This window comes from Grammomys surdaster, unplaced genomic scaffold (assembly GCF_004785775.1).
Source record: "Grammomys surdaster isolate TR1022 unplaced genomic scaffold, NIH_TR_1.0 172, whole genome shotgun sequence".
Classification (NCBI taxonomy): domain Eukaryota; kingdom Metazoa; phylum Chordata; class Mammalia; order Rodentia; family Muridae; genus Grammomys; species Grammomys surdaster.
The window spans coordinates 5,376,640-5,448,728 of NW_021604620.1; the positions used below are offsets into that span (position 1 = coordinate 5,376,640).

The 72,089-nt window shown below is 45.0% G+C and overlaps 1 protein-coding gene across 1 annotated transcript; it reads right to left on the reverse strand.

The window, feature by feature from the left end:
- Nucleotides 1–12,353: 12,353 nt before the first annotated feature.
- Nucleotides 12,354–14,977, reverse strand: LOC114621104 (serine/arginine repetitive matrix protein 3-like). The gene is made up of 2 exons (XM_028767294.1): nt 14,940–14,977; nt 12,354–13,035 (listed from the first exon to the last, which is right to left on the reverse strand). Exons 1-2 carry the CDS (start codon nt 14,975–14,977, stop codon nt 12,354–12,356), a joined length of 720 nt encoding a protein of 239 aa, XP_028623127.1.
- Nucleotides 14,978–72,089: the final 57,112 nt, after the last annotated feature.

Consider the following 72,089-nt stretch of genomic DNA (forward strand, 5'->3'; position numbering starts at 1 on the left):
TCTTTTTCTTACATGCTAGAAGCTGGCTGCCATCAGGGCGTGCACTCACACTGCTATGACTAAGTAGATTTACCTGATTGACCCTAATGTTCAGAAATAGGAAGACCATTTGCCTACAAACGAAAAATAATGTCCTCACTCTCTTGACCTCTTGCTCTCTTGATCCCTCTGTCCCTCTCGCCCATCCCGTCTCTCCACATGCTCATGGCCGGCCTCTACTTCTCTACTCTCTCCCTCTCTCTGCCTCTCTCTGCTTCTACAACCCTCTTAACTCCCCTCCTTATGTCCTGAATAAACTCTATTCTATACTAAAAAAAAAGAATAAAATAAATAAAATAATGTCTTCTCACCCAGACTTCATGAGTAATAGAGGGATATTTTAGTCCTGCATATTCCCTGGTTTTATCTCACAGTATGAGAACTTTGGTAGAGACAGGTGTGATTGGGTACACTTGTAACCCTAGTACTTGGGAGAGGCAGAGGCCAGTGATTGCCATCAATTTAAGATCATTCTGGAATTAAATTAATTAATTAATTAGTTTTCTTGCCAGCCAAGGGCCAGGTCTATGTAGGGAGGACCTGTTTCAAAAAAAAAAAAAAAAAAAAGCCTAAACCATACCAAAACACCAAAACCCAAACAGAGAATCTTAAAACCAATGGGAGCCCTGCATGGCAGTGCACACCTATAGTCTCAGTGTTCTAGCTGAGGCACTAAGAGTTCTAGTTCCAGGACAGCTTGTGCTATACCCAAAGATCATGTCTCAACAAACCAATCCAAGGTGGGCATCTTATTCATCAGGTGTTGTTGCATGCCTCTTCCTGAGTGACACAAGGGACTGTGTATTTACTCCAGAAGAGGGTACTGACAGACTGAAGAGCAGACTTCATTAAGCCCAGCTTCCCCCCCCCACACACACCCTTTCCTAAGCCCAGCTTTTAAACCAGCGAGTTACTGGTTTTCACTTGTAAGAAATGTCTTGTGTTTGGATGGGCTGGTTGTCTCAAGTCTGTGTGGAACCTGATGCTCCACATAGCTATTGTTAACTGCTTATAATACCTCTGAAGTAGAAGGGTCTCCTGAGCCTTGTGATCGTCATAGAATAGCCCCCTCCCTCATGAAGAAGTGTTAATGGGTCCTATCTCATGGGAGTCTTGCAGATCTTCATGATGGTGATGTCTCCTCATCGGACAGAAAATAACTCCCCCATAGGTGCTTTACTGGAGCTGTCTATAGGATCCTGGGGAAATACTTTGGCTGCTGGAACACTGGAGTGCATTGTATAGTCTTTGCTTTCCTGGTTCTCCGATGGTCATTTGTAGTGTACTCTGTGTCTCTGTTGCCGGTGGGTGTGCAAGTGTGTGTATACATATGTGTGCTTGTGCCTATGGAGGGCTCAGGGCAACCTTGGTTGTAAAAAGGCACAGGGTGGGGGTGGAGACATTGGTGGTGATTGTGTGTCCGGGGAATTTCTACATTTGTTCCAAGGCATGAAGAACTGAAGCGATCTGCAGACAGAGGCAAACTAACAGCTTCACACATTTGAGCTCAGAGAAACCTAAGTCTGGAAGCCCTTTAAACAATGCCGGCTCCTAGTGTCTTATTGTGGTCTCATCTAGACACCCGCCCCCATGTCTTTCTATCATTCCTCCTTCCAGTGTTGGGTGGGAACAAGAAGCAGCCATCTCAGGAAACCTGCTTCCAGTTTCCTAGTCTGCATAGATCCCTCTAGCTATTACCTCAGCACTCCTGTTTCTTCCTTTAAAGATAGGGCTCATTTTATGTCAACTTGACACAAGCCAGAGTCATTTGGGAAGAGGAAACTTCAATTGAAAAGATATCTCCATGAGATTGCCAGTAAGGAATCCTGTGGTTTGTTCTCTCTCTCTCTCTCTCTCTCTCTCTCTCTCTCTCTCTCTCTTCTGTTCTTTAAAGATTTATTTATTTTATGTATATGAGTACACTGTAGCTGTCTTCAGACACACCAGAAGAGGGCATTGGATCCCATTACAGATGGTTGTGAACCATCATATGGTTGCTTGGACTTGAACTCAGGACTTCTGGAAGAACAGTCAGTGTCCTAACCACAGAACTATCTCTTCAGCCCTGGTACATTTTCTTGATGGATGTGGGAAGGCCCAGTTCACTCTGGGTAGTGCCATCCCTGGGCTGGTGGTCCCAAAAGCTATAAGAAAGCAGGCTGACCAAGCCACGAGGTGTAAGCCAGTAAGCAGCACTTCCAAAGCTTCTGCGTCAGCTTCCTCCCTGCTTGAGTTCCTGCCTGGACTTCCCTCAGCAGTGGAGTGTGACCTGAGAATTCTAAGGTGAAATAATCCCTTCCCTCCCCAAGTTGTTTTTGGTCATGGTGTTTTATCACAGCAGTAGAAACCTAAGGTAAGGGCTTTCACTGTCTTGGAACTTTCTAAGTAAGGTAGGCTGCAAGTAAAGTTCAGAGACTCCCAAGTCTCTGTGTCTCCAGCATTGGCTTTAGAAACTACCATTGGCTTTAGTAAGAGCTTCCAGGCTGTTCTACAGGCTCCTAGTGGTCAGCCTCGTGCTTGCAAGGCAGGTTCCTTATTGACTGAGCTGTCTCCTAGCCCTGTTGGTTTAAAGTTGAACTCAAGTGTCTGCTTTATCTCCATGTCTCATGGGCCACAAAGAACCTAGAAAATAAAAAAAAAAAAACCAACAACATAGAGAAAGGTAGTTTGTAAGTAACAGGGTCTCAAGCCTGCACTCAGGGACTAGATAGGCTCAGAAGCCAGCACACACGGAGTGCCTGCTCTGTGCTTGTATCATGAAGCTTCACTAAGTCCACTGGGACAGCTTTGCTCTACACTGCTTGGGCAGACTATGCCTGCTCTCTGCTCTTCAGACTAAAAAGTCCTGGAAGATTGGATGATGACATAGAAACCAAAGTTTAGAGTCCTTGGGGGTGATGGTCTAATTTTTAAATTTAATTTATTACCACATGCGTGTGTGCATGTGTGTCTCTCCCTCCTCTCCCCCCCCCCCCCCCTCCCCCCCTGTGCCTTCTCCCTTCCTCCTCCCCCCTCCCCCCCCCCCTCTCTCCCTCCCTCTCTCTCTCTTCCTCTCTCCCCCCTCTCTGTGTGAGTGTGTGTGTGTGTGTGTGTGTGTGTATTGAAGGACATACATAACACACATGCCTGTAGAAGTCAGAGGACAACTGTGTGGATCTGGCTCTCACATACAGTATGATAGAGTATTCACTTTGGCAGCTGAGCCATGACCTAAGTCTTTCCTCACTCATTTAATTAATTAATTTCTGTGGGTTCATCTGTGCCAATCTGGGGACAACTTGCAGGAGTGGGTTCTCTCCTTTCACCATGTAGAGCCCAGGGGTGGAATTCAGGTTGCCAGGTTTGGTGGCAGGTGCCTTTAGCATCTGAGCCACCTTGAGGGCTCTTCACATCTTTTCTCTTCCTTCTGTCTCCTTTTTTTTTTTCTTTTCCTTTAAAGGTGGAGTGATGTGAATGATGAAGAAGTCTGTGATACCAGAGAATCTAGGGGTCTGGGTGCACGCCCGGACTCTTTCAGTACTGTCTGGGCTCTCAACCTGTCCTCAGCTCATGCTGCCTGGAGTCCGTGGAATTTTCTTTCCTGAGGACTACAACCGTGGCCTATTTATTGGCTTCAGTTGCTATGAAGTGACCGCCCTACAGAAGGGAGGCTGTTGCCCTTAGCTACGAGATTCTTTGTAGGAATCACTGTGAATCTCCTGGTAGCAAATCTCAGCTGGGGATGCACAGATCCACGTGAGATATTTTCCTAGTGTTTGCATCCCTTCCTCAGGTGGGCTGTGACTGCTCTGGCTTAGAAGCAGTGTGTATCCTCCTAGTGAGGCGTGCATGCGTGCATGGGTGTGTCTGTGCTGACTCTAACACCCTTCTCATTTCTTAAATAGGGGTTGTTTAGTCTTTTTTGTTTGTGTTCTTTGTCCATCTTCCTTTTCCTCTTAGCACATCAGACTCATTGTTGAGTACAGTTCTGTTTCAACTTTTATTCCGTATTCTCTGGCTTAGCGACCCCTCTTATTTTGAGTCTCACCCTCCATGTTGAGTGTAACACTCATGGCGTGGTGTTTACTTTCAACACACACAGCTTTTCCTGTCCTGCACTGAGATGCTGGGGCTTTCGGGTATCTGTATGTCTCCTCTACCCTGAATCCATCTGCAGTCTTTTTGTCCTTAAAGCAGCTAACGTGCCCCGTGTCTGCTGACGTTTGAAAGGCTGCAAAATCAAAGCCACGTAATTACGAGTACTGTGAAAGAGGTTTTGACAACTTTTTGGTGGCATTTAATTCAAGTTAAACTCTCCTCATTCAAAATAATAAGCATAATAGTACCTATTATGTAAATGAGGTGGCGAAGCAGATGTTTTTCCATCTTGGTGAATTCAGCAGGGATTAATACAGACAAAAGCAGAGAGGGATGGACAAGGGTTAAACCCGGGGACGGGGATGAGGTTCAGCAAGAAGGATGGTTACTTTGGAACTGTGTTGTCCAACACACTGGAGCCACTGACCATATGAAGCTACTTAAGTTTAAATCAATTAGAAAGAAATCAAATCAAAATCCAGTTTCCGAGTCACAGGAGCCATAAGTCATGTGCTCCTAGCCACACATGGGAGGGAGGCTCCCTACTGACAATACAGTGAGCATGTCTGTCCTCAAAGGAATTTCCAGTGGATGGTAATGCTAACCTCAGATGGAATGAGCAATGTCCACAGGAGTTTCTTGTCAATGGGAACAGCATGCACACAGTTCTAGAAGGTTCTGTAGGACTCCAAACCATCGGATTACAGAGAGACCTGCACACCACTGTTTACTGCAGCACTAGTCCCTGTTGCTAAAATGGAACTAGCTTAGTGCCCAAGATCAGAGGCTGCATAAGGAAAATGCGTGTACACGGAATGGAAGTTTTCACACAGTTATATCCTTTGTGGAAAATAAACAAAATGGAGACAATCAGATTAAACGAATTAAACCAGTCTCAGAAAGACAGAATTTTGTATGTTTCCCCTCATTTCTGGTTCCTGGATTTTATACAATCATACATAGTCATGACTATATAGATTAAGAACACAAGTGAAGTTAACTAAGGGAACAAACAGGATGGAGGGGAGGAGGGGCGAAGAAAGGGACAAGGCTAGATGCTCGGTGCACAATGAATATGTGTCAGAAATGAAAAACAATATATATTATAAACATATTTGTAATATATATAAACCATACATATTGTTATATATGTATATATTTAAAGCAATTGTATATATTTACATTTAAAAACATTTTATATATTGTTTATTATAAACAATAATTATATAAACAATATAAAATGATATGTAAGCAATATATTATATAATACATGTATATAATATATATTATATACATATATATTAATATATAATATTTATATTAAAGCATTATTTTACAGAGTTTTGAGGTTACTGGATGAGGGAGGACCAGGTTGGTGGGTCAAGCCCCTTTGTGTCTTACATACTGAAGTTCAGCTTCTGAAGGCTTAGGGGCTTGCTATCCTTGGGATCCTTGAAGTACAGATGCAGATTCAGAGGACGGGGCTGGGGCCCAGGGTTGCCACTGCGCTTGCACCGGATCCCTTGGTGCTGTTGATGCCTGTAGTCTGAACTGCAGTTTGGGCAGGAAGGCTCTCTCAAACCTCTCATCCACGGGGACATCCTCTGTGGTGGCTCAGACACCCAAGGAAAGGATCCTGAGTCCCCACAGGCTGCTCCACCTCAGCTGGGACTTGTCACATCAAAGTCTTATGGCAGCAAGGAGGAAGTGCTGTCATGTCACCAGAGAGGAAAGGGGTGGGAAATAAGGGATGATCTGTCAGAAAACACTGTGAGCAGGCTAATTAGCACCTGTGCTAATTGGGCTGGTAGTCTCTCTCCTTCACCTCTCCAGTCATTCCATTTCCTCAGATTAAGGAAGAACTAGGGGAAAAAAAACAACCCAGAAGAAACGGCAACTCCATGGAAACACAATTTGTATACATAGAACTTCGGCCTATAGGGACGCTGCTCACCTCTGTCCTCACACCTGGAGCTACCTGGGGGAACTTTTAATACAGCCAGGTTCCATTCTGCCCTCAGATTTTTATTTCACTGGCTAATGGGGACAATCAGTATTTTTTGACACCTTCCCAGTGACTCTAACATACAGCCATAGAGAACCTTTAATCACAGTAATGACCCTGAAACCTGAAAGTGTGTCATAGTGTTGCCCTGTGACAAGGCACAGAGCAGCACTCCATCCTCTTGACTTTCTGACTGGAGGAGAGGTTAGCATAGCTAAGAAGGTCCCAACTGCTATTGCTAGTCCATGAAGACACGGTTCTCAGTTGTGACTATGCCTGGTTATCACCTATAAGGCTTAAAAATCACCCATGTGCCACACGTAGTATTGTATATTTATGATACAGGCACTTGAGAGGCTGCAGCAAGAGGATCAAGAGTTTGAGGCTAGCCTGGGCTACATAAAACCCCAGTCTAAAAACAAACAAAACCGCTTCACCCCCAACCTACCTTTGCTTCCACGGCACCTCCAGACGTCCTGAATTTTTGGCCGTTCAGTCTCTAGGAACTGAAGCTTGTAAAAGTTTCCCTTGTGGGTGTGAGTGTGAAAACTGCTGCTGGATGTAAGTCCTTAAGGTCAGAAGCATGCAAGCCCAGGGCACACGGATGTTCGGTGGCCTGTGGATGCTCAGCCCCAGCCCTGCAGAACCATAGCGTTCTCCATGTGACCTTTGTATGTATTAGCCATGAGACCTGCTGCCCCTAAATCACCAATTCAGAGGCTGGGGAAAGCATATCCTACCCAAGTGTGAGGACCTGAATTTGGACCCCCAAATAGAAACCAGGCATGGTGGCACAGTCTATAATTCCAGTGAGGGAGTGAGTTAGAGGGCAGAGATAGGCCAATCTGGGACTTTGCTGTTCAGACAGTGTAGCCAAAATGTCAAGTAACAAGTTCTGGGTTCCAAGTTCATTAACAGACGATGGTAACAAAATGAGTCATAGAGGAAAACACTTTTATCAGCTTCTGGTGTATACACATGTGTGCATGGGTTTGTGGGAGGCCAGGGCGGGAGGACTGAAAGTTTGAAGCTAACCAACCCATATAGCAAATTCTAAATGAGTCGTAGAGAGACTCTGTCTTAAAAACTGAAAAGATCAGTTTGTTGATTTATGTGCATATGCACTTCAAAGAAATTCATTAAGGATTTCGGATATTTGCTAAAAAACACTGGGCTCCATAGTTTAGTGCAAACTTATTTCAAATTATTGAGGTTTTGCTAGATGTTTCTTTCCATAGACACAAACTTGTCCTTGTTGGCCTGTATTGTGTCTCAAGATTGTGGCAGTCCCAGCAGAGAGACACTGGAATTTCCAGTCTTAAGGAGAAGGGCACAGATGACCAAACTTGTCGCATTTTTGCAGAGGGTTCCTTACTCAAGATAAAATGCTCATAGGCTAATGTCTTTTGATTTTAGAAGAATTTACGTTTCTTTTTTTTTTTTCAATCACCAGAGCTATGAAACACAGCTATGCCCTTCATTCATAAAGCTTTTAAGTATGCAGGGGAGGCCTATGGGGAGGGACGGGTAGTGTGAGACAGAGAATGCCCTGAGAAAAGAGGAGTTGCCCTGGGTTTTACATATTTTTATCATGAGTGTGTCTGTTTGAGTGAGTGTGTGTGTGTGTGTGTGTGTGAGAGAGCGAGGGGGGGGAGTATGTGTATGTGTATATGAGTCTGTGTGCTTCTATTTGTGTCACTATGTGTCTTGGGGTGTGTGTGTGTGTGAGTTTATATGTGCCTCTCTTGTGTATGTGTGTGTATGTGTATATGTGCTTTGTGTGCGTGTGTGCTTCTCTGTGTTTCTTGGTGTATGTGTATCTCTCTCTCTCTCTCTCTATTTGTGTCTGTGTGTCTTTCTCTGTGTGTGTGTCTCGGTATATGAGTGTCTCTGTGTCTGTGTGTGTCAGTGTATGTGTGTACACAGATGTTTGTGTACAATGCTGTGCATCAAGGGGTCAGAAGACCATGTTGGCAGTGGTGTTCTTACATGGCTGGATTCCCGGATCAGCCTCAGTCACCAGGCTTTCTAGGCATGTGGTTTTACCCATGGAGCAACTCACAGTCCCACACTGAGCCTTCCTAATGAGGGTTTCCTGGGCAGTCTGGGAGAATGACTGTTCGTGCCACAGATAAGTGGGGAAGAGCCATAGGACAGATATGTCAGACAGTTCTCCTTAAACCCACAGTTGGTAGGAATTACCGGCAGATCTTGTTAGATGCAAATTCTTAGTGGCTGACTTACGGCAGGTCCAAAACCCCATTTCTTTCAAACTCCTGAAGGGTTGGTTGGTTGCTATCAGTTTACTGACTATTATTTGAGGAATGAGAGTCTAGACCAACTGTATTCTGAGGACATTCTATAGTCTCAGTGAGTCAAGAAAAGATCAAATGTTCAGGTGTCAATCAGAAGAAAGTACATTTTATTATAAGTGACAATCCACAAATCCTAGTCTTCCAAGAGAGAAACAGCAAAAGGTAAAAATTACTGAGATTCATCATTAATGGGCAGTTAACAGGCACGTAAAGTGTCATCTCAGGCAACACGAAGCACTACACAAACACCTCAGACGACTAGTAGGGCAAAAATTTTCTAAATGTTGCAAGCTGTTTGCAGGCTTAGAGTAGCAATTTACATGCATAATTAGGTGCAATCAACAGTTCTGAAATGTAATATATTTTCTGAGTCCATATTTACTTATGACAGATGCTAAAAGACATACATGCCCCCCAAATAGTTACAGGGGCAAGAGAAAGAAAATAATATTCACATCGAACAATAGGAACCTTTAAAAGCACGTGCCTAAATTTAGAACACATTTAGTTGCAGTATTTTATCTTTCTTTCTTATTTAATCTTCATCTAAGCCTTGAAAAAAGTTCACAAACACATTTTGGAAGTAACAAGCGTGGAAGAATATTAACTTAACAGCTCTCCCGGCTCCTGTCTGAACTGACATGTGATTTTTATTTCTGCAGTACAGAAGGAAAAATCTGTCAAATTCAAAAGTTTCTCACACAACACGGTCGAGTCCCTCCCTCTTCTCTGATGATGCCAATTGTCTGGCAGAGAAATCAAGTGGTTCTAACTCTGTGTTTACTTCCTCCTGAACCAAGGTCTTCAGATCTGTGTTCAAGGAGAATTTCTATCATTTCCCTGCTCCCAGCTCAACAGACAAGGCCGTGTGCTATGTAATTTTCTAAGCACATTACACAGATAATCTAATTTACCTTAATAAAATCCCTGTAAGAACTCTTGGTTTATTAGTGGGTGCTGGAGAAGAAATGGGGGCAAGGAACACCCTCAAAGGAACGTAGCTCTGCTTTCTTATTCTTTTTTTTTTTAATTTTGCAATAAATATTTTGGAAGTGGGGACAGGTGTGCCACAGCAGATGTTAGAAGGTCAGAGGACAACTCTTTGGGGGTTCTGTTCTATCACAGTTTGGGACTGGATTTGTAGTCTCACAGTTGGCAGTGGGAGCGTTTACTCGCAGAGTCTTTTCGCAGGCCCCAGCCTGACTGTCTGGGTTCATTCATAACAACACTCAGGGTCATAATGTCATTTAAAAGTCAAGGATAAATAAACTCATTGTGTCATTGGATGAATCCTTAATTTAGAAAATAAACGTAGCTTTTAGAAATAACAAAAATAAAAACCCAAAAACGGAGATTTGGTAAAGCCATCCTCCAGATTCTCTCCTTTCTCAGAGCTGGTCCACACTGCCTCCCCTCTCCTGTCTATACTGACTAAAGCAGTCATCAAATGCTTGCATACTGGTGTAAAATCTTGGAGAGTAAGAGACAGAAGGCAAGGATAGATTCTACCGATGCACCTGGTGTGACTTACAGACTTGCTCGTGTCAGGCAATGCAGAGCAGCCAGGTAGGCAGTGCTGCTTCCCAGTTCTGTCAGGTACACATTATGTAGTCTACACTCTGTGTTGAGGGAAAGGCTACTCTCTACTAGAAAACATGTGGACATTTCATTTATCTTCCAATCAATAGGGGGCATTTTAGAACTTAAAACCAAGAACAAATGACTACTTAATGTTAGTCAGGTTCTCCATAACTTCCTTCTCCTCACTGCTATTTCAGGGGAAATATATGCAAAGTTGCTGATCAAGTCCCACAGCACACGCCCTAACTACTCCCAGACCAAGTGGTAACTGCAGTAGTCACTCTGTTTACTCAGAGAGATCGGATTGACCCAACCCAACCTAGGACCCTGTTTACCTGTTCCCTGCTAAATGCCCCTGGGAATGTAAGCTTGGTATGGACCTTTGGTTAAGTCTTTATTGTAACCTACCTTTCATGTTCAGATCACTGGGTCCCTGAAGTGGCAGCTGACACATTCTTCCCATAGTCCCCGTGGCCTTGAGCACAGACCATTGGCAGCTGGTTGGACAGACAGCTCCCACGCTACCTTTGACACTGTCCAGTCTTCATACAGTGACTGAGCAGCTGGGCTGTGCATTGACATCAACCATGGATGCTACAAAAGATACTACTCCCCTCTTTAGGAGACCTTTTTTCCAGGGAGAATTTACAATCCATTCCTAAAAACCTACAGGAGGGCAAGAAGACACCAACTTCAACACAAACCCGGGTGAACTCTAGAAAACCATGCTTACCCACAGCTGTTCTGACTGGGGACAGGGAGGGGACTTCCTTGGTCATCTCTACAGAATGTTTGTGATTTGGAGGCTATTATTGGTGTCAATTACAATGCCGCCTTTATATGCTACAGTCTGGCCACACCCCCTTTCTGGTTTGGTAAGAAGCTTGGAGTCCCTCTCTGCTCACCCACGCTGGTGTTACAGCTTTAGACCCAGTAAAAGGTTTCTGCCAAGGGCTCTTTTCTTACCCACCTGTGCTCTTTATTGTGATTGGAGTGAGTCTTGTCTGTCACTTCCAGAGGAGATAGCAACAGTCAGTGACAGCCCCTCATCAGTTTCAAGGCAGATGTTGAGTTTGGCACGAGAGGAGAGAGAGGATGGTGGGTAGCAGAAGTGGAGAGACCTCTGGGGAGCTGAAGAGAAGGGCATGGCCACTTGCTGGAACATCTCCAGGAGCTCCAATCCCTGAAGGTGAGGGCCTGGAATCTGCTCTGGAGTCTTACCCCTAGCTTCAGATTTCTCCCAGGCTCTCCCCACACTCAAGGTTGGTGAGTTCCAACTCTACATGCCAAGGATGATACTAGTTGCTCGGGTCAGGCCACTAGGAATGAAAGCCCAGAGTGGTAGGCCTCCCACTATCCATACACCTCCAGTTCTCAGTCCTTGGAAATAGAAGCCTAGTCTATTGGCTCAGCCTATGAGTTTTTGGCACTTCTGGGCTCAGAACCACAGATACTATCCCAGGAACACTTGAGTTCTTTGTGAGTAGCACAGGGTTGATAAAGGTGACTGACTTGGGAGTCCCAATTTAAGACAGTCCAGGTGCATTCTTGCCAACTCTGTATTTACGGAGCACTTCACTGCCTGCCCCGAACTCACCTCTTATAAAATATACCCAGCTTGCTTGAGAGGACTGGCCATTTGGGAGAGCAGGCACCCAGCTGGCACCCACCCCAGGGCCCGTTGCAGTAAAAGCCTGGCAGCTACATACACCGCACTTCCCCTCCTCCTCCACTGACCCTCCAGGCAGACCTTGGTGCCAAACTCAGCACTATGAGGCTGGTCAGGATCCCTGCATCCTTTTCTTCCGTGGAGCCCCACCCCTCCCCAGTTTTAACCCGTGATGTGCCCAAGACAAGGACAGTCTTGTTAGGCCTGTTTCCTGCCTGGAATTTGGTCTTGGCTGTTTCTGTGCTCTGGGTCTCTAGTAGAGGGCTGCACTCCTGCACAGAGCCATCAGTGACAGGGCAGACCCAGGGTGCTGGGCTCTGGGAGCCACATGCAGGCACACAGGGAGGGAATGGTCCTCCAGACACTGTTGGTGGCTAGAGGAGAGAAAACAAGGGTCAAGAGGTGATAGTCACCTGGGATTGGAGTGGTCTCTTCAGCCACCAGCCTTCCCCTTACCCCTCTTCTAGTGTTCCCTGACACCCTCATTCATAGGTTGGAACACCCTCCTTTCTTTGGTTCCTCTGCACTGGGAAGGGAGCCACAGATAGGGTTGCTGCCTGGTCAGCAGCTGGGGGTAAGAGATCTTACTTACACCTGACATTCCCTATCCCTGTCAGCGCTGACAGGCAAACCCGGCCCATCTGGTTTGTTCTTCCAGTAACTTTGTTCAAAAGGTTGGAAGGGAGGTGATACACTCAGGGGGTGGGGCGGGAGACGCCGGCTGATCGAGGATCTCGGATCTGGGATCGAGGATAAGGAGAACAAGTCCCTGGGGCTGTCCCCAGGGCTGGTTGGGGCGCGCGGCTGGGAGGCGCCCTGCCACCGCCAGGATGCGCTCGGTGTAGCGGGACTGCCGGGGGGCGCCTGAAGGCCAGCGCTCCAAGGACACGCGGCCACCCGCTCCTCGCGGACTCCCGGGCCCAGACGCCCCGCAGCGCCGGAGCCGAGCCGCGGGGAGTGCGGGCGAAGGGTGGCAGGAGGGAGGGCGCGCGCGAGGCGGCCCCTCCTCGGCGAGCCATGCGTGCCACGGGCCGCTGAGGAGCCGCCGGGCGCCGCTGCCAAGTCTCCGCTCCGCTTTTGTCTTGCCCTCCAGTGAATGGGAAGATGGAGATGGATGTGGAGGGAGTTTCTCCGCGCCCGGAGCCCATCCCCCGCTCCCAGGGGGCTGGCGGAGCCTGCCAGGCGCCGCCACAGCCGCCCCAGCCCCAGCCGCAGCCCCAGCAGCAGCTGGCTCAGGATGAAGTGCCCGGCGAGAGTGCGGGCGCTGAGGACAGCGACGATCCGGAGGCGAGACCCAACGGCGAGAGGGGGGAGAGCAAGGTAAGGTCCGCGGTGTGGCCGCCTGACATCTTTTGAACCAGACGGAGGAGGACTAGTAGTGGCCGTCTCTTTAACCCCTCCGCTCCCAACCCCCTTACCTCGTTTGCGTGGGGGGTGGGGTGGCAGATTGGAGAAGGCGTGGGATTTAAAGGAATCCACGCCGGTAGTGAGTTTCTCAACTGGAAGAAGGCGTGTGCAGAAAGAAGTCTGCTCTGGTTTCGGTGTTCAGTGATGTGTGCAGGGGAAGTCGTGGTACACGCGATGCGAGGCTGAGGGCAGGGCTGAACCCGCGGGCGGGGCAGTGCTGAGACTTCGCCTTTAGATGCTGTGGGTCTAAGGGAAGTGTGCCTTAAGACCTGGCAAGCGGCTTCCTAGACTCTTGGAGGGGAGGTGACATGCACCTACTGATGAGAGCAAAGTTTGGCTTGTTTCAGATTGGACAGCCTTGCTTCCCGGAGCTCTAGGCTGGAGGTGGTCCTTCTCAGTGGGCACCCTCCTCTCCAGGAGGGCAGAGACCCAGTGCCTGGCAGCAGATGAACCCCGGGAGTCCTTTGCAGCCCTGCTGTGTCATTGTAGACCAGGGGAGACCTGCGCCTGACTGTGTGGAGTTCTTTAGGTAATTGAATTGGAGTAAGAAATGGTTGAGATGTCATTCTCTGGTGCTGATGTTTCCTCTGCTGAGAAAATTGTATAGTAGGGGAAATGGTACCGAAGATGATGCTTCGGTAATATCCAGAGAGTTCTGTCTCTGAGGTTTCTGTCTCTACCCACGCTCCGAGTTGAATTTGGTGGAAGCCAGTGGTTTAGTTCCATCGGTATCAAGTGCGCACGTGTGTTTGTTAAAGCATTTTGAAAGCTACTGCTAATATTGGGGGAAAGTTGGTTCAGCAAATCAGAATATTGGAACCCAAGAAGAGTCAATGTACTTTATTTCCACGTTGTCTCAAGGAAGCGTACAGGCAGACAGGCACGGCTATTAGGTAGAAGCGACCCACATCTCCCGGAATGCTCCTCCTTGGGAATACCTTGATTTTCCTTTGGACCTTTGCTAAAACGCCAGTAGATTAAACAGATAGCTAATGCATGTTGGGATCACATGGCGTGTTGCTGTTCTTCGTCAGCAGGCGGATCCTTAAGTTTGGATTTGCAAATGTTTAAAATTGTTTCTGCATTTTGAAACCTGAGGTAAGAATCGGGGTTGTCGTTTATCCACAAAAATCAATATTGTTATTAAAATGGTAAGCTACACAGGAGTTGGTATCTGAACACACTCCAAACCAGATCAGAACGGGGCACCTTACAAGTGGATACAAGATTTACATTGTGAAAACTATATGAATTTTAATAGTCTGATATCCCCAGCCTTCCAGATTATCTTGATTTCATGAATATTTAATCCTGTCACGGCTGCATATTTACTACTTGAAAGCCTGTGCCCAGTTTTATGAAAACACCCTAACAGAGCATCGTATTACCTAATTGAACTTTACGTCTCCTCTGCAAAATTGGTGAGGAGGGTAATTAAAATCTACAGCCGGTGCTGCCTTCACCATAGTGTGGGTTCCTCTGCCCTGAGCCTGAGAAGAAACTCCTGCCATCAGCAAAAAAGAAAAAAAAAATCTGTGCGTGTTTGTTTCCCTCTGCTGCACCATGCAGACCGTCTAACGGTCTGCCCGCTATGAGGAATGAGAAAAGCGATGCTCTAGAAAAATACGCCAGGCAAGGAGAGGACTGAAAGCCCGTTGATTACACTTACTTAATTAGTGTGTTCAGATAATTGAGTACCCCAGTGATGTGGATGTGATTTGCTGCATGTCTGCCTACTATTTTTTTTTTTTTTGACTACAAAATACTACTCCCTACCCCCTTCTCCAGGTGTTTGTCTTAAATTATGTGGCTTCCTTCTCTGAACCTAGAAATCAGCTGTGCTAACCTTCGCTCCCCGTCTACGTGGTCCTCCTCGCTAGCCATTCTGAGAGTCGGGGAAGGTGGCTGTTACGTTTCAAACCTTAATGACTGCTTTTGCTTTTGATGAATTTGAAGGCGAATTACAATTTTTTTTTCTTAGCAAATCCTGGTTTTGAGTAGAAAGACCTACTGGTGTCTGACTTAATTATTCTACTTGAATATAAATGGAAGAAACCTTGGATGGTATGGCCTGTAGCCTACGAGGCTGTTGGGGTAAGATGGGTAGGACTCCATGTCATGTGCAATGCAATGAGCTGGCCTACAATGTTTTCTTTGCATTCATCATGAGGATAATTGGAATTTTAAAAAATTCTTTACTTAATTCTTCCTCTATACTACGACACCACTAGTAAGATGTAAGTGGGCACAGCCTTGAAAATACAGCTTTGAAGGAGCAATGAAAGCTGTTTCTGTTTGCTTGCTTTTGATTTCTTTTGAGGTAGGGTCTTATGTAGCCCAGGGTGGCCTTAAATTCTCTATGTAGTGGAGGGTGACCTTGGACACTGGATCTCCTGCCTCCATCCGTCAAATGCCTGGATTACATGCGTGTACCACCACGCTTGGCTCATTGACTTTGTTTTGATTCTGCCTCAGGGCTGTGCTTTATTCTTGGATAATTTACCTCCATTGTCTTATTGAAAAAGTAACATGGGGGATGATTCCTAATTAGCCATGTATTGCTGGATGTAAAATCATATATCACATGTCATCATAGTCTCTGAAATAAGGGGTTAGAATACTGGAGTGTGTGTGTGTGTGTGTGTGTGTGTGTGTGTGTGACACGACACGTATGTGGACTTAGACCAACTTTCAGGAGTTGGTTTCTCCTGCTACCTTGTGGGTTCTGGGGATTTGACCCCAAGTACCTTTACTCAGCCATCTTGCTGGCCTGAATTTTGCCTTTTTGTTTGTTTGTTTTTAATCTAAGAGTTGTCTCATGTTTCTAGTGCTTTCTCTCCTGTAGGAGTGCTACCTGGTTCTTCTCTTGCAGCTACCCATGAAAAAAATCTTCCAGCAGCTCCATGAGTCAGAGCAGACCCTAAATCTACCACCTAGCTTCCTTTGCTTTCTCATCAAGCTTTTACTAAAGGGCTCTGTCTCTGTACCAGTCAGAACTGTGGTATCTCCTCACCTGTTTTTCTACGGCTTTCTTCCTCATGTCTGAAGAGGGTCCAAACTGGGTAGACCTCTTCTGTTCTAGTCTTAAACCAAAGATTGAAAATATTCTATAAGTAAGAGACCTGCAAATCCTTGAAAGCCGATCTTGATTTAAAGCACCCGACCTCAAAACCTTCTCACCAAATTTTCCAAGGGCACTGAGTATCTTTTTTTCCTGATTTTAGAAGTCTTTAGAAATGTTCTTTTTGTGCCTGATAACTCTTTAGCTGTTGTTTATGAAACTTTGAAGAAAAACTTATTTGTATAATGGATTGTTTTTTTTTATCCCCTGTGTTAAAAAGTTACTCATACAAGTGTGTAAATCTTTCTTCTGATCCCGTATGAGTAACAGGGATATTTCTCGTTTCCTCCTCACCCTCTTCCCAACATCCTGTTTCTTATCTTCTGCCTCCGTAACCTCCAGGTATGAAGTGGTGTGAAGTAGCTCCTTGTTTTGCTTCTTTCTGACAAAGGCCTTGGTGAGCAGGTCAAGTTGTCCCCTCTTGTGACCTTGGCCTAGAGGAGCTCAGAACCATGCTGTGAGTAGTACTTGGCTGAGGAAAATGAGTTCGCCCCTCCCTTCAGTTACATCCTACTAGCCACACAGTCTGAACGATACCCTTCAGGACACTGTTGTAGCGAATCTATTATCCTTTTGGTCATTTGGATTTTTTTTCAAAGTCTTTCAATTTGAAATTATTTTAGACTTGCAGGAAAGTTTTAAAAGTAGAGTGTCATATAAACATTTTGCTCAGGTTCCTCTAGTTTTAAGATTTTAAAATATAGTATTGGTAGTCCATAAAATACGGGCTGTGCACATCACAGTGAAGAAAGCACCTTTTGAATAATTATGAGCTTGTCGCTAAACTCCGGGCCAGTGAGTGTGCACCGTATCAGTGTTTTACATCCTATCCCCACAGACTTGGAGGCTTTCCTTACATCTGAAAGCCCAGAAAGGATTTCTAAGGGTCAAATTAACCTTATACTGCCTGCCTGCTTTCGCTCTCTCTGGTAAGCTGGAACAGCTTGCTAAGGGCAAAGTTTGAGATCCTGAGGTGCTACCTCAGGTGTGGTGAATCCCATGAGTGTTAAGACTTTGGCAAGGCCAGAGTGATGTTAATTGCAGGGAGTGAAGTCTCTGGTTTTCACTGTCACCCAAAAACACTTCCGCTTTCATTAAGAGAACATTCTCCAGCACACAGAGGGCAATGGTATCTCAAGAAGCAACTCAAGGAGAATGCTGGTGAATCCAGGCAGCCTTGTAGGCACTTTGACCCTAGAGTGACATTTTGGCATGAGAAACTAGCCTTTAAATGTTTTTTTTTAAACTATTAGCCAGACTCTGATTTCTGGCCCAGAAGTGGAAATTTACTTTTATTGGTGTTGTTTCAGAAGTCAGAGAGGCCTGAGTTGGGTCTTGGCTCTGGCTTTCACTTACTTCTAACTTACAGTAAGCCTTAACATCCCAAACCCTGATCTTTGCATCTTGAAAGTAGGTGTAATTACAGTGTCAACCACCAACGATTATTGTATGGTTTGAATGATAGAAGCCAGCCGGGTGGTGGTGGCGCACACCTTTAATCCCAGCACTTGGGAGGCAGAGGCAGGTGGATTTCTGAGTTCGAGGCCACCCTGATCTACAGAGTGAGTTCCAGGACAGCCAGGACTATACAGAGAAACCCTGTCTCAAAAAAAAAAAAAAAAAAAGAATGATAGAAGCCACCCAGAATTTTGACTCACAACTTTCTAGGTGATGATGGTCAGTGTTGTTAATAATAGTTTGATCAATATAATTACTGGGGTCTAAAAGTTTGAAAAAGGAAGATGAGCTGAGAATTTAAGTTCCCTTATCAGAGGACTCTGGGGATGGTGACAACACAGACAGACACATTATTCAGTAGTCAAACCAAGTTGGTAATCTCTGACCTGCTTTTGTCCTTTGGGCTGTGTGGGATCTGGTAACTAAAATGTGTTAGCTTTAACTGTCAACTTGATACAACCTAGGCTTGCCTGGTAGAAGAATCTTACTGAGAAATTACTTAGATCATGGTTGCTTTGTATATATGCCTTGGGGAGGGCAGATTGTCTTGGTTGTGAATTGATCTAGGAAGATGGAGCCATTATGGGCAGCACCATTCCCTAGGCAGGGGGTCTTAAACAGTATTACAACAGAGCTAGTGGAGAGCAAGTAAGGATGTACTCTTGACTGTGGATGAGACTAACTGCTTTGAGTTCCTGCTTTGATCATGCCCAAATGATGGACATTAAATTGTCAGCCACATAGACTCTACTCTCTGGATTGCTTGTGTCAGGATACCCATCACAGCTACAGAACAGTAACTAGTTCCAGTGTCCAGGTATTTTTGTGGTAGGTAAGTTAGGGAAGAGTTACCCTCACTTACCAATAGCTGCTTCCCTATCCTGTTATCAGGACCCAGCCAGGATGGAATTTCTTACTCTGTTCCAGCTTTAGAGTTAGGCTGTAGGTCACATGCCAATAAATCTGGCAGACTTCTCTGCATGTATACATCTTTGACAGAATAGGTAGCAAAGTTTTAGGCTTATAAATGAACAGTTTAACAATTTTTAAAAGCGTTACAATTCTTTGGTTGCAGACAAGAGAAATGTTCATTTAAGGTGAAAATGTGCTGGGCTGTAAGGTAGTCATAAAACCAGAAAAAAAAGGTAAACTGTTTGGCTAAATTGAGCTGATCTTTTGTGTGAAGTGGCAAATGATGGAAACTGTCCCAGGAGCATCAGCGGGGAATAACCTGGCCTTTGTGTTTATGTCATTGTGTGCTGTGACAAAGTATCCAAGAGAAACCCACGGGGCAGGGACTTATTTTGGCTCACAGTTTCAGAAGTGTCCATCCATCATGGCAGACAAAGGCACAGCAGGACACTTCCGCCATGGTGGCTAGGAAGTAGAGAAAAGCAAGAAATCTGGATGGCACCAGGGACCGCATGATCACTACAGACACATCCCAGTGACCCCCTTCCTTCAAAGGCCCTACCACTCCACTGTTCACCACCACCCTAAAATGTCATCACATTACAAATCCCTCGAGGTATGACTCCACTGACAAGAATGGGGACATGTGTACCAGTTGTCTCTGGAAATGGCCTCACAGAAACACAGTTTCCTTTGAGTAATTACTTGGTTCCTAGGAAATCCAGAGATTCTTTTATTGGACCAAGGAAATAGATATTAGTGGATAAAACACCATCATTATTTTTCTCCTAGAGAGAGAATGTGGGAGAAAAGAAGAGAGGGTATGATTCAGTCGGGAATAGCAAACTTCTGGTAACATTGTACTTCCTATTATTTAAAAAGGAACAAAAATGCAGCTTCTTGCTTACCTATACACAAGGAGAAGGTATTTGTTCCTTTTAGTGAGTATGTATGTGTGTATGTGTGTGCATGTGTATGTGCATGTGTGTCCAGAGGAAGGGTTAGGAGTCCTCTTGTATCTCTTACTTTTGACTTTACGACCATCCCTTAAGACCACATTTCACACTGGACCTGAGACACCATTCTGTCAAGGCTGTCTGGCCAGTGAGCTCTCAGAATTTGCCTGTCTTTACCTGCCAATGCTGGAGTTAACAGGCATGTGCAGACAAGCCTGGCTTTTGTGGATGCTGAGGATTCGAACCCAGGTCCTGATGTGTGTGTATGTGTGTGTGTGTAAGGAATGTATATATGCAGCTAGTGCTCTTATCCAGTGAACCATCTCCCCAGCCCAGCTCTTCCTTTGACTCTTAATTCTTATGTTATAGAATTAGGAGCTGGGTTGGAAGGTGTGCATTGTTGGGCCTGCCCCTCTGTCCTTTCTTCCTATTCCGTGTGCACAATGGAGAAAACCAGCATCCCCTGACCAGTTCTTTAGCAACTGATAGAGCTGATGCTTGCCACCCCTAACCTAGGACAAACTCTCAGATGGCCTGAGTTAAAAGTCCTTCTCTTCTCCTGTGAGTTCTGAGTGGCTATATGAAATACTCAGGGGTTGCTTCAGGTTTAGAATCACTAAGGTTTTCTTTTTTTTTTTTTTTTACTTGTAAACTGAGATTAACACATACATCTGTTGAGTAGATGCTCTGAGAATGAATGTAGTTGCAACCTAATCAGTTCAAATATAGACCTTTAATGGTACATGTGTCCACGAAAATTTAGCTTGTTTTTTTGTCTGCTGGAAAATTAAAGCAAATTGATTTCTTGTTTCAGTTCCTAAAGTGTTTACTCTAACGTGCAGCTTCATGTGTCAAGACATTTCTGTCCTCACACTGACCTTAAACTGACTGCAGCTCTACCATGGGCAATGTTAGTTCTCGGGAGTGTGTGTGTGCGTGTGCGTGTGTGTGTGTGTGTGTGTGTGTGTGTTTGGAGGTTAGAGGACAACCTCAGGCTCAGGGGCCAGACCTCAGCCACTGCATTGCTTTGTTACTTTGTTACTTCCTTGTCCTGTTATTCTCTACTGCAGAAGGCAGGCCATCCACCCACAGTCTATCCGGCCTCCCCAGGGCCACAGGATTAAATAGACTTTGGTGCTAAACACCTAACTTTTAAGTAAGTTCTAGGGATTTGAACTCAGGTCCTTACACTTCTGCCACAAGTGCATTTACCCACTGAGCCATCTCTGCAGCCCTCGGCCGCTCATTCTTGGACAGGCAGTCATCATGGCTGGCTCATAGCAAGTGCTCAGTAACTAGTGGTTCTACCGATTTCTGTTCTGTCAGTATATATAGGCACTTCTATTAGACACTGGGATTGAAGTCACAGATGTGAGAGTTGAAGGTCAGTGGGGAGCCAGGGACAGTTATAAGGAGTCGAGGACCTATAAGACAAGAAGATATGCCCTGCAGAGAAGGAAGGGGTGCTACTCTGCTGCAAGGAAAGGATCAGAGTAGGGAGACAAACTCAGAAGCTCAGCAGAGGAGCCAGGGGCAAAGGATGAGTAGACGCAGACTTCAAGGGCCGTAGGATGCCGAGATGGCAGTTCATAGTGTGTGCTGGGAGGAGGAGTGGAGTGTGCTTCCCAGGAGAGCCTTGGGGTGCTGAGATGGCAGTTGAGACCACATCTTGGAGGGAGCAAGATGAACGCAGAGCTTCTAGGCCAAAAGAAAAATTGTAATGCCCAAATGTGGTTCCCGTACTAGGGAAGTCCACACAAATAGTCAGAAAAGGTGGCTCACAAGTATCTCTGTATCTTGTCTTTGGGATCTGCAGCTGCCCTCTTCTGGCCTCTGAGGGCACGGCACACATATGGTACAGAGCCCTATACACTGGCAAAACCTATACTCATAAAATATAAATATAAAATAAAACAAATAAACTCTTTTAAAATACACCCTGTGACATGAGACTGCCACACACAGTTGGTGCATGTTCTGTTTCCTTTTCTCTCCAAATGTTCAAAGCAGCCCTGTCCCTCCCCAATGTGTTCCATCCACACTTCTTCCCAGTCACACCTCTCTGCTCTTTTACTATTTTCTCTGTTTTTCAGTTTATTGAGACATAATTTACAAGCACTAAAACTCTTTTAACATGGATAGTTCAGTAAGTTTTGAAATTCCATGTGGCCTGTGTACTTACCAGCAGGACAAAGATGTGTGCCTGTGTCACCCCCAGCGTGTTCCGAAGCTCACTGTCCCCTAGGCATTGTCTCCAGCTGGTCTCAATAATTGGTGCAAATAGAACGTGTAGTTAACCATTGTCCCAGTTTGGGGAGTTGGTGTGAAGAAGCCCCCATTGCTTGAGGGGATATCCTAGCTCTCTGGGGATGGCTGCTAGTGCATCTGGGGGGAAGCTCACTTCCCTGAAGAGATAATCATACTTACTGGAGGGGTGTTGTGCCCTACAAGGTGCTTCAAAGTTCCTGGAAGCCAAGGTGACTGACTACAGCTTAAAAAAAAATGAATGAAAACTTTAGGCACCTTTTGGGGGTGGGGGCAGTGGGGATAGAAGCAGATTCTTTAAAAGCTGTCAGTAAGCTCTCTTCAACTTTCCGTGTACTTACTTTGTAATCTGGACATCTCTTTGGTGTAAGTATCTTCCAATCTTTGGCCTCTTCTGAGGGCCAGGGTTGTATTCTCATTGATTCTTATCCGTTATTTTCATTTAGGGTTGATTTCAGAAACCCCGACGGAAGTCTGAGGCCCTTACAAAGCAACAGATGTTTCCACCTTCCTTTTCTGAAGCTTTGCTCACATTTATTGGGCATTTACCATGTGTCCCTCATGAAGTGAGGTAGACTCACATCAGTTGACCTCATTTCAAGCCATCCGGTAATCCTGAGGAATCCCTGGTACTGACCAGGGCTCACGAGGCTGATGTATGGCAGAGAGAGGTCTGTGGTTAGGTCCTCCAGTCTCCTCCACCTCTTGAGGTGGGGCTCACAGCTGGGTTGTTGTCTTGACAGTGTCACCGACCACCATGGTTATCATCCTCCTCGATGTGCTTATCATTGTGCCCCCCCCCCTTTGCTTGTCTTGCTCTGGCTGTTCTTAAAGCAGCCTTCAGGTAAAATAACTCAGCCATCCATCATTGGCATGCAAACCGGAACACCAGCTTAAAGCACAATGGGACACTCCAAGCTTCATCTTATCCACCTCAGAAGTTAGCACACTGAGAATCCTCTAAAGAACTGGAAGGTCTGAGGTGTTCATTTACACATTGCTATCCAAGGACGTCCATCTCTGTCAGCTAAGTTGCACCACGGTGGTTTCCCAGGGGGCTGCACCAGAATGAGCTAACCCTTCTGTGTTAGAGCCAGCTTAAACCTCCATTTTCTTCCTATGGGCTGTGGAAACCTTTAGCAAGCCATGGCAACACTTCCCTTTGGATACCTTCTCCCACTGCTGCTAGGACTTTTAATTAATTAATTTAACCATGTATGCTTCAAACGCCTACTGGGCTTTTCAAAACGTAAAATGTGAAAATATCAGATGTGTCGATAAGAATGTACACAGTCATTTCCCCCTTAAAATTGGCCAAAGAGTCGGATAGACTTTCGTTACAGAAACACAGAGATGGAAACGGGCTCCTGAGAGGATGAGCCACATCAACATGAACAATTGCCCATGGAGGCCAGAAGAGGGCGTGCGATACCCTGGAGCTGCCCAATGTGGATGCCGGAAGTGGAGCCCAGGTCCTCCGCAAGGGCAGCAAGCGGCTTAAACGGCAGAACTGTCTCTCCAGCAAAGACGTTAATTAATTGGGATGTGGAGAGGTATCAGCTCAGTCAGTGAAATGCCTGCCCAAAAGCATGAGGACCTGAGTTCAGATCTTCAGCACCCACATAAAAAGCCAGCATGGCAGTGCGTGCCTGTCACTGTTATTCTGGGGAAGAGGACACAAGAGGATGCTCAGAGCTGGCTGGCCAATCAGTAAGTATTGGGTTCAATGAGAGACCCTGTCTCAAAAGATAAGGTCAGGAGTGACAGGAGGACACCTGGTGTACCCCGCAACACACACAAAGACTACCTATAACGTACATACATGCAAACTAAATAAAATAACAAAGCGAAGATGTCGGTGGCGTGCATATTAAATTACCGAGACAATGGGCAAGCCACTCCAGTTGACCAGTGGACTCTTGATGAGCTTTGTCTCCCCAAGTCTTGGGATCTTCAGCTCAAATTCAACCAGAACAGTTGGTCACTCCACTCCCAGACTTACTGTCTAGTCCCATGTAAATTCTGAGTGTCAGAGCTGTCAACACTGAAAGGATTGTGAGGTGTTGAATCCATGAGTCTGAAAATGACTCAGGATCATTTAGAGCTAGTGTCCCTGGAACAATAGGCTTAAAAGTTGTTAGAGAAAAAGGCCTCTGGGTTGGAAGGAAATGAACAGGACCGAGAGGCCTTTACAGATCCCAAGCTTGTTCGCCAAGTTCAACACTCTAGTCAGTGTGTGTGAGCATACTAGCTGAGTAAGTCTCCCTGGCTACCCAAGAGAAGGCTTCTGGAGAATTTCTTCCCTGGCAAGACACAAATCACTTGCATGGGAAATTGTTGGTAGGTTTGGGATCATAAAAGGATCATGGCGGCCTCAGTGGAGAGACATCTTCTGGAAGGAGATTGTGGACTTGGATGGTGTGACTTGAAACCTACATTGAGAAAAAACAACAACAACAAAACAGAGTCACTGTTGAATTTTAGAGGCTGGATGGAAGGATAAAAAGGGGCACATGGCCATTCCTGGGAAGGGTGCCCTGGGACACTGTTTTCTGGAATGGGTCTGCAGCAGTACCCCAGGGATGTTCTCAACTGTTCCTTACAGTGTTCTTCCACCTTCCTGTCGTCATTGCTGTCTGGGTGTTAGACATCACAGTAGTGGTGATTCTCCTTAGTGTTTCTGGATCACTGTGTTCTACCTGTGCTGTTTCTTTGCCTACACTCTTCTTCACTTCCATTTCCCCTGAATAATTCCTCACCAGCCTTCAGAATTTACCTCAACATCTCGAGGAAGGTTTTTCTAGTTTTAACCTGTTTGTCCTAATGAAGTCAAGTCCCTGATGACGCGACTGCATACATTCTCAATTGTGTGGTCAGTGTATTTCAGTCTGTTATTTTCTCAGATCTTTCTCTAACTGTAATATATCACATGTAATTCTCCCCCCCCCTCTCTCATGTATGTGTTTGTGTGTGTGTGTTAATTTTTTTTGAGATGGGGGCATGGGGGCCTCTCTGTATATAGTCCATGCTGGTGCTGGCTCAAAATTGTTACATAGTTGGGGCTAGCCTTGAACTCCCAATCCTAGTTCTACCTCCCAGTTGTTGAGATTACATTCATACACCACCATTTTGGGTTTATGAACTACTGGGAAATTGAACCCAAGGCTTTATGTGTGCTAGGGAATGTTTAAACTAACAATATGACGGCTCGATGGTGTGGCTAAGGGCGAGGTTTTTATGTGAGATATGAGAGAGACAACAGCCAGGGGCATCAGGAAGTATGTAGAGCAGAGAGAGGAGACTGAACACGGACAGCAGACTGGACCTGGCTGTGAGCAAAGCAGGAACAGAGCAGGGAGGAGGGAAGCGAGGGGAGAACAGAGAGGGAGGGAGAGTGAGATGGGAGAGACAGACACACAGAGACACACAGAGAGACGGAGAGAGGGACACAAACATACACACACACACACAGACACACACAGAGGAAGAGAGAAAGAGAGAGAGAGAGAGAGAGAGAGAGAGAGAGAGAGAGAGAGAGAGAGAAATAGCAGGGTTATAAGGAGAAGGCAGAGTGGGGAGAGGAAGCTGCAGGGTCAGGAGGTGAGGAGAGCCAGGATGTCAGGATGGACTTTGAAGTGAGTAATGGTACATGTGATACTGAGGGAGCCAGGGGCCAGCGCACACTTGACCGTGTACCAGGAGCCAGGAGCCAGCGCACACTTGACCGTGTACCGGGAGCCAGGGGCCAGCGCACACTGGACTGTGTACCGGGAGCCAGGGGCCAGCGCACACTGGACTGTGTACCGGGAGCCAGGGGCCAGCGCACACTTGACTGTGTACTGGGCACCTCAGATAGCCACTACTCTCTTCTTTCTTTTGGAATTTGGGGAACCAGAGTGTCCTTTGGATCTAACAGGTAACCACTCTAGCACCTGGCTACATATTCAGCACCTTTCTAATGTATTTTTTGGCCTAAAAGGCCAGGTGCAAATAATTATGTTGACTGGTTAATTATATATGTAATTCTACTTTCTGGTCTAGACTGGCCCATGTCCTCAGTCATCCCACATTCTACCGGAGAAACATAATACACAAGTGTAAATAGATGAAGGAAGTACACACGCACGCAAGTACTTGGCAGCTAGGGGCCCTCTGTGTGACTCCTCGGGGTGCACACTCAGAATCCCTACCCTGCCGGATTTATGCCAAGGCCTCAGTGCAGAGTAGGAAGGGGCCAGCTGAAGTGGCCTTCTACTTCCTGACCTTGATGTCCTCCTCGACATCTTTCTACTTTTCTCCAGTGCTCTATCTTTCCGCAGCACTGGCATTGGCAAACACATAGTGTCACCGACTCTACTTCCTGTGTGAATGTTAGACCTCATAAATCAAGCACATCGTCCTTTCCCAGTGATACCAGCTCAGCCTTGAAGCAAGCATTCATTAGCATCCGTCGGAGGCTTGAGCCCAGCCTTCAGCTTTTGTGACTGTGCCTTTTTTAACCAAACACCCAGTGCTCAAGATCCCCTCTTGTTCCCATCCTCCTTCACCACGGTTGCCTACAGACACTTGCAGCCATGTAAATGCGACAGTGCAGACACGCTCCCCTGACGAGAACAGAGACTTTTACGGCTTTCTCTGATTTGCTTGCTGCAGGTTCTTACTGTATTACTTCCAAATTGTTTCTGAACCACCAGTATTGTTGTACAGAGAGGCCTGCTTAAAGCGAGATCTCATTCAAGAACTTTGGCTTACTGTGCTGCGATTTTTTTTTTTTTTGCCTTAGTTGTCTCACTGAATTGTGATATTTGTCCTTGACCACTGGAAAACACTCTTGGTGAAGTTGCTCCAGAGAGCTTTCCTCATATCCAAGTTCAAAGCCTTTATTAGTGGGTGGTTGAGCCACAGCCTGAAGCGTCATTGACATCGGCTCTTAGCCATTTACTAATGACTGTCTTCACACTGGGGGATGGCTCTGATGGCACTTACTGTCCAGAGTGCACAGGCAGGAAAAGTTAACATCATCAGAGTATCCACAGCAATGGAGGTGGGAGGCAGGAGCTGCCATTGAACCACAGAACAGACACTGTCCTGAAGCCACACACTTAAGATGTTCTATTCTTAAGTTACCTCACATGATAAAAATCCTCGGTGTGTTCTGACCACAAGTGGGTTTGGCTATGAATCAAAAAGCAAGAATGGATATGAAAAACATTTTCTGATAACACCAAGTACTTCTCCCAGCCCCCTTTGCATTCATTTCTTCCCTCCCGCCCCCATCCATGAGAGAGAAGAGTAATCTCTCTCACACATGAGGTGCAAGGACCGGGGAATTAGTTCTCCGCATCTTCGTGTGGGACTTGCTGCATCTTTCTCTAGCATGTCAGGAAGAAAAGAGATGAAAAGGAGGCCCCAGGGTAGATTTGGTGAATTTCCTCCCTGTTAACCAGGATGAAAATGTGAAGGACACCTCGAAGTGGTCTGAAACTCTTTCATTTACACATTCCATTAGCCGGGAACCCCCTCAGCACGACAGGCCGGCAGTGTGCAGCAAGGCCTGGAAAACAAGGGAGACGTGAGCTCATTCTTCCCTCACACCAGTGGTGAGAACACAGACCAGGAGTGAGAGTGAGCTGCTAGAGAAAGTGAGCACGGAAGAAGGTTAACGCTGACTAACAACAGTGTGTGTGTGTGTGTGTGTGTGTGTGTGTGTGTGTGTGTGTGTATGTTGGGGTTGGGGGAGGAGGGAGTCAGGTTAGGGTAGATGAGGTGGGTAGGATAGGGATGCTTACATGGGTATGGGGCCACAGAGCATCCTCTGGCGTTATTCCACAAGCATTGTCCATAGGATCGATCTCTCTCTCTCTCTCTCTCTCTCTCTCTCTCTCTCTCTCTCTCTCCTTTCCCCCTTCTCTCTGACCTGGATCTCACTGATTAACCTTGGTTGGCTGGCCCATGTGCCCCAGGGATCTTCCTGTCTTGGCCCTTACCCTCTGATGAGACTGCAAGCACAACCCACCATCCCTGGCCTTTTAAAATGGCTTCTGGAGAGCCAAAGGTCCTTGTATTTATAAGGCAAGTACTTGAGCTCTTGACCTCTCTTGCCAGTCCATTTTTAGTACTTTTTATAAACCATAAAATAAAATATTAAATGCACAAAGGTACTGAAAAGCTGGCATGTGTTAATCCCACCAGGCAAGAATAAGAACACTACCACAACTTTTGAGCCAAATTTGAAACAAACTTTATTAAATGCTTACAAGGATGATGGTCACTGGCCAGGTCCATACCTGGGATTCCCAGTAATGGTCATGAATTCCAAAACCCAAAAGGCTACATACTTCCTGTCTTTGTCCAATCGGAGCAAGCTACAGTCTGATATACTTCCTGCCTACACATCTCCCACCTACCTGTGATCAAGCACATCCTGTGCAGTTGGGGCAACCAACCTCTTTTACAGAAGTGAAAACACATGGCTTGTTATCGTACATGAACAGCAGCCTCCAGCATCCCAGGAAGTTATCTGTACTTGGGCAGGTAGGGCTTACAGATTTATCTGTCTGTGGGCAAGTTCGGACTCAAAGATTAGAGGCATTTTTATTTCGTAGATCACTTAAGCACAGCAATTCAAATTAAACGTAACTTTAGCTTTCTCAAGTTGTAGCCGAAGGGACTATAATTGCTCCTTAGGTCATTCTGACTTCTATATTTGTGAACTAGTGTGGCACTGGAATTCTCACAGGCTTGAGCATCAAGGCATTCTCTTCCCACTCCTGGGATTTCTGGGTAAAATATGGCTAGCTGCCTGTGACATCAGTGGCTTCAACAAGCATGAGGCTTGGATGTTTGTGTGAGGTTCATGAGTGACTGAGGTAGAAAGATTAGATTTTCACATCCAGGATGGTCTTAGCTCCACTGTGTGCACAGATGCTCCCCAGGTAGGCTTGCCTGCGCACTTGCTGGATGTTATTGAAACAAGGGTACCTTGTCTACAAGTACCACATCAGAGTCACAAATTAAATTTTTGATAGATACACCTCCAATATTTTCTTTTAATTCAGACTGTAGATGACTCTGAAATTTAAAGGTACCTCATTCAGGGACAGCTCTGCATTCTATGGGGATTTGATGTTTATAGTAACATCAACACGTCAGAAGGTTTTGTTTTGTTTTCGGATTGTACGTATCACTAGTGAAAGAATGAGAGATGGTAGACAGGAAGCGGAAATTCTTCAGGGAAACACACTGTTGAGGACCAAAGGACTCAGTTGCTGTGATGTTTGAAGATACTGGGAAGCCTTCGGTGCATCTGTGTAACTGTGGCCTAGAGCTGAGCTGTCAGCTCTACAGAGACAGCAATAGAGTAACTCGCATCCCCCACCTCATTATTTTACTTTCACTTCATGCTTCTTTGAAAAGGGAAAACACAAAGCTGGTTTATACAAAGTTAACCTGTTACCTTTACACAGGGTTAACCATGAAGGCCCAGATCCTTCAGGGCAGTCCCAGTGCCCATGTGGTACCAGGCAGAGACAGGAGAGAGTCTGACCGAGCTGTTGCTCCAGCCAGGGAGAATATCCACCTCTGGAAACTTGACTGACTGTCTGCTGCTGATTAGTCAGAAAAGTAGAGATGCTGATTTACCTGAGATATAAAAGACGAGAAGAAGCTACATGTGACTGCTGATGACATAAAAAGAAATTCTGTCTGTCCTCACCAAGCAAATGAGTAAAACAAAGAAGTTTGATGAGGTGACAGATAAATGTGTGCACAGATAAAGATTATAGGCACCTGTATCTATACATGTGAATATATATATATATATTGCTTGACTCTACATAGTTGAAGTTGAATGAATTGATCAGGTGACAGATATATGCATATATAAATCTGTTTACATGCATACGTATATACTGCTTTCTACATATCTAAATTGGTTGGTGAAATGACAGATATGCATGTACATATAGACACATTTATATGCACACACACACACACACACACACACACAGATGCATGTTTGTGTGTGTTGGTTGGTTCTTTCTACATAGCCTGAATCATTACATTGTACCTCAAATTGTACAGCTTTGTTATTTTTTTGATAAACAGAATTGTATTGGTTCTAATTGTATAGTATGTAAGGAATTCTGCAGTGGATCCCTTAGCAGAGGTGGGTGTAGTTTCATTTTATTTTATTTTTCCTGATTAGTCACAAGAGGCTGTCAGCACTGCTGTTAAAGCAGGCTGGGGCATGGACATCCTTGACTTAAAAAGCAAATCACTTTAAGTGTCTCTGGTGCTGGTGATGTGTAAATTCTTCTGGGAGACCCAAGTCATCCAGAAAAGCTGACACTGCAGAGTCTTCACAGTCTACTCTGGGGACAGTTGTCTTTCTTTTTGGCATGACAGTGACTAACCACTGACAGGACCATGGCCACTTCATCTTGGAAGGTGCATGGCTTTTCTCACAGCTGAGACAAAATAGTAGACAGAAGCAACGGAAGGAAAGAAGGCTTTACTTGGGCTCACGGTTTGAGGAGACGCCCTTCATGGCGGGGAAGGTCTGGTGGCAGGAGTTGGGCACAGCTGCTGACATCTTGTCCACAGTTCAGAGGGAAGCAGAACAAGAGCAATGCAGCCTCTCTTTCTCCTTTTCATCCAACCCAGGGCCCAGCTCAGGACGCAGCACTGCTGTGCTCAGCACACCTCTTAGGCACACCCAAAGGTGTGGCACCAGGGTGATGCTAGATCCTAACAGGTTGACGTGAAAATTCTGTGTCACCATGCTCAAGGCTCTTCCTTGTCTAGGGTAGCTGATTACTAATCCTAATTCCTCATAATTCCATTGTAATTTCTCTGATGAGACTGAGATTCATGGGAACTCTAGCTCTTGAATGATGAATTGCCTCCAAACCCCGGAGCTCTGATTTCGGCTTTTAGTCTCTATACCGCAGTGCGTAGGCTTTGCGTTTCCAAACCAGTGAACTCAAATCCCGTAACTGTTACACTTTCATTACATATTGCTACAAGCATTTTCTTATCTTGTACAGTATGTGCGTCCATGTTTATGAATTTTCAAATCAGGGAAAACATTGTATCCCTAGTGGTTCACTGTTTTCGTTTAAATAAAAAAACAGGAGAAAGGAACATGAGAGCTGGAGAGAAAGCTGAGCCTTTAAGAACTTGTTTGGCTCTTGCAGAAAGACCTGATTTCCATTTCTAGCATCCAAACAGGTTGATCACACCTGCCTGTAATTCCAGGTCCAGAGGATCGGATGCTCTCTCCTGGCACTTGGTGTACTTGCACACACATGGACACAATAGAATACGTGTTACAAACAAGAACACACTGTGAGGTTAAGAACACTTAGCCTTGTGCCGTATCAGTGATTAGCCAAACCAGTTTTCAAGGAAGGCAAATCCTGGGGTTAAGAATTTCACTTCAGCTTGCTAAGCATGACTGACAGAATATTTGATTTCCACTCTTTTGACCTCACCCTAAATCTTAAAAATTTTAATGTATCGAATTGGTTGCACTTTTGTAGAATAAATAACCACCAGTTCATGTGAACTAGCAAGGGAAGGGTTGTGTGCCCAACCGCACTGCATACTCAGACCCTCAAAAGATACAGATTGTTGCCATTGCTCTTGGTTGCCCCACAACTTGATGGAAAGCTGCCAATGCACCTGCTGTTCTTAGCTGCCAATCATCAGCAGCTCCATGGGATGGTCAGGGGCATTGTGGCATTAGTGCCATATAGCTCTTGCTGATTACTGTGGTGAGCTGGTGTGTCTTGCAAGACAGTAGATTCTGAATCAGAAGTGTATTCCCTCAAAGTGGGATGGGGTAGATTCTACTGGAGGGAGAAATGTACCTATCTGAGAGTCTTTGCTTCAGAATTGGCTTATAAACAGTCACATTTTACTAAGATTTTAAAATTACACATCTTCATTTAGTGTGAATGAATGAATGTGTGTGTGTGTGTGTATGTGTGTGTCACAGTGCATGTGTGGTGGTCAGAGAACTTGTGAGAACCAGTTTTCTCCTCCTACCATGTAGGCCTTGGGGATTGGACTCAGGTCATCAGGCACGGTGACGAGAACCTTTACCTGCCATGTTGACTCATTGGTCATACATAGCTCAGTGGTCAACATTTTATGAGAACTGAATCACATATACTTGAAAGTTCATATTGCTTCATTCAAAAGTAAAGTTTAAAATAATCTTAGCATAGACATAATAATAATTGTTGAGTAAAAACTTTATGATTTCAAAGTTTGTGGCCAATCACACATGGGTGGGTGTGCTGGGTCTCCACTTTGAACTGATAAGTGAAAAGGTGGTCATCTTTTTGGGGTAGATTCTGGGGCTTTAGGGGACCAGCCCTGACCTAAGCAATGGATGTTCTTCCCTATGTGTTGATGTACATTTATGCCACTGTTCCCAGAGGCACTTGAGTGACATTTGTCTCAAGTGTCCCTTCTTCCTGGTGGTAATGGTTCAATTATTGTTTGTTTTTTGTTTTGTTTGTGTTTTTTTAATTTTGTTTTTATCAGAAATACCTTCTATCCTGTACCCAGCAGGGCCAGTCACTGGCCCAAATGTTTGGTCTGTTAAGTCATTTATTTAACCCTTTCTCGTCCTTAACACATGAGCACATCGTCTGATTTAGTCATTACACCGATGGTGTTTCAGAGGCTGGAGCAGAGTGAATTCGAGGTTGTGTTAGCTCTGTTCTTCCTGCTGCTTGGCCCTCACCCTCCCTTCCACCTTTTGGTGGACACCAGACTTAGGGCAACACAGTAAGTATCTTTGACTTTTTGGTCTCATGTCTCCGGGCAAATTCAATCATGTCTCTCGATCTTTAAATTGTCCAGTAGAAGCATCTTCTTATTTCACTTCACCAGTCTTCAGTTTGTTAATCTTATGTATGTTTTGTGCGTATGTTGTGTGCTCAAGTAAGTGTATGTGCTTGAATAAGTTATGGACTGTACCTGCTTAGGATGCTATGGAACTGACTGGAGTCACAGGTAGTTGTGGAACTGCATGGCTGCTGGATCCTCTGCCAGAGTAGCAAGTACTCTTCAAACTGCTTAGCCATCTCTCCAGCCCCCAGTCTCTAGTTCTTTATATTCTAAGGAAGTTTCTCAAAGTTAAAGAAAATGCATTTTTATAATGTGCTAGTGGGTTCGCAATAACCAGTGCCGTATTAACTTATCCAAAAGCAGGGTTAGGAATGCACCAAGCAAAAGGCCAGATAAACCAAAGTTGATCCCTCTTGCCTCATAAGACTGTGGCTGCTGGTATTGGTTCCCAAGTGTCCTGGTCTGAAATCTTTGAGATCCTTGTGGCTTCGTCCTCATGATGCCAATATAACTCCTGCAGCTCCAGACATACCCACATGCAAAGAGAGCAAGTTATCCACTATGCTGTTCTCCAGTGTCAGGTAAACAAGATTATCAAGATGCCCTCATCCCCTCCTCCACCCCTCACCCCTAGCATTGGACACTTTACCTCACATCTCATCTCTAGGAGTAAAAGACACTAAAGCAGTGAGTGACTGTCTAGCTTTCTCAGGCTGAGTAGAAGAGATGGGCAAGGACCCAGTCTGCATTCTCATCTGTGGGGTACCACTAGAAGGGGAGGGGAGTGTGACAGAGGAATATGATGCCTGGGGAGATGGTTTAGTCAGTAAAGTGCTTACAATAGAGCCAGGGTTTGAATCCCCAGAATCCATCTTTTTAAAACGCCAGCCACGGTGGCATTGATGGCAGAGCTAGGTGGTTCCTCGGGGCCCACTAAACAGCTAGCCCAGCCTGTTAGGGAAGTTCAAGCCAGTGAGAAAAGTTGTCTCAAAACTAAGAAAGAAAATAGTGATTGCTGAGCCGTCCCTTAACTTTTCACATGCGTACCTGCTATTTTGTGAGACTTTTCCCGAGGAGACACGAACCAACACCTTATTCACGCTAGAGAGCTATTCTACAAGACTCTGGCCCAATGAACCAATGGGAATAGTTACGGAAGAAAGGGGCGGGGCTCAAAGAGTTCCGCTAGCTCAATCTTGGGTTTTCACACTTATAAGGCAAAACACTGTTAAACAGCCTTCTCCCCAACCCGAGTCTATAAGTCTGACGATAGGGAACAGCCTTAAGATTAATGGGAAGATTAAAGGACAGCACAAAGGAAGCGATCAGCTGTGTGGAGACAGTTTGGAGAATGGGAGGGATTTTTTTTTCGCCAGCTATCTGTCTGACAGGAGATTAATACCCAGAACATATAAAGAACCAAAAAAAAAGCAAACACTTATTGAAAGAATAATCTAGTCGATACATGAGCAAATGAACTGAACAGACATTTTAAAGGGAAGAAGTACAAATGGTCAATCAGTGCACGAGAAACATTTCTCTTCAGCTTCCAGGGAAATGTAATTAAAGACATAGAGATTCCATTTTAGCCGCAGTCAGAATGTCTATCATCCAAGCAACCACAGCAACAAAACAATAAGAAGTGTCCACCTGGACTTGGGAGCAAAGATGAACCCTTCCTTAGACACTCACTGCTGGCGGGGATGTCAGTGAGCACAGTCACTAAACACAGGACTAGGTCACGAGCCAGCTCTACCACTCCCCAGTATAAATACCCAAAGTGAGCTAAGTCAATGTAGAAGAGATACACTCACAGTCACGTTTACTGCAGCAGTGTTCACGACAGTCAGGCTATGGGGTCAGCCTCAGTCCTGTTAACAGCCCCGTCAATTCTGTGATACATATATAGAGAAGATAGATAGATATATAGATAGATAGATAGATAGATAGATAGATAGATAGATGGATGGATGGATAGATAGATAAATAGATAAATAGATAAATAGATAGACAGAGATATATAAAATGGAGGATGGAGTATTTTTAACCATAAAATAGAAAGGAATTGGGCGATCTATAGGAAGAGGGGTAGAGCTTGTGACAGTGATGCTAAACAAGAGAAAATGAACTCAGACAAATGGCAGGTGTTTTCTCTTTTAAGCAGAATTTAGACTTGAAAAGAAACACATGTAAAACCTGACATCGGAGGAGGTGTTGTGGTTGTGGCGTTGTTACTGGGAAACTGATGTTTCTTTTTGAGGTCCCTAGTCTCATTCACAAAGTGACCTTGAGATGGAACTCCAAAGGAAGCTGCATGGCAGAGTCATTAGAGTTTTAAAAAGGCAAAGATGTAGAGTTGATATTTTAAATAAATCTATTTATTCTATATATGTGAGTACACTGTAGCTGTCTTCAGACACACCAGAAGAAGGCACCAGATCTCATTACAGATGGTTGTGAGCCACCATGTGGTTGCTGGGAATTGAACTCAGGACCTCTGGAAGAGCAGTCAGTGCTCTTAACCACTGAGCCATCTCTCCAGCCCCGAGTTGATATTTTAAAATAAAAGAGAAAGGAAACTCCCCCCCCCCCCCAACCAAAACAACAACAGCATACATGACCTGGAAATCCTGGCAGCCCCCAGGAGGAGGTGGAGAAGAGGTCATGCTTTTCAAGTTAGGCATGGGCTAGGAGTGACTTATTAAGGAAGGAAAACGAGGTCCCAGAAGTGGAAGTGGGCTATCGTGTGAGGAAAGAGTGTGTGTGTGGGAGTCAGCCCCACCCTCCTCTTGGTTTAGTCCAGGACTTTGTTACGTGGCACCACAAGAATGGGCTTCCAGGTCTCTGCACACTGGGTCTCGGTGAATCTGTTTTAGTTTCTACTCTGGCAGCAAAGAGGTGAACAGGAGAAGGCAAGGGGGGGGACTAGAAAGGTCAAATATCACATTTCCTCTCACATGCAATCTAGGTGTAAAGACACGAAGGCAGAAGGGGAACCATTTGAGAGGGGAATAGGGACCAGTGGGCAAAGGGAAAGAAAGATGTGTGTGTGTGTGTGTGTGTGTGTGTATGTGTGTGTATGTATGTATGTATGTATATGTATGTGTGTATCTATCTGTATGTGTGTTTCTGGTATATGTGTCTGTGTGTCTGTATATCTCTGTATGTGTGTGTATGTGTAACTCTGTGTATATCTGTATGTGTATAAATATGAACAAAATACAATGATATATGCATGTAAGAAATGTCATAATGAAACACTATCTATTATGCTTTGAAGTGTGATCTCATGCTGCCCAGGCTGGCCTGGAAGTCTGTATATCCAAGGGTAACTTTGAACTTGAGATCATCCTGCCTCTACTCCATAAGTGCTGGAATTACAGGCACTTATACACCACCAACATGGTCTGTGTGGTGCTGGAAATTGAACCCAGGACTTCCTGTAAGTCACAGGCTTTCTTGTCTACCAACTGAGCCACATCCCCAGCCTCCAAACCTATTACGTTGTATGCTAATTAAAAAAGAAAATGAACAATTAACGGATGTGTAGGAGGGAGTCAGGAGGTCCTCTGGTAGAGCCGTAGGTAGCTTTCGGCGCCATGTAACTCAAGTCTCTAGGCTTCTTGCCATTCTTACATAAACATTCCTTGTAGCTCCTTTTAACCTTGGGGAGACTCTTGGAGAGCTGTGATGGGATCACCAGCAGATGGGGAAACATCGATGACTGTCTTGAAGCATAACCCAGGATGTCCTTCCCACAGAGAAAGAACATGCCATCACCACAGCTAAGACAGTAAACAGTTGGAGGATGGTACAGTGGGCACAGTGCTTACGCAAGCCCGAAGCCCTGCATTAAGATTGGAATATGAAAAAGCCCCAGGCACACAAGTGTCTGCAACCCTGGTGTGCCCCTGCCAGGGGGATCTGGAAAGCAGAGATAGGAGAATGGAGGGAAGCTTAGGTACTGGCTAGCCTGGGCAAATACATGTTGGACAAGAGAGATCCCACACCAAAGAGGTGGAAATCGAGGAATCACAATTGAGATTGTCCTCTGACTTTATGTCCCCTACCACCACCTACACACACACGAAGCAGTAGGGTATTCATCTGGGATGGATCATTAAATTCCTGGCAGGATATTGTGACTTTAAGTGGCACCTGTCCAACCTTGCCCAGTCTTCCCTAATGTGACCTTCGCAGCCACCCTGGAACCCCTAAAGCCTTTGTAGAATTGCCCCAGCCTGGGGATAATTGCATACACCTTCCTCTTGGTGACCTCATGGGGCTATTCCTGGGACAGTGTAGTCACTTTTGGGTCTGTTAGAGCAGCCATTACCCAAGGTATACTGTGCTTTGTCCAGGAGATCACCATTTAACCCCCTGTCCCCTGTGTGCCTAGAAGCCTCTCCCCAGACCAGATTAAAACCTGAAGATACTTTTCCCAGTTCCTCTGTCCATAAATGGCGCCTGTGCAGGGAAGATATCAGTGTGGTTGATTGCAGCTACTTTTGTTATCTTATAGCTGGTAACTTTTCCTATCCAAATGCTAGTTCCAGATGAAGGTCTGGGCTTGTCACAGGTCATTTGTGTGTCCAGGCTTCCTCTAAGTGACACCATTTTTAACTGCTCAGCAAAACCACTTCCGTTCTCATCTGTTTCTTCATTTCTTGAAATCTGGTCTTTCTTTGGAAATGTTTTCCCTTTCTTCTCTCATTTGGGCTAAATGCCTGGAGGAGAAAGGACTGCGGGCAGCAGAATATTTTTTCCCTCTAAATAAAAGATCACAGGAGGCGCCTGAGGAGACTCGGGCCTCGGGAAAACGAAAATGAGTATTTTAATTCATCCTTCTGGGGTTACTTTACATTTTCCAAGAGGCCTTTGTGAGTTGCTTCTTTTTCTCCTTCAAATGCTTTGCCAGCAAGAACAAATTTAATTCTCTAGCACGCCAACAATGGCAAAGTGTGGTAATAAGGAAAGAGGTCGAGGTTTTCACATTAGTGTTTGGGCACGGAAGCCCTGTTCAGTGGTGGGAAAATCCTTAACAGTCAAACGCCCAGGCCTTGGGTTTCCTGTGAAGAGAGTCAAGGTATGGCTATGCTGGCTGCCCTCTACCCACTGTGTCTCTCCTGAGTCTGTGGTGATTGTCACCTAACAGCAAGCCTGGGAGTAGGTTCTCCTCCCTTGAAGAACAGTTCTGAGGGGTACGGATGAGGCTTAATGGCAGATCACTTACCCACTAAGCACGGGGCCCTGAGTTCAGACTGCAACACCATCACAACAAGAAGAACAACAACAAACCAAACAAAACCAGAAACTAAAGGGGCTGGAGAGGGGCTCGGGGGTTACCCGCATTGCTGCTCTTACAGGGGACCTGAATTGGGTCCTCACCACCCACATTGGATATAAGCAACTGCAAGTCCAGTTCCAGGTGATCTAACGCCTTCTTGTGGCCTCAGGGGTACTCATATACACTTAGGCATATTCACACACACACACACACACACACACACACACACACACGGAAATACACAGACTGGAAAGGAGAAATTGACCTGGAACTCTGGGGACCTGAGTAGGGATCCCACACTGCTCAGAACTCTTAGGTACCTCTACATCTGGAGGGCTTGGCCTTCTAACAGAGAGGCTAATCCGAGAGTCAGGGGCCTAACATATCCTTTTTGACCTGAGGTTAACTTATAGACAGGTATATAATTCAACATGTGGTTTTAGGCGGTGCTTAGGTTGAATCCAGAGTTTTGTGCGTGATGGAACTCTACTGACTGAGCTACAGGCTCAGTCTCCAGACAAAAGGTTTGAAGCCAGACTGTTGCTTATGGGTTTTTGTATATACAACAACCAACAGGAACATGTATTTCCAAGCCATGGACACTGGAGTGAGTATCCCATACCCACAATCACAAGATATTAGTGCTCTAACTAATGCTCTGAGGAGTTTGCTTTAAGATGGTCCCGCTACTTAACTCAGCTTGGCCTCAACCCCATGGACCTCTCCCTTGAGGCTCCCAAGTGCTGGGTCACAGGCATGTACCATGATGCCCGGTTTTCTGAGTGTATTTATGAGTCAACATTCAAAAATCACAAAAATATTTGAACTTGTAAAATGAAGAAATAGGTATTGATGGTGACTAAAACACTGAAGAGGTAAAACCAAAGGACCACTCAGTTGCCAACAAACTCAGGGAGTAAACTGGTTGCTCGGTTGAGATCGCGTTAGCTCTACATGAGGCATGGGGAAGCGATGGATAGAGAGTGGACAGGAGACAAAGAATGAGGTATGCTCTTAGCTCAGGGAGACCAAGCAATGAGTGAAATACCTTCTTCCAAGGAAGGTTTGTATGGCAGAGTCACTCTTCCCCCCACCCCTGTATACCTTCTCCTGTTTCCTTTCTGCCTCCAATCTCCACTACCTTTTACCCGTCTCACCTCCGACATCAGTACACACACTAAGGTCTATCATTAGTGACCGGGTAGCCAGGTAGGCTACTCTATCCAGCGCATGTACTGCACCAGACTTTGCATACTCTCTTATGGTGGCGACTTGGTTTCCTAGTTTGCTCTAAACTATTCTTGGTATGCTCATGTGGCTGGTCTGCTTTGGTAGTAGCTGTACATCCTTCCAGGCATCCATCTGTCTGTCCTCCTCCTCTCCTGAGTGCATGGTATGGAGAGGAGACTCCAGCCTCAGCCTCTGAGAGGGAAGCATCAACCATCTATTGCGTTTTTTAAAAGGCCTATGGAGTATGTATTCAGACATGCATTGCCTTGTCCGAACACACACACGCTCAATCTACTGAGCAGCTTTCCAGAATGGTTGTGCCATGTGTTTTTATCTCAGCTCTGCCGGCAGGTTTATGGCGACTCATACGAAAACTTTTCTTACCATAGTGTGGCATCCTCCTCCTTTTGAAGCTGGCACCCTAGCGAGGTCTCATCAAATGCTCTAACTAACACTGCATCCAAGTGCCTTCTTCTGTGTTTGTTAGCCATTTGCTTTTCCCCTCCTGTGGGATATGCTGAGTATTTTATTTTGAGCAATAAAGTGATGTAAATTTGGAAGCTGTTTGACTTCTAATAGTTTTCTTACCTGTCCAGAGGATTTACGTGTTAATGTTACCTGTGTCATGCCACTTTTCCTGGAGAGAGGGAAACAAACGTCTGTGCACCTGAGATAGGGCACTGACCACAGATAGAAGTGATAATCCCACCCACTCCCAACTTGGTGGATACAGGAGTTTAATAGATTTGCTTATAGGTGCATGGGTGACAGTTACTGTCAGAGCGGGAGTGACCCCAAGCAGCTCCCTTACTGGAAAACCCTCCCCCAGCATGGCTGACAACCATGACAGCTACACGACTGGAGCCCATCTCCAGTTGACTTTTCACCTCCAGTATACTCTGGTACTTTCCAAGACTACATGCAGCTGGGGAACAGAATCTCAAGTGTGAGTTCTGGCTTCTTTTAGGGAGAAAGAATAGTCACGTTGCCTGACAATAGGCCTAGCTATCACAGTGCTCAGTGTATGTGTGTGCCTTTGTGTTTCCGTGTGTGTCTGTGTGTGTGTGTGTGTGTATGCATGTGTGTAGGAGTATCTCTGTGAATGTGTCTGTGTGTGTCTGCCTGTGTATATATGTGTCTCTGTGTGTCTCTGTGTGTCTGTCTGTCTGTCTGTCTGCATATCTCTGTGTATGTCTATGTCTCTGTATGTTTATGTGCATGTGTTGTGTGTCTAATCATTTTGTTGTCATGACTAAGGACCAAGAAAATCTTTGCTCCAAGATGGCGCTAACATAGTTATATTGTCTGAGGAGAAAAGGATGCCCTTCAGCAACCAGCAGTGCATCCAGTGAGGACTGGGTCATAGGATTTCATCTATCTCCCCACTACCAAGGAAAGAGTTAGGGCTTTTTTTTTAATTACCACTGGCTTTTATTGTTCTTTGTTGTTGTTGTTGTTGTTGCTGTTTCTGCTGTTGTTTTGTTTTAGAGGCAAAGTTTTATTTATGTAGCCAAGGTTGGCCTTAAACTTTTGATCCTTTAGGTTCCCTCTTCAAAATGCAGGGATGGCTAGCTCCCTCTGTCTAAGCTTAGTTACCGTGAGTCCCACTGAAGGCAATGTTTGGCCCTGACTGAGGTAAACTGTTACTAATTTCTTAAAAGACTTTAATATTTCTTTCTCAGTTTTGTTATATTAAAATAAAAATAGAAGAGGCAAATACTTGGAATTCATGGTGAGATTCTAGCATCTGATATTCAGAATTACATCATGCCTCTTTCTTCAGTTAGGCACGTAAGAACCTCAGAAGATATCACCCTTAACCAACATCCAAAAGATGAGCAAATGTAGAAAATGACGAGCCAGTGAAGAAACTACAGAGGGACAGGGAGCTAACTGTGTGGTGGGTGAATGGCTGGAGGCTCACTGTGGACAGTCCTGGGCTAATTCATCCATGGTGTTCTGGTCTCAGGGAAGTGAGACGCCCACACTTCACAGCTGTGTGAACCTTAACCTGGGATCCCCGGTTCTCACAGTAAATATTAAAATCTACCCGGCTTTTGACAGAGTGAAGGAGAAATGACTGTATGCTCAGATAGTCTCTGCTTCTTAAGCAAGTCTGTCCTCAAAGTAAACTATTTCACCAGAGTCTGACAGAATGTGTCTTACCAGCACTCAACACACACAGGGGAGCATGAATCCTGTAGATGGCTGTCCGACTAGGAGCTGGGCAGGGCTTGAAGGGAACCCTAGGCTCTAGCTTTCTCTCTGTTTCTGCAATAAAAGACTCTGACCAAAAGCAATTAGAGAGGAAAGGGTTTCTTTGGCTCACACTTTCAAGTCACTGTCCACCATAGAGAGAAGTCAGGGTCATAGAGAGAAGTCAGGGTCAGAAGTCAAACAGGAACTGAGGCAGAAACCAAGGTGGCTAAGGTAAAGCCATTGCCACTGTCATGAATGTGAGGTTAACCTATGTAACATAGTAACTTTCAGGACAGCCTAGGCTATGGAGTGAGATCCTGCCCCCCCCAACCCCCACCCCAAACCAGGGACTGGAGAGATGACTCAGGGGTTAAGAGCATTTGCTACCCTGGAAGGGGACTTGAGTTCAGTGTCTAGTACCCATATCAGCCAGCTCACAAATGTCTGTCACTCCAGGTCTTGGGCGTCTGGTGCCCTTATCTGATCTCTGAAGGTGTCTGCACTCACATGTGAGCACACGTGTTTTTTAAAAATAGTTAAAAAATTACCACCACATCAACCCCAAAAGAACACAACTTCCCCCAAAACAAACTAAAATAGAAACATAAAACCAAATCAACCATAACAACAATAAAACCCACAAAAATATCCCCAAACACAGCAAAGAAAAAAGCATTCAGAAAATTTTCTCTCCCAAGACACCTTTGATGAACAAACTGAATAGTAGTTTTTGTTGCTGAGCCAGTTTGGGTTAGAATGTGCCTAAACCTTGGCCCTCTGGGAGGCTGATTGTTATGGCAAGATGCCTTTTGAATAGATTGATGCTTAGGTCTTAAACATTTAGTAACTGAGGGTTTGGGAGAAAGCAGAAATGACCCATCTGAAATCTGCATGCAAGGGCTTAGCCTCCGTGGAAAGGAAGACCATGTAAGCAAGAGAACAGAGAAGAAAAACACAACCGGCTAATTGGTGATTAGAACAGAATAGTGCAGTATCTTTTGACCGTATGGCAAGATCTTCTCTTCTCAAGAGTAAACATTTCTAATGAGATCCCAAAGACCACAGGGCAAGAATAAAATGGGATAGTAAAGACTTCTTAATAACCTAAAATAGCCAGGGACAAATAAAGGCAGTTTAAAGGCTTTAGCAGAAGTCGCTTGCAACACTGTAGCAGATAGCGAAAGTCACTTGCAACAGTGTAACAGAAAACGGAGCCAAGGCTTAGGTGACTCTTCTCCAGCCTGCTGACTTGGCATGGTCTCCCCAAGTCACTTCCTCTTCTCGGCAGTTAAAATAGCCTCAGGTATCAGAAGGCAGAGGAATTAGGGAACCCCAGGCCATCGAGGGGCCTTGGTACAGAGCGCCATTTGGCAAGGGAGAAGAAATAGATCCCTTGTCAAAGGATAAGCTGAGGGACTGCCCAGAGCTGGGTTGCCAGCAATGAACAAGGCCTTTTGATGTGGGTCACAGGAAAGCTCAGGAGCTACTCAAGTGGAGGAAAGACTATACACTAAAGTAATAGAGGAAGAGGCATAGGAAACTGCTTTATACAGGTTTAATTGTCCTTATTTTAACTATTTAATATTTAAGACCAGGAATATCTTAGATTTCAGAATCTTTCCTACTTGGACTATCTGAATGAACCTACTGTCAGTCAGAACATTCCTAACCCAGAAATCTGAGAGCTTGTTTTGGGGTTCTAGCAAGGGAGTATAGGCACTCATATAACCTTGATCTTCCCAGAAAGGTTGTCTGAGAGGGAGCATGAGGTTTCGAGGGGAAGTATGGGGAGTGAGGGAGAAAGCAGACTCCACCTTGGTGATCAGTAGGGCAGCAGATGCCTCAGCCAGACATCCCTTATCACCTTGAACCCAGAAATCAGACATATTCTAAAAGCTGGCTTTTTTTTTTGTCATGACTCTCAAAAAGTTTCAGATTTTGAAAGAGTTCAGATCTGATGAGCTTCAATCCTAGAAAGAGCCAATGAGACGAAACCAAACATGAAGTCAAAGGACGTGGGCAGAAAAACTGGAAAATGGAGACTCAGTGTGTGAGTCCTCTGAGATGTGTCATAGCCGTTCTTTGTCGGTTTTTACATCTGTTAATCTATAACTTGGGTACCTTTTGAGAAGAGGAGACCATGTTCAAAACAAGAGCAGTAGTCCAGAGTCCCAGTTTGTGCTGGAGGTTATGCTAACGGTGTATCTGTGTTGTCCTTCCAGGCATAGGGTAGTCAGAGGGCAGCCCTAACCGGAGGGCTTCATATCTACCCTGCTTATATGGTGCTTATAACAAGCTATTTGTCCCATGGACTTCTGAGAATTTTCCTCTCTGTCTTTCTGTCTCACCATAGGGACACACCATGACCTCAAACATGTAGACTTCTGTGTCTGGCTCTTAAATGTGTTTAATGTCTCATTAACTCTAGCTCAGTTTGTCATGAGGCAGGAGCTCTGTGTGGATGGGACTTCCAATCTGCGCATGCCCAAGGTCTCGCTAGTGAAGTAGCCACGTGCTGTTGTAACCCTGGGCTTGCGGCTGTCGCTGGAGCATTCCCACTAGTGTGGCGTTACTGCTGCTATCAAAGCGTCACATATCTTCCCTGTTCACAATATAAAAAGGAATCTCAGTCAAAGGGCAACTTTAAATATTTTGTACTTAAAGGTCTCTATTTCTCTTCATTGTAGCTTTCAATGAGCTGACAATAATAAGGAAAGCTATTGTCCCCATCACTTACCACATCCTGGCATACCGGTGGCTTTTCCTGTTGCTGTGGCAGAATATCTGGCAGAAGCAACGTAGACAATGGCAGACTTATGTGGCTCAGTCCATCATCGTGGCAGAAAAGGCGTGGTGGATCCATAGGTCAAGAGCAGAGAGCTTGAGACCAACAGTGGATCTGGGGACAACCCTCAGGGCCTGCCCTGGAGCCCACATCCACCTCAAAGCTCCACCTCCCAGAGGTCCCACAACCTCCCAGGATGGTGCTACAAGCTGGGAGCCCCATTCAAAGACATGGGCCTATGAGGGGGGCCATTTCGTACTCGTAACACAGCAGTGGGTGATATATTTTACATGGTCGATCTCATTTAATAATACTCTCAACTCTGGGAGGCATGAAGGTAAATCGGAAATGACTTGTCTGGGTTCAAATCCCATCTCTTAGGAGGCTGAAACTGGCATCTATGGAAGTCGTTCACTGTGTTCCAAATCCCCTCATCTCATCTGAGAAAAGGCAATAAAACAGTAAAGACAAGGATTAAATTGCTAATTAGAATAATGTCTGCCATACAGTAATTGCTCGATTGATGTTGGCTTTATAAAGTATTGCTCATCTAGGGCCGGGGATGTAGCTCGGCCTGTGAAATGCTCATCTTGCAAACACAAGGATCTGAATTAGAGTCCCAGAGTCCATATGAGAGAGCTTGGCATGACGGACGTGCTTGAGTCTCAGTGCCAGGGAGGCAGAGACAAGAGGATCCTTGGGCTCAGTGCCAGCCAACCTAGCAGCCCACAAGGAGCCTTCCTTTAAAAACTCAAGGTCTTCATGGTGCCCGAGGAACGACACCAAGCTTGTTCTGACCCCCTCATGCATGTGTACACACCACGCTTCCTCATACACTAAATAAAATAGAGAGTATTTGTTTTATTGTTTTTGTTTCTTTTTAAAGATTCAGAGGCCAGAGAGATGGCTCATTGGTAAAGAGCACTGGCGGCTCTTCCGAAGGACTGGAGTTTAGTTCCTATTGTCCAACAGCAGTTCACAACCACCTGTAACCACAGTTCCTGAGGATCTGATGGTCTCTGTGAACAGTGCGTGTGTGTGGTACACAGGCATACACGAAGGCAAAACACCTGTTCACCTGTTCACAGAAAGTTAAAAAAAACGTTTGAAAAAGATTTTTTTTGGTGCATGTGTATGTTTCTATGTGTTGGAATGTACATGTGTGTGTGAGTTTCTGTGGAGCTGAGAAGAAATGATCAGACCCCTTAGAGCTGGAGTTAGAAGTGGATGTGAATTGCCCAGGGTGTGTGCTGGGGACAGAACTTGGTCACTCTGCAAGAGTGGCCAGCACTCTTTCCCACTGATCCATCTCTCCGGCCCCTAGGTTATTATTATTTTAGTCTATGATCTTGGAGTGTATTTAGAAAGCTTGCTAGAATGCACAAAACCCTGGATTTGACCCTTAGTGCCATACACATCAAGCCTGGTGGCATTTAGCTACATCCCTAACGCTCAGAAGCTGGAGGCAGGAGGACCAGATCTTGGAGGTCATTCTTGGCTGCACAATGAGTTTGGGCCAGCCTGGGCTACATGAGGTCCTGCCTTAAAGAGAGGGAGAGGTAACCTTGATGATCTAGGGAAGAAAACCTGAAATCCAGAAGGCAGATAGCTTGCCTGTATCAATAGCTCAGGCTGCAGAGCTGCAGTGTAGTCTCTCCTCAGGCTTCACTCCTCCCTGTTTGCTCGCCCGCCCTCTGCCGAGGCTCCCTCCCAGGGTTCACCTCACCACTCCCCTTTCCAGATATTAGATATTAGTCAGGGTGCTTTCCTCTCTGATTTGAGTTCTGCGTGGTGAGTTTATGAACTATTGCCTGTTGTGCCTGGGCACGTCAGGGTCAAGGGAATGAATAAATTAGGAAATTGACACAGTTGCTGGTGACCCATTTTCTATCACATTCAGAAGCACCGTCTCCCCTGCCCCCCCCAGAGACAAGTAGATCCAGTGAATCTGCCTGGTTTAGCTCAGTCAGGGAGCATCTAACTAGAGAAACATTAGAATGCGCTTCTCAGTGGTGGCTTGTTCATAAACGCATAATGATAAAGAAGACGACTTTAAATTTGAGTGACTTTGAAGTTAAAAGGAGAGAAAGAGATACACAATAGGTGCTCTGATCCATACCCAAAGGACAGAATAGCATGAAGGGCTACAAATATGACATGTCCTGAATTGTGATGTTCAGGGGACTATAAATCGGGCTGAGTGTTAGTGTAATGAGCACTTTACAGGTTAGCTATGTGACCTCAGGCTTCTGTTCCCTATCTTGTCCCTGCTTCCTTTTAAACACATTTTGGAGGAACCGTGGATATCAGAGACCATTGTGTAATTACATTCATTGAGTAAAAGCAAAGGGCTTGTCCTTTCCAGACTGTTCAACCCCATACCTGGCAGGCATGTCATTATGGGATGACATTCATCAATAGATACTTGGTAAACCTCATGTCACTAGTGAACACAGGGAAGGATGTCCATTTAGCAAAGGAGAAGGAGGAGCTGTCACCACTCATGGCCCTCTAGGCTAGGTAACAGTCAGTCATCTGGTAGCCTAGTGAGCCTCTAACCAGCTGAGATGAGTTACAGACACAAATACCCAGTGGCAGGAGGGTAAAACTGTCATTTCCACCAATTCCGCCAAACTAGTACAAATCACTAGACTGTTTAGATGGGTACCAAAAACTGTCACAGCTCCATGTGACCTGTAATAATACTTCCTTGAATCACTTCGTCTTGGGTACACACACACACACACCCCTATATATTCAGACATATATGCACACAGATACACATATATACACAGAGGCACATGCACACACATACGTATATATACACAGATACATATAAATACACAGAAACACATAGACACCCACACCTATATATACACACAGATACACACATATACACATATTTACACATAGACACACATATACACACAAAGACACATAGACACACATATACATCTATATATGCATATGTATATACACACAGATACACATATATACACAAAAACAGACACATACATACATCTGTATATATACATATGTATATGCATATAAACATGCAGACACACGCATGGACATACACATGCACACAAGCACACATGCACACAAGCACACATGCACACAAGCACGCATGCACACAAGCACACATGCACACAAGCACACATGCACACAAGCACACATGCACACAAGCACTCATGCACACACCTATATATGACAAGCGAATGATTTGTGAAAGTGCTAGACCTATGAGGAGCCAGGCACTCCCATCCATCTATTCCTCATCCACCCAAGTGGTTCTTTTTCTCGCTAAGAAGCCATGAGCGTTTTAAAGCAACTTTGCTCATCTCTGATTTTACATTAGTGATGTGTGTTGTGCATGCATATTCATGTGTGTATACATATATGTGCAGCTATACATTCATGTGGAGGCCGACGGTCAGCATGGTCGTTCTCCTTCAGGTACTCTCCACTTTACTTTTTGGACCAGTGCACTTCTCAAAACTGGAGCTCCTTGATTCAGCCTTCTGAGAGCTAAGGTTATGCATACGTGTTGCTGTGACTGTCTTCACAGTGCTTCTGAGGATCTGAACTCATGTCTTCATGATTGTATGGCAAACACTTTACCAACTCAGCCATCTCAGGGCTGTCTCTGATTTTAAAAGTTCAGTTCACAAACAAACAAATAATTTTGCCTGACTTCCAATAAAGAAAACAATAATACCTTTGTTTTTAAAGAATGTCCATATAGCAGTTAAGAAGGATCAGGGTGTTGGTAAACCACAGAACATCCTGCCCAAATCTGTAGAAACAAGACCCATCCATGTAAACCATTTGCTTTTAACCTCCCAAAGTTCAACACACCCTCTGGAGGCAAGGCTTTGCTTTCTTTTCTTAAATGTTTGTATTGAAATCAAAAGCTCCCAGTGCTTCTCTCCAGCTTTGCACAAACATGGTTCTGTGTTCAACAGAATGGAGAGCAAGCATTGGGTCCTTTGCTGGCTGCTTCTCAGCAGGGGAGAGACATGGCTCACTGGAGTCAAGCATAAGCGGGGGCCTCTACCCTGCAAAGACACTGGGATGATGCCGCCTCCTTCCTAGCTGGAACCACACGGTATAGTATTTAATTCAGCTGCCTCTCGACCTGAGGATAATACTAGGAAAACATATTCTGCATAACTGTCAAGAGACCATCTCTCCCCTCTTGCCTTCAGACTGCACACTTAGAAACTATTGTGTCCCCTGCAAACTTAGAACGCTTGGGAGGCACATGCTATCTGGGGCCACTCATCTTTTTCAGGAAAGAGAAAGCCATCATGCAGGTAGCACAAAACTAAGCTCCTTAGTTACTATTTTGTTTTGAACGCCTGTCAGCCATCTACTTTTTTTTTCTTTTTTAAATCTAAACCAAGAAGTAAGTCCCCGAGTGATCATCTCCCCAATTCCAAGGCACATATCTTCGCATTCCTTGTGTATGAAACCTGTTATCCTGTGAGAGTATGAAGTAAGACCTGGGCGCATTGACATTAAATATCACACAGCTGTATTAGCTTTTTATGCTCTGGTGCTGAGCCACCAAACATTGTGTGTGGGTTTGGTTGGGGTTTGTTCCCAACTGGGGAGTTAGAATGAGTGTATTCCTATCTGTCATACTAGAGCTAGGCTGATGGGATTAATACATCTGAGGCACATAAACCTGAATTATGAAGACGAGAAATATGTTCTCATTGCTAGCAATTCTTTGCAAGTCATGATCCAGCAGGGCTTTCTGTTTTTTAAGCTATTGAAATCAACTCAGAGTGATTGGGGAAGGCTAATATTTCTCAATTCCCTGGGATCCTAATATGCATATCTCCAAAAGGAAGGGAAATATAATGGCCCTGCCAGGCTGTCTGTAGTTGATGGGGCACCCAGCACCATCCAACCACAGGCTGCACTAAATGTGATTAGGAGCCGTCACAATGCATTTAGCCTTCATCAGTTAGAGAGAGAATCCAGGCCAAAGGTCATTCTCTCCAGCAAAGTGGGCACTTAGTGCTTTTATTTGTGCTAATGGTAAATGATAGTTAATGAAAATCATTTATAAACCTTGTCCGAGCTGGCGTTTCTCGGCTGAAAACAGCGGCTGGCTGCCCCTATCCAAAGGACTGTAATTGCAATACGTTTGACGCCATGTGATAGTAATTGGGCTCACAGCTTAATGAACTGTGTGTCCAGTAACTCATTTCCACATAGTGGGAAAACAGGCCGAGGAGAAGCTTTCCCGATGGGAGCCCCCTCTGGCTTCATCTAACGACCATTCCCAGTTTGCCCTTTGGAGCAAGATGTCCCTGCTTGTACAGTGTGCCTGGTCTGAGCCTCACACTTTTGGATTGTGGCTGACACCTAACTCTAATGACGATGCATAGCCTGTCCACAGACACTAGCTGTTTTAAAGGTCATTTAATCTTTATGTAGCAACTTAATTGAAAGTTTTATCCTTCTTATACACTTGGCATTCATTTGGGGGAGGAAGAGATATAGTCAGAGCCAGATCGTGAGAAATAATGTATTCGGTACCATGTCCTCAGAGTTCCCTTTTAGTCTTTCAAAACAAGAGACAGGCTGGAGAGATGACTCAGTGGTTAAGAGAACCGGCTGCACTTGCAGAAGATCTGAGTTCAATCCATGATGGGCAGCTCATAGCTGCCTGCAAATTCCAGCTGCAGGGGCTCTGATGCCCCCTTCTGGCCTCCATGGTCACCTGCAACTATGAATGGACACACACACACACACACACACACACACTCACAAATTTTGCATACACAAGAAAACTCTCTTAAAGAGGGAGAGAAGAAAACAAACAAGAAAAACCCATCTCTATCGCTTCTGTGAGTTCTCCAGCTGGTGTGATCATTTCCCTTGGTAGTCTATGATCCTCAAGGCTTTTCCCCACTAACTACTTCCTTTGTGTAGTTCCCAGGGATTCCACAACCTTCCAAATGAGTGTCCACATCTGGAACCCACCATGGCGGTGCCCGTGCAGTACTACTGTGTGAAAACTGGGAAAAGGCTAACGTTTGATAATGGCTGGACGGATAAAGGCTGTATGTGGGCCCTGGCGTGCTCCTACTGCCTTACATACTGCAGAGTCACATAGTGTGACAGCCCAGCTGCTGAGTGACAGAGCCCACTCTTGAACCACAGCACTAGTGCCGTCCCATGTAAATAGAATGTAGTTTAAATATATGTATTTATATAGTTAATATACAAAATAAATATTTATTTAATATATTATATATATAAATATATAAGTAAATACATCTAGTAGCCATATTAGACATAAGAGAAACAGATGAAAATATTTTTTAAAAAATATATTTTATTTAACATACTATGTTTTCTCAAATGACCATTTCAACATGTTAATCAATATCAAATTACATATATGTGTATACACACACACACACACACACACACACACACACATATATATATATATATATATATATATATGTATATAATTTCTGTTTCCAAGTCCTCGAAATATAGAATATACCCTTTACACTTACTCTCACAGTTTAGATAAGGCACATTTTAGTGTGCATTCTAAACCCTCAAGTCAAAATGCCGCCTCCCCAGTATTGATTATAAAAGCATACCCTGAATGAGTTCAAACCACCTATAGGAAAATCTGACTGATGCAGTCAAGTGCATCTGGAATTCCAAATATGGTAACAGGCAATATAGTCATAAAAGTTTTATTTTACATACAGGGCTGATCAGCACTGTTTACGAGCATAGCCAAGAGCCAGTGCAGCAGAGCCCTGGCTGTCTATGTCCATGCATCCGTACCCTCTGCCCATCCTTCGTGTATCCGTACCCTCTGCCCATACTTGTGGCATTTCTTTTATCCCTTTCACACCAGCCACAAGGTGGGGAAAGAACTCAAGAGGCCATAAGACCCAACCAAGGACATTTCCAACTTCTCCATGTCTCCATGTATGTGGTACAGACCAGAAGCGCCGAGAGAGTGTTGGGATGATCGCATTCTTATCTGTTTTGCCTCTATGGCCAACCTGACAGGACACTTTAAGGGAGGAAATTTTTATTTTGGCCTATGGTGTAAGAAGACACAGCCCTTCAGGATGGTCTGGGTAGCTCCGCCTATAGAGGGAGGAGTTTGAGGCTGAAGCTCCTTCCATTGAGGCCAGAGCTTGAGGCCGAAGCTCCGCCCACAGAGGCAGGAGCTTGAGAACTAGAAATGGGCATCGCCTAAAAGACTTGCCCCCAGAAACCTGTTCCAGTGGAACTATCATTCCAGCACTCCTCGAGCCCGGGGGACAAAACCTCACAGCTGCTCTTTGGGTGTTACCTGGTTCCAGAGGCAGCGCATACAGACTGGGCCAAGCATTTGAACCTCTTCAGTGACTGCTAGTGGAGTTTCATGAGCTACATTCCTGCACAGTTTTTCCTGTCTGGTCTGTGAGTCAGATGAAGTGTGGTCAGTCTGTGACTGGTCATAGCATTTTGAAGCACGTTCAGGATCCTTCTGAAGCCCTCTGCAAAGTGATGACATCACTCAAAGGGTTTGCAGAGCCTTAATTGTTGGTTGATGACTCCAGTGCCATCTGGGAAGCTTGCCACAGTTGAAAAGTGTGGTACATGGGTGATGTGGCAAGGGTAGCTGTGAAGATTCCACCCCTTAGGAAAAGAAGAAGGCTCAGGGTCTAGGTCTTCTGTGACTTGAACATTTTCTTATCAGGTAATGGGAAAATAGGCCCTTCTGAGGTGGTTGTTACAGAGGCTGGTAAGAACTCACCTGTGGTACACAGCTTTGTGCATATTAGAAGATTAAGATATTACCTGTGTGTGGGTGCATGTGTGTGTGTGAGAGTGTGTGTGTCTGTGCATGTGTATGTACATGTGTGTATGTCTGTGTGTGTTTGTGTGTATATGTGTTCATGTGTATGTGTGCATGTGTGTGTGCGCACGTGTGTGTGTGTGTGTGTAAGCAGACCCAGTGTGTATGTGTGTATGTGTGTGTATGTGCATGCATGTGTGTGTCTGTGTGTGTGTATGGTGTGTGTGTATGTGTATGTAAGCAGACCCAGTATGTATATATGTATACAGGTATAAGGAGAGTCAAGGTCAACCTCAGAGCCTATTCTTCATATGCTAGCACCAAACTTGTTCTTTTGAGATGGGGTCTCTCACTTGAATCTGGGGTTAGCCAACCTCACTAGGCTGGCTGGGCAGCAAGTCCCAGGGATCTGCCTGTCTCTGCTTCCTCAGCACCAGGATTAGAAGCACACACAACCATGCCTTGCTCTGCACGTGGGATCTGAGCACCCAGCCCAGGTCCAGGTGCCTGCCAGACAGGCACGTTACTGGCAAGGAATTTCCTTGGCCATCATTCTTTAACAGGGAGGACTGGCTTGTTTCCTTGAGTTGGATATGCTTTCTTTTTCCATAGAAATGTAATGACCAGGAATTATGGCTCACTGTTGGAAACCACCCTCGATTGTGGTGACCTCCATGTGTAACTTGTGCTTTCAGAATCACAGCAGTATCCTTCCCAGAAAGCATGAGTTTGGAAGTCACCAGATTATAAAGGTAGCACAAATGGACTGGAAGCTTACAGGACAAAAGTAGATCTTTTCCATATTGGGAAAGTGTATAAAGATGGGTCAGAAAACTAAGGTCATATATGTGTACTTTCCCTGAAGAAATGTGCTATGTATAATACAGAACTGGGGCCTCTCCTTCGTTAATCTCTCTCTCTCTCTCTCTCTCTCTCTCTCTCTCTCTCTCTCTCTCTCTCTTTCTCTCTCTCTCCCTCAGTTTTGCCCATCGGCTTTATTTCTTTGCTTGCTTCTTCATGTAGATGGAAGGGAGCTTTGTTTGAGACTGGAGATTCATAACACAAAATTCAAATTCACAGATGAAAGTGGGGTGTGTAGGTTTTGGCTGTGTGCTATTTTTCTTCAAGGAATGCTGTTGTTATGAGCCACCAAGTTCTGGATAATGACCACATAAACCGTATGTGGTCATAATCTGAATTTGTGTCCTATCTGTTACTGACACATGTCACATAACTCTCTGAAGTAACTACCGCATACCCATATTCACAAACTCCTGTATGTGTATGCCTATGTGCAGTATTGGGAATGAAATCTAGGATCTCTCACATGCTGGTAAACTAGCAATGAGGCACACCCTCAGCCCTACCCTATACCTTTAAGAGAACAGCTCTGCAGTGTTGTAGAGAAAGAATCGAAAGACCCACTAACACTGACGTGCAGCTGGCTGTTCTAGCAGGTGTGACTCCTTGGTGCAAGTAACACAGCCCAACTCCACCCAAGTTGAGGAACCAAGGTGGGGGGCATAAAGAGCTACTAAGAAGGTTCTGGAATTGGAGTGGACAGTGAACTAAAGATGATGCTTGCCAGTAGGTAAGGAACAGAGCTCCAGGCTTTAAACAACAGGATCTACCTACACGATACATCATTCATGACCTTGAGCCATTGGCTTAAGGCTTGAGTGAAGAGTGTGGTTATGGGTGGCACATGACTAACCCTAGGGCTCTGGGGGCTGAGGCAGAAGGATTACGATTTGGAGGACCAGCCTGTTCTTTGTAATGAGACCCTGTCTCAGAAACAAAACTAAACAAAAACATAGAGTCTGCTTAGTATCCAGCGACACTCTCAGATGGCATGATGCTTCTCTGATGGGTCAGAATGCTCCTGACTCTATGATCCCACCACATCCAAAGATTTCATCCGGATACCGAATGGCCAGGCTTACCTGCCCGTAAATGCCCTCGGCCGACACAGGCTTCACTTTGGAGCAACTGTTTCCACCGATGTCAGTTTTCCTCTTGCTTTCAGTAATCCTTTACTTCACCATTCATAGAATCTGGAAGTTCTTCTGAGGGACAGTCACTACTGTGTGTCTAGGAGCTACAGTGTTGCCTTCTCATGGCAGACCACCATCTCAACAGCTGTTGGCTGTTTCTAAGTGGAATGGTGCACTTTCTCCTTACAATTTTCCTGTTCTGCCTTGTATACCAAAAACACTACTCAGAGAACAAATTATATTGCCTCTTAAGTCTACATTTGCAAAACAGAACAAAATAGACAAAACTCGTATGTTGGTCCTCACATGCTAACCTTTACTTGATAGTAAATTTCTTAGTATCTTGAATTCTGGGTCTGAAGATTTTTCACACACAATGACACAACCGTGCAGGTGTGTCATATTTGAATATGCTTTGGCCCATGGGAAGTGGCACTATCAGGAGGCTGGGTCTCCTAATACTGGAGGAAGTATGTCACCGTGGAGACAGGCTTCAGGGGCTCCTGTGCTGAAGCTCTGCCCAGTGTGGAATGAGACCCTTCTGGTGGCCTGCAGAAGACAGTCTCATCTTCTGCCTTTGGATAAAGATGTAGAACTCTGGCTCCCCCAGCACCATGTCTGCCTGCATGCTGCCATGCTTCCTGACTTCCCACCACTGAACCTCTGAAACTGTAAGCCAGCCCCAATATTAAATGTTTTATGTATAAGAGTTGCTTTGGTCATGGTGTCTCTTCACAGCAATAAAACCAAACTAAGACAGATGGTATGATACAGTCATCAAAGTGTGTCACTGAGGAGAATTTACTTTTTTTTTTTTAGTGTAAAATTTCCTTGGTACCTGTATAAGTTAACACCACAGATGGAGTCAGACACCGATGGGAGGTTGATGGATATGGCAGAGAAGCCTGTGCACTGTGTTTCACACCTCTCTTGAGATGTTGCAAAGATAACTCTGACATTTTAATATAGCGTCAATATACATTATAATTCGGAGCGCACTTTGTAATGCTAGATACATAATAGGAAGTCAATAAATGTGTGTTAGTGATTGACTGACGTAGCATCCAGAGGGCACAACCGCTCATCTGTCGTCACGGTGATCAGGATCCCGAAGGTTCTGGAAGTGGCCAGACACCACCAGTCCCTTGGAACTGTTTTAACTGTTTGTGTGTGAGTGTGTGTGTGTGTGTGTGTGTGTGTGTGTTGATGTGCTGGTGTTGTTTTTTTTTTTGTTTTTGTTTTTGGGGGTTTGTTTTTTGTTTGTTTGGGGTTTTGTTGTTGTTGTTGTTTTTGCTTCTTTTGTGATAGAAGTTGCCTGTGTGGACTCCTTTAGTCCTAGCCGTGTGTATAAGAGGTTGTCAGGGTGGAAATATAGAAAGAACTGCCAGGGGCTAGGGAGACGCCTCAGTGGGTAACGAAAGTTCCTGCTGCGGAAATGTGCAGACCCAAGTTCAGCGCCTGATCTATCACCCACACTAAAGCCGACTATGGCACTGTGTGCCTGTAACCCCAGTGCTGGGGACTGTGGAGAGAAGGGTCCTTGGGACTTGCTGTCCAGTCAGCATAGCCAAGCTGGCTGGCACCAGGTCCCAGGGAGAGATGGAAAGCACCATGGGGAACCCCTGATGTTGACTTGTGGCCTTCACACATGCATTTGTGAGTGCACACACACACACACACACACATAAACACACACACAAACACACACACACACACACACACAAACACACACACAGAGCTTTGAAAGATGTGATTGTTTACCTCATCATGTCTAAACTGTAAAAACCCAGATCTCAAACCACAATTGGAATTCTTGCAGACGTCTCCAAGCTTGTCAATCATGTGCAGGTTTGGGCCATGGTTCTGCGGCAGAGTGTCCATTTATTTCTATCTGTAGCTTTCTCCTGGTAACCTCTGTTCTAATATTCTGCCGTGTAAGCAAGTGACACAGCTCCAGAAACAGAGTTCTGGTATGTTTAAGCTAAGGGAATTGAAACATCTTATTAAAAAAAAAAAGAAAAAAAGAAAAAAAGAAAAAAAAGTGAAGGGGCAGGAGAGCTGGCTCAGAGCGTAAGAGCACTGGCTGCTCTTCCAGAAGACCTAGGTTCAATTCTTAGCACCCATATTTAGGCAGCTCACAACTGTCTGAAACTCTACTTCCGGGAGATGTGATACCCTCCTCTGGCATTTGTGGACACTGCATGCAGTTGGTATAGAGACATACGGGTAGGCAAAAAACCTATACATGTGAAAAAGTAAATTTAAAAAGGCATATGGACCACTGGAATGCTTTCAGTTACCTGACCACAAATCAGTCTGGATGGCGCACCACCAACCACGAGCTTCACAAAGTGACCCTGTGTGCTCTGGAGTGCTGGGCTTCCGGTTCAGAGCAGGACTACCACCTCTTACACTTCGGCTCCCTTCTCTGTGTAAGCACTCCATCCTCACATGACATCTCCCTCCATGGCTGTGGCCGGCTGTCAGATGTAGCACGGAGCCTGTGAGGAGTTGTGGGAGTTGTATTTATGGCTCAGACTTTGTCATATGTCAATCTCTAGATAGTGTGCTGGGGGCAACATGAACATCTAGATGAACTGGCTAAGGACCAGGTTAGGTTCTTGTGCATGAGGCTTGGGTCATAGCTCTCCCCAGATCACAGTTTTTTGTTTTTTGTTTTTGTTTTTTTTTCATTCGTTTGGAAGATCTCGTACCCGTGCGTGCACTGGTTCACGTACGGAAATCAGATGTAGATGTGGAGTCTCTTCATTGATCACTGTCTACTTTTATTTTGAGATAAGGTCTTTCACTGAACCAAGAGAGCACCTATTTGGCCTGACTGGCAGCAGGTCAGTGAGTCCCGGGAGCCTCATGTCTCCACCTTCTCAGCACTGGGGTCACAGGCTGTAGCACTTTTTTTTTTTCTTAATGAGGGTGCTGAGGAATTGAACTCAGATCCTTACGCTTGTGAAGCAAGCACTTTACTGACTGAGACATCCCTACAACCTCTGCCCCCTCCTTTTTTTTTTTGTTTTTTTGTTTTTTGTTTTTTTTGTTTTTTTTGAAAAAGCACCCAGAAAAAAAAAAAAACTGTTGTGGAAAATGTATCTGTTGTTGGCCTCATGTTTGCCAACCCCACATGGCTAAAGAAGAAAAAGGGACATGAAGATTCAGAACACATGAAAAGAGTTAAGGGAGAGCTGCGGGTTCCTGCGAGGCTCTCCCCAGGATTGTGCGCAGCCGCAGCAGCAGCCGCAGCCCCATTTCTTCTCTCAGCACCTGCTAATAGAGGAGAGAGCTTCTGATCAAACACAGGAGCGGCTTCGAAGCACTTGAGAGAGGCTGGTAAACAGCTCTGCCAAATTCTCATGCCCTCCCGCCATGGCTGGCTTTACAGACACAGAACCCAGGAGGAAAAGATCCATTAGTGTCAGAAGCAGTCCATGTTTGTACACAAACAAGACAGCTGCTAGACACGTGGTTTAACGGCTCGCACGTTTGCAGAGAGCCCTTGTAACCTTGCAAATAAAAGTTTCGACTTGAAGGCTATCTCCACTGTTTTGGAACGGTTGTTCTGCCTGGCCTTAAGGATGGAATATTTCAGCCTAATACAGGAATGAAATCTTATAATCATAAAAAGGCCATCCTCACTTTCTCTGATTCCTGGAAAAGTACTGCTCTACACACGGTGTTAACCACATAGCTGGGGGACTCCGTTTTGTTTTGAGCCAGAGTCTCCCTACAAAGCCCAGGTTAGCTTGGAACTCAATGATAGCCAAACTGGCCTCAAACTCAGAAATTTTCAGGGAAAAATTATTTAGTCCTTTTATTAGTATATATGACACATCATCGTTAATTTTATTATGACATTTAAATTCATGTAATTAATGTCTTTCAATCACAGTCACTTCCCTTATCTTCTCAAGTCTGCCCCACCCCCAACCCACACTCCTGCCAGTATCATTCAGGTTACTAACAGGATCATCATGAGTGAGGGTTTTTTTGTTGTTGTTGTTTTATTGTTGTTGTTATTGTTGTTGTCTTCATGAGCATGTGTGCCTAACCAGTGGCTACACAACTGAAGAAAGTGTCTTTCCCCATCTCCAACCTACGATTGTGCATGAATCCACTGGGAGTATTAGAACCCTGTAAGATCCCCATGGGAGGATGCTGACGGGCCCAATCTTATACAGACCTTCTACAGGTCATCATGGTTGCTTTGAGTTCAGGGGTTCAATAGCAGATGGAAATCAGTGTTCTGCAGCGCCCACCCTCCTGTCCAGGATTTTACACCCCTTCTTGCACAGTGTTCTCCAAGCCTTGGCTGGGGGTGGCATAGATGTCCCATTTACAGCCATGTCCTCAGCCACTACTTAGTCTCAGCACTCTGACCAGTTATGCTACTCTGCACTGACTGCTGAGCACGGCAAACCTAAGCTTCTCCGACCAAAGTTGCTAACAGCCCTCCTCTGTTGGCATAAACATAGTTATTTAGAAGGCAATTTGACAGGCATGTCATGTCCATTTAGCAAAATAGCTGCAGTAGCTTCCCCATTAGTGCCTCTGACCTCCCCAGCTAAGAGCTTCAGCCGATACTGTTGCCACAGGGTCTACAGCCAAGTGAGACTGTCATGACAGCCCTTCACAGCAGCCTGCACAGCTCCTTCTGGGTTAGCGAGGGCTGGCCAGCAGGGAAGGATGCTTCTAGCTCAGTTCCAGCATGGTTTCTCTATGTTCTACACCCAGAACACTGGTGTCATCAGCAACAAGACATAAAAATACAGTTCTAGTGGACATCCAACAGCAGTAGAAATTGCTTGTGTGGTTTGGGGGGACGGGGGGAGGGAGGTCTCAGGGCCTCTTAGAGGAGAGTTTTCAAAGGTTTCATGATCTTCCTGCAACCCTAGGCTCTGAATCCCAGATCTGGGTTCAAACACTTCCCTACATTAGGAGTAAAAGGAACTGCCAGACGTATTAGCTCTTGACAGAGACAGGACTATTGTAAGGATAAGTTCCAGGCCAACCCAAGCAAAATAATGACATCACACTCAGAACAGACCAAGAAGAGAGAAAAATGGTATAAAAAATAAGCAAAGGAAAAAAAATGAGTTTCTTTACAGACTTTGCCAGAACTGAGGTGGGAGGAGAGCCCTTCTCTGACTCATTTTTCAACATGGCCACGCTACAGTTTATAGAAAGGTTGAAAACAAGAGCTTAGATAGGTGTGACTTAAGTGCCGACTCAGTCACGTGACAGTCACGTGAGCTGGCACCAGCTCCTTATCAGTCCCAAGGAGCCAGGCCATATTCAACCCCATGCTTTCTGTCAGACTAGAAGACAGGTTTAAAAAGCACATTCTTCCTTCCTAGGCCCCACCACTGTGTGCGGCAGGACCTTACCTGGAACAGCCACCTTTGACTCACAGTGCTTTCAGAAGCTCCACTGATGTTATTCTTTGTTGGAATGGATTACATTTTGAAAAATATTCTATTCTGGCACAATCTAGGAATATAGGATATTTTTTTTGCCAATAAAAGACTACAAAATTTATATATTTATTTCAAAGACTCCATTGTAGCACCGTGGCTACAGCCTATCACCATGCTAACACGATTCCCTTAAATGAATTTTCATCCATATACCACTGCTCTGCTTTTGAAAAACTAAGCTGCATCCATTGTCATGTCTTGTTGCTTTGGAGGAGCTGAGCTTTCCTGGAACGGACTACAGTCCTCTTGAGAACCAGTGGCTGAACGAGGCCATCTGCAGATACATTCAGTGTCATATTTAGATGTTTTTAGAGTCTCTTTAATTGATAATCAAGACTCAGGCCTGTTAACAAATCAATCTCTCTTGTTTGGTGAATTGCATTTCACATATTAAAGCATGGAAATCCCCTGTGCTGAATCTCAGAATCTTCAGGAAATTGAACATTTCAAGTCAGTCATCCTGCTTGGTTTGAGTCTTTGTGATAATATATCCAATACATAGCAGTTGTTTTCTGGGCCCCAAGATGGAAGAAGACCATTTTTCTGGTTGTCTTTTACTGTTGGATTGCTGTGGCCTAGAGTCACTAGAAGAGAGCCTTAATGAGAAATATGGTTTCACCTGTGGGCATATTTGTCAGAGATTATATTGATAGTTGATAGATGTAGAAAGACTCAGCCCATTGTGGGCAGCACAATTCCCTAGGCTGGGCAAGCAAGCAGCATCCATGTGTTTCTCTCTCTGCTGTTGGCTGTGGATGTGGAAGTTCCCACCTTGACTTTTTGCACTAGTCACTTGGGATTGTAACCCAGATAAGCCCTTTCCTCCTTCATGTTGACTTTTTTTTTTTTTTTCCAAGACAGGGTTTCTCTGTATAGTCCTGGCTGTCCTGGAGCTCACTCTGTGGACCAGGCTGGCCTCGAACTCAGAAATCTGCCTGCCTCTGCCTTCCAATTGCTGGGATTAAAGGCATGCACCACCACTGCCTGGCTGTGTTGACCTTTTGATGAGGTATTTATCACAGAAACAGAAATGAAACTCAAACAGGCAGCTCTATCTGGAGATAACCAGGGGGAGTGAGTCCATAGTCCTCTGTTTTATATTCATGGTTTCTGAGTGTCTCGTTGACTAATGTCTGGGGCTGATAAATGCTACCTTATGAAATTCCACTCTCTGTGCCCTGGACAGAGCTATCTTGCTGTGGTTATGGCCCCATCATTAACTTTGTGAGTAGCTCTTCTTCTCTGGAACATGGGAGACAAGTTGGAGTCTCTACAGGATATCATGCACTTCTGGAAACAAGGTCTCTGTTACAATTAACTCAAGATTGTTTGTCTGTTATGAATACTTCGTCGTAACAATGCAGAACAAACTAATGGAAAAAAACACCCTAATACTTAAGCACATCATTGTTTGAGTTGAAAGTTGCTCTTTGCAGGTATCTGCTCATCAGTAGGAGGAGGTTTGCTGGTGAGGATGGTTGTCATAGTGTTGGAAGCCCCAGGACAGAACTCGGGCATCCTTGTGGGATTGTTTCTCTCTTCCGCTAGAGGATAGAAAACTAGCCAGTGGCTGAGGGGATATCTCAGTTGGTAAAGTGCTTGCCTTGCAAGCATAATGATTTCATATAGAGTCCCAGAACTGATGACTATAAAAGCCAGGTGTGATACAGTACAGTTTTATCCTAGCACTGAGGAAGTAGGTATCAGTGGATCCCAGGGACTCACTGGCCAGACAACCTAACCGATTTGACAAACTCTGGGCCAGTAAGAGACTCTGTCTCAAAGAAAAAAGGTGGGTAATGTTACTGAGTAATGGCACCTGAAGTTGTTCTCTGGGCTTTGCACATGTATACACACACACACATACACACACAAACACACACACAGACACAGACACACAACCACATACACAAAAACCATGGTTATGACCAAGAGCAGAACCTGAGGAGGAGGAAGTAGCCTATACAGGATGAATAATGACCATAGTCTTAGTTATGGTTATGGTGGTGATTGGTGGTGTAGGAGCTTAGTCTTTTGGATAGGAAGACATCTTCTACTCATAAGGCCCATTGAAGTCTGTTCAAACTGTGTCATATATTCATAAAGTCACATGAGGAGTGGTTTCTTCTGATTGCATGGTTGGTGGGAAGGAACTTCTGGAGACCCAAGACTAAGGAACTGCTCTTTCAGAAAAGCCACATAGATAGTGACCCACAGAAGGAAGCATGCTTTCAAATATAGGATGGAACCTGGTAATAACAAGCTCTTTCCCAAACAAGAAATAACCGTGCAAATAAATTTCACTGAGATGAGTATAAATAACAAAGTCCTATTAATATCATATATCTACTACTTATTTTCCTATAAGTAATCTGAGCCTTGCCATACTAAAAATGAGTACATATTTTAAGTACAAAAACAACTACTTGTGATACATTTATTTGCTAAATGAAATTAAATGTGAATCCACCTGCTATTAAAATATGGATCCTTTTTCAGAATACTGCAAATGTTTACAGTATGTATGATAGTAAGTGATTGGTAGGGGATGCACAAGTCATCATTCTGCTACATAACACTAATGTTATCTGTAGTAAAGGCTCACTGAGATCAAGGTGCTGGACATGGAGAGGAATGATGATGGTCCAGTTCTCTCTACTGGCTATGGAACTGCGACCAGCCAAGGGTATTGCTGGAAGCAGCAGGGACACAAAATGAGAAAAGAGAAGGGAGAAACCCTAGCTGCATCCCCAGGACACCGTCAGATTGAGCCTGAAAAATATGCTGTGTATGTATGACTGAGGCCAGTGACTTGTATTCTCTGACTCCCCTTAGTTCCCAAGGCTCGGAATGCAAGATAAGATGTTCTTCTGGGTTTAGAGTTCATGGCAAGAGTGTGCTGGTGAACAAGACATCATATCATGGAATAAGATGCTAAAACGTGACCAGGTTCCCCCAAATCCCTTTGAGGGTGTATCCCAAAATAACTTTCTGAGCTTCCAGTTGGTCTTACCTGTTAAAGGTTCTATGCTGCCTCCCAATGGTATTGACCATCATCGTGGCACCAGGCTTCTATCCCATGAAACTGTGGGAATATAAACTGTTTGTAAGATGTACAATTGATGTATGATAGTTTGCAGCTTTGAGGTCTATGTGCATGTGTGTGTGTGTGTGTGTACATACTTGTGTACTATTAGGTAGACATGCATTTGTGTGCACAGGTACATGTGCACATGTTTGGATCTATACAGGTGTCTCTTCGAGGATGTTTCCAGAGCAGATCAGCTTCCAAACAGCATAAACAGATGCCTGTTTTCTATTGATGGGTTTCATCCAGTCTAGTGAGAACCTAGAGAGAGCCAGAGTCATACAGAGCAAGAATGTGCCCTCTGCTGAGTAGAGATATAAGATTTCCACCTTTTTTTGCTTCCAACCCTGGTTCTCCCTCAGGATGTTTCACTGAGACCAGGTCTCACTACAACCTCCTCTGTTCTTAGGTTTTAGACTTGGCCTGAATTACTCCACTGCTTTCTTGACTCTCTGTCTTAAACACAGCATACTGTGGGCCCTCTTTGTCAGTGCTCCCAATTTTCATAAGGATGAATTTGAAGGTGATTTGTAAGAAGCTATTTCATGTTTACTGTTTGTGATGGCTCTGCATGGGTCTTTGAAGTAGCCAGAGCCGACCATGTATGAATATGAAATAGTTCTTGGACTCTAAGTAATTGGATTCTTGCTCTATGCATTCCAACAGCACAAGTTCCTGTAGCTACATACTGTCCTATGTATGTGTGAAGATTTGAATAAGAATGGCTGCCATGGCTCATAGAGTCATCAGGAGTGAGACTATTTGAGAAGGATTAGGAGGTGTGGCTTCCCTGAAGTAGGTGCGGCCTTGTTGGAGTAGGTGTGGCTTTGCTAAAGTAGGTGTGGCCTTGTTCAAGTAGGTGTGGCTATGCTGGAGTAGGTGTGGCCTTGAAAGAAGTGCATCACTGGGGAGGTATGGGCTTTGATGGTTCAAAAAACCCAAGCTAGGCCCAACATTTATTTTTTCTCTCTGTTTACCTATGGATCAAGATGTAAAGGTCTCAGCTACTTCTCCTGCATCATGTCTACCTGTGTTCCCCAATGCTCCCCACCATGATGATAAAGGACTAAGCCTCTGGAACTATAAATAAGTCCCCCAATTAAATGCTTTCCTTTTTAAGAGTTGTCTCTTCATAGCAATAAAACAATGACTAAGACAGGGTGTATAAACCCACCTGGCAGTCCCTTGAAAGGGTCATTTCCTTTGGTTTCCTGCCTTTATTTAAAATTTTTTCCTCCAGTAAGTGACTTCAGAAATACTTCTGTGAGTGTGACGGAGACCGAGGATAGAGTTCACCTCTTGAGCTGAGTTAGTTACCTTGTACTGCTGTATAAGGAAGGCAGTTGTTCATTCATTTTGCCCATGTATGTATGCAATTGTGCATATATGTGTGTGTGCACGTGTGAATGTATGTATGTATGTATGTATATATGTATGTGTGTGTGTATATATATATGTATGTATGTGTGTGTGCATTTGTGTATGTGTGAGTATATGTGTGCATGTTTGTCTTGTTTCATTTTATTTCAATTTGTTCACCATTTATCATCCAAGGTCACTGAACTACATTACAAGGTTTGCTTCAGGAACATTCTATATGTAACGGTGGGATTTTAATCGGATACACCTTGATTATTCTACTTACCTGGGAACATTTCATTCAACCATTTGAACAATTCTGTATTTTATTTTGCACTGGCATGCAGTGAGTACTTGCACGCTTGGGGGCCTGGTAGGCTTTCGTTTTACTGATGAAAACGTGTGTGCCAAGAACAGCTCCTGTTCTGGAGGGTTAATGCTTCACAGAAGAACCATCAGCAGGAACGGTGTGTCCGATGTTGGTTCTTTGTGAGGTTATATTTTGTGGTTGTTTCACATGATGCTCTTATAATTGGGTCCTTGTCATGTTCTGCTTCTGTTCCTGGATAATGCCTCGAGTCTTTCTGAAATGCAAAGTAGATGCTGACTGAAAATGGGCTCCTGCAGTAACTGTCAGACATGAGGTAGCCTGTGAGTGATGTGTGCCCAGGTCCACGGCTAATGCCATCTCCTTCACCTATTTGAATTAGCCAATGTGCCACTTGCTTCAGTCTGGACTCCTTGGGCCCAGACACTGACTTGCCACTTCCGTCTTAGCTGAGTAACCTTGGAAGTTGTGCTTAACCTATTTATTTTTTAAAATGGGCTCTCACTATGTAGCCTAGGCTAGACTCAAATAAGTCCTCCTGCTTTAGCTTCATAAGCTCAGAGATTAATGCCATATGCTGTGGAGAGCCGCATAGTGCCACGCCCTTAAGATGGCGCTGGTCTCTGCCTTCATTCACCTGTTGGCGAGTGCTCTTAGGAGTAAACAAGTCCTTATTTGGCTGTGGCTAGTGATCTGGCTTGCTTCCGTGTATGTGGGCCTATCTGCTGTTGCCACGTGGCAGACATGGGTAGGCTATTCCTAGAGTACTTAAGCCTGGGAGCCGTTCCCCCCGGGGAGAGAAGCTTATTCAAGGTCCTGAATAAACTGCTTGGAGAAGAGCTCGTGTGTCGAGTCATCCTTGCTGGACGAGGGTGGGTGTGACAATATGCCACTATGTCAGGCTCTACCGCATAATGTATGTATATGTGTGTGTATGTGTGTATTCGTGTTTATGTGTATGTGTGTGTGTGTATGTGTGTATATGTGTGCATGTGTGTATGTGTGTGTATGTGTGTATGCGTGTATGTGTGTGTATGTGTGTGTGCATGTGTATGTGTGTGTATGTGTGTGCATGTGTGTATGTGTGTATGTGTGTGCATGTGTGTATGCGTGTGCATGTGTGTATGTGTGTATGTGTGTGCATGTGTGTATGCATGTGTATGTGTGTGTATGTGTGTATGTGTGTATGTGTGTATGTGTGTATGTGTGTATGTGTGTGTATGTGTGTGTATGTGTATGTGTGCATGTGTGTATGTGTGTGTGTGTCTATCTCTCGGTCTGCATGCATGAATGCATACATATGCACATGCACCTGGGTGCTTGTCTAAATCATACAGTGCAGATGATGACAGGTGTCTCTTTAATACTTCTCTACTTTATTTTTCTGAGGTAGAGTCTCTCACTGAAAACGAAGCTTAACGTTTGAATTCTAGCGAGACCTCAGGATCAAGATGTCTCCACTACCAGCCAGTGCTGAGGCTACAGGCATGGGCCCCCATTCCTGGCCTTTTACATGGATGCTGGGGATTTGAACTCAGGTCCTCACACACATCAAGCACTTTACTCATTGAACTATCTCCCCAGTCCACACTTAGTGTTTAATATGGCAAGTTGAAGCATGCTCTCTTTTTCTTTTTCATTCAGGCAATATATTCTTATTGTTTAACTGAACTGTGTGCTGCTATAAAACCTGTCAATATCACTACAAATTTAGCGGTTCCCCTGGGTGGCTTAAGATGACATTAAATGCTTATATCCTTCACTCAATTCGGGGAAGACACACACTCAGGACCAGGGATGCTCTTGTGTTTAAAGTAGAAAGACTTAAACTTGTCCAGGGGCTCCCCGCCCATGCCCATCATCCTTTGTCTCCAGCAGCTGGAGTGAGCCCACTTATCCATTTTTATTAGCAGGCTAATCATTAGTCAAGCTGACAGTCTCTCCACCCTGCCCCTAGGGTTGCCCCAGGCATAAGGCAAAGGGAATCTCCTTTTTCTTACTTTGTATCATTTCTTCTTGAATTTGGACTTTGAATGAAGATCTGTGGGGCTGGATTATGCTTCTGCCTTTCTCTGCCATTCTGAGAACCTGAGATCTGCTGCCTGATTTATTTGGTTACAATGTAAAAGCTGAAGTGGCCATGGTAACGCCAGGGAAATGTTTCTATTTGTTTGGTTACATTTTAAAAACTAAAGTGCTTATGGTAATGCCCTGGAAATTATTTCAGAGAATGTGGTTTAGTAAGGACCTTTGCAGGTCATTGGCCACATAACGAGATAAGCCATAGCAAACTCAGGAGTCATTTGGCACCTCTTTATTAAGCTCTTGATATGTTCCAAGCCCTATACTGGGTGGAGATAGCACAGTTCCTGCTTCCTGGTGCTTACACTTGTGTATGGGAAGGCAGAGGTGTCTGTTACTTGTGCATGGGAAGGCAGAGGTGTCCTGTACTTTGTTTGTCACTTTGGCTCCAACAACTATCTCACTCAGCCCTTATCCGTGTCCAGGGTCCTGACCCAATCAGCTACCACGCACGGGTCAATATGGCTTGGTTCTACTTTTAGATAAGGCTGTGCAGGCAATTCCTCCTAACTGACACTGGAAAGAAGCTCACGTGACTTCATGTGAATGGAGCTCAGATACCTAAGGAGTCATGAAGCCCCTCCTTAAGACGATAAAATAGTGACAGGCTTGGGAAAGGAGACCCTGATAGAACTGCCTACAGGCCATGCCTGTGAATAACATAGTGAGCGCTCTGGTTCACCAAGCTACACAAAGGCCGCTTTCTTCAGTCTGATGACAGTGTCCTCTCTGGAACGGACACATTTGTTCACGTCTCCTGAGGAAAAGTCACACAATATATGGTCATGAAGTAAGTGTGAGTTTTATAATTTTTAACTTTGTGGAAATCAGAAGAAGGGTATTTCAAGAGATTTGAAAATGACCTGAAACCCAATTATTTCTACAAGCAAAGTCTTGTTTGTGCCCGTATCCTCTAGACCCCTGTGTTCCGTGTCTACACAGCAGTACTAAATAGTTGGGGAGAGACCCAGTGATTCCAGAAAAGTGGGACATTTGCTATCTGCCTCCTCGCAGGAACCTGATGTTATCCCCACCCCACATGTCCAGGTCCTTGGACCCACTCTCAGTTGGTGGAGCAGGATACTGCTGGAGAAGGGGACAATGGGGAAGGACTCGGTGGTCATTTGTTGTCTAGCTTCCTTTCTTCCGAAAGGGTGGCTGAGCTATATTTCAAAGAAATAGCTACTGTACAGTCAGTCCTCATAATACAACCTTTATCCTCCTGGTACCGGCTCCTTCCCTCCCTCCAACATCCACCATGGGCCCTGAGCAGGGTGAACCCTTACACTTTCCTGCTCCCACACTTGGGAGTACATCCGTGTGTAGCCGTCTATGAGTTCCTTAGAGTCCAACGATGAAACAGTAATGAAGAAGTTAACAATCAGTCACTGAAGTGACTTCAGACAGCGAAAACAAACTGTTAGATGGGAAAATGCACTGTGAAATGACCGAGGTGTGCAGAGGGCTGGAGATGTGGCTCACACAGGGTGGCTGTGTAGCATGCACTTGTGAGTTCAGTCTGCAGCAGGAAGACCAAAACAACCTCCCTGCCCAGGTAGAGAGGTCAGAGTGATAATGGTGAAGAAACAGAGACTTCTGGTAAAAATGGAGCATGTGTGGGCTGACAAGAAAAGACTGAGGGAAGATTCTGAGTGGAGGCATTTCACACCAGAAAAGCAGCCAGAGGTACCGAATTCTTTATTTTAAAAAAGGATCTATTTTATTTTTAAGTGTGTGTGTGTGTGTGTGTGTGTGTGTGTGTGTGTGCAGGTGCCTACAGAGGCCAGAAGAGATCTCAGATCTCTGGAGTTGGAGTTAGCTGCCATTGTGAGTCATATGGGGGCTGGGAACTGAACTCTCAGGTCCCCTGAACATGCAGGAAGTTCTCTTGACAGCATTTGTTTCTTGGTGAATGTGTGGGAAGGTTTGCTCTTTCTTCTTTTTCTTGAGAAAGGGTTTCACTATATTGCCCCGGCTAAGCTGAAACTTGCCCTGTAGACCAGGCAGGCTTCGAACTTTCATTGATCCTCTGTCTCATCTCCCAAGTGCAGGGATTAGAAATGTGTGTCACCACACCCAGGCTGATGCTGAATTCTAGCCGGTGGTTAAGTTACTAGAAGAGGCTGGTGAGCTGGATAGCTGAGCCAGTGGTACCTGTGGAGACCTGGGGTCAGAGCTCATGTGGTCCTCAGGGTTCCTGAGAACAACCCTTGTGCAGCAACCTCAAAATTTCTGAGCACGAACCACTGGGTCTCTAGCGAAGGAAAATGAAGTCACGTTCCTGCTCGTTCTCATGGTTCTGTCTGTGGAAATGCTATGATTCGTTTTGTAAATTCAGATTGAAGCAAGGATTATTTTACAAACAAATGGAGACACTTGAACGAAGCTGCCAATACTGTCCGGACTGGGAGGAAGGCTTAGATGACCACACCCTTGCCTGGGAAGCACAAGGAGCCGAGTTCTGTCTCTGGAATCTAGGTAAAGGTTCAGGGTGGGACACCACACACTTTGCAACACCATACTGCTATCCCTGTGTTGGGGAGGTGAAGACAGGAGGCTCCATAAAGCCAGCCTGACCCAAGTGGTGATCTCCAGATCAGTGAGGGACTCCGTCTCAAAGGAGGTGGCCGCATTCCTGAGGATGGCAGCTGGTATTGTCCTCTGGCTCCCACATATGTGTACACACATGTACAATCATACCCTCTTCCCATGTTCATGGGGTTTGTTTACTTTATTTCTTTGAGAGGTAGTGTCTCTTTTTCTGAATTCCTACTTCCCAACATCTTAATACCTATATATTTATCATCTCTTCCTGTAATTTTTTGAGACAAAGTTTCATTCTTTAGCCTGGGCTTGCCTGAAACTCACCTTTGAACTCAGAGTTGCCCCAAACCCAGGCAACCCCCTACCTCAGCCTTTTGGGTGCTGGGACCTCAGGTCCGAGCCTCCATTCTGGTTTGAACACGTTTATAACTGGTTTCTGAGAAAACCAAACAGAGAACATCTTTTATTCTCAAAGCTGTGAGTTTATTCTGATTGCACCAACTCTTTGGTCATGTCCTTGGTGCTCTTCAAGTCTCCTTTGGACTTCTGTAGTCATGTTTCTACGCCCTGCCTTCATTACTTCAGCCATACCCATAAAGGCAGCAGGCAGCCATTCTTCCTCGTCCCTACCCCTTTCCTCTCCCCTCTTCCTCTTGGGACATTGTTGGATCACAGTCTCACTGGCCTGGTCTGTTCATTTGCAATGACCTGGAAAGAGGGGTCCTTGCATTTCCTATGGTTTCACTGCAGGGAGGCGAGATATGTTCTCACTACCTTCTTCCACACCCCTTCAATGCAGCTCAAGGCCCCTTCTTATTTGTCAGCCCACTTTGACGTGGATAAACACCTTAAGCCCAGGAGAGCCCCTCTTAAATATCTTAGGCAATTTCACAAGGTGTTTGTCCCCAGGAGTTTTTTTCTTTCAACTTCTGTATCTCACTTAGCCTGTGAGGTGAGTCACATGTGTGTTATTTTGGCAAAGGTAACCCACAACTTGAGAGCTACAAACCCAAGTCAAAATTCATTCTTTTTTGCAGATATTTTCCGGAATGCCTCACAGGCAACACATGCCGAGGGTTGACTTTATCGTCGAGTACCCCATGAGACTGTGGAGCAGTGGAGAGGTTCAGCCCGTGATCACAGTTCAGTATGGGACTTGTGACAGGGGTTGGGCTACCTGTTAGAAGGGCAGGGTTCTCGCATGTCTTAGTTTAATTCCAGGCTTTTCCCTGAGTTATTTCCAGGCCCAGGCCCCTCAGTTCTCTGTACCTGTACTTTCCTATCAGAAGAGAGAAGTGGTCAAGTTTAAAGGACTTAATACAGTGGACCAAGGAGAACATCAGTAAGTAAGTAGTAAGTAGCTAGAAACTCGTGATCTTAGCACCCTTTAATTTATGGCAAGGTTAAGCTTTGGAGGGATGATAGACTTTAATGTGGGGTCATTGCCACCCGGAAGCTAGAGAATTGTTTTTATGACAGTAGAAGCCAAATTCTGGTTCCTTTCAATTGAGTGCGTGTTTTTTCATGTGAGTGTTCATGGAAGTATGGATTCATGTATGTGTGCATATATTTATGTGAGTGTGTGTTCATGTGTACCTTGTATATTTGAGTGTGTGTGTGTGCATTTATGTGAGTACACGTATGTATGCAAATACATATGGAAGTCAGAATCCAACCTTTTGCATCAATCCCTCAGTGTCTTCTACTGGTTGGTTGACGCAGGCTTCTCTCCTTCACCAGGGTCTCCACTAAGTAGGCTAAGCTAGCTGCTCAGCCAATGGGGACCTGCGTGTCTCTGTCTCTTGTCTTGCTATCTCTGGGATAGCAGACATTCCCCATCTTTATGTTGACTCTGAGGATGAAGCTCAGGTCTTCAGGCTTGGGAAGCAAGTGCTTGAAGAGCTCAGCTACCTCCTCAGGCCCTGCATTTGGTTTTTGAGATGATGAAGTAACACAGAATACAGGATCAAGCTCTTAAACAGTCTTTTAAAACACTTTCCCCTTGTCTTCATGAATTAATCTTACTATCTATTTCTGGTTGGCTGTGCTCCAAGAACAAGAAATGATTCGGTTTGTTTACTAACAGAACCAACCCCACTGATCCTGGAGAACAGTTTTTGTTGTCTAATCCCAGACTTCGGTGCTTACCTGGCTTTTAAATGAGTTTAAATGAGTAGCTAAGTGTAAAATGATGTGCCAGCTTGCACTTCTTTCCCATTTTCCAACCTTGCACCTTCTATGCTACATCTGTATAGGAAAAGCTTTTAGGAACTGCTCTAAATACAGCCCAGAGGGTCCTTCCACCAGGCATCTAACCCAGCCCCCTCCCCAGTAATCCCAGCATTCCCAAATGTCTTTCTGAAGTCATAATACACGACAGACTCTTGTGGAAATGTGTTTTTCCATAGCATCTTGAGAGATGTTGTCTGAGGTGCCTTTGAATCCCCATTAACCAGGGTCATGCTCACAGCCCATCACTATTCACTGAAGGAAAATGAGTAAATGCTTTAGTGTAGGGTCTGTCATAAAGTGTGTGCACCAAGTGCTTTCCTACAGGGCTCTCCTGCCCCCTCTTTTTTATGTGCCTTTATTGGTAGACAGACTATAATGTCTTACTTCCCCTCCACAGATCTGCTGTACTGGTTTGAATGAGAATGAACTCCCACCTGCACCCCAACACACAGATACACACACACAAATACACACACATACACACACACAGAGCTCTATATTTGAATGCTTGATCCCTAGTTAGTAGTGTAAGACTTTTGGGTCTAAATGTAAGATTTTCGGGTCTCAGTTTGAAAAGAAACCCACTGTCCCAGGACACATCCTAGGAGGGGCACATTCCTTAGTCAGAGGACACTTGCTGGATTAACATTCAGAGGAGGAAGGGAGAGGCTGATTGACATTCCTCAGACCACAGGGGAGGGAACCCGCCTGCGGGTAAGAAGAGCCCAGAGCACATGGACACATTTCAGGAATCAGGAAGCTGGGCCCTTAACATAAACCTGGGCAAACAGAGGACACTCCTTGTCATAATCTGAGTCACCTAGGGACCGAACCCAGAAAAGTCAGACTTTGTGGTTTGCCCTCTTGAACTATACTGCACCCATAAATACTGTACTCAGCTCTTGTTCGGGGCTCTCTCTCTTGCCTGCATGCGAGAGAGTCCTAGTGCACTAGTTTCATTAAACCA

What these genes read in the sequence shown, in the direction of transcription:
- LOC114621104 (XM_028767294.1), bottom strand. Translation starts at nt 14,977, where the DNA reads ATGGCTAGCGAGGAGGACCACGTAGACGGGGAGCGAAG. An exon ending in CACGTAGACGGGGAGCGAAG is followed by an intron (nt 13,036 to 14,939) that starts GTTAGCACAGCT and finishes CTGGTTCAAAAG; the next exon opens with ATGTCAGGCGGCCACACCGC.